This window comes from Pinus tabuliformis, chromosome 6 (assembly GCF_031772625.1).
Source record: "Pinus tabuliformis cultivar Carrire ecotype Pingquan chromosome 6, CPIR1, whole genome shotgun sequence".
Taxonomy (NCBI): domain Eukaryota; kingdom Viridiplantae; phylum Streptophyta; class Pinopsida; order Pinales; family Pinaceae; genus Pinus; species Pinus tabuliformis.
Window position 1 is genome coordinate 339,919,814 of NC_142292.1, and position 72,089 is coordinate 339,991,902.

Consider the following 72,089-nt stretch of genomic DNA (forward strand, 5'->3'; position numbering starts at 1 on the left):
TCATGGAGCTCATACATGTTTAGGAGGTGGATGAGTCGATTTGCATCCTCAGGTTGGTCTCCTAACTCTTCCCTTACCTTTTGGATAGCCTCAGTGGCTACCTTCACCAATTCAATTTGCTCAAATATAACTTGAATTGATGGCCAAATATCATTGACAGAGTCAATGATATTGGCGCAAAGCATTTCTTTAGTCCGTCCTAGTGGCTTCTATTAGAGTTGGTCTGGTCATCCCTCCGTCAGAGATCATTTCTCTTATTGCATTTCATTTTTAGGTGTCTCATTCAGCTCTTCCACTTGCATTCCATTAGGGTCATACCAATGTCTGACGGAAGGGTCTCTTCACTTGTTTCCCTCATGGTTGTACCTGCTGGGTTAGTAAAAATTTCTCAAAGATCATCAAAGTTGATTTCAGTCATTTACAGTCCTAGATGGTGTTCTGGTCAAAAAAGAGTCTTTCAGTTTCTAGGTCTAGGGTTTGGTCTTCAGAATGTCAAATAATGCCCACAGGTCATGAGGATGTCTTCAATAAGTTTTCATTTCAAATATTTTCATCATCATATTGCTGGACTATGACTTTTCTTCAAAACTTTGTTTTGAAGAAAATTCGTCATTTTGTTTTGTAATAAATTGCCATGTATTTTTCAAAAGTTTTTTTCAGTTGTTGAATTCTCTAGGTGCAGCCCTGGTCTTCCTTTGTCAAGACATGCCACTATCCCTGCAAAAATAGCCAAAAGATTCATCATTCAAGTCAGATAATCAAAGAGGAAACAAAAGAACAGGGTTTGTATTAAAGTGAAGAAATGCCAATTTTAAAACATTACAAAAGTGGGTCTTTACAAAGACAAAATCAAAGCCATGTCTTTATAAATATATATCTATGTGTATCAATGTCATTTGCATCCAAGAGATCAAAGAAGGTCGGAGTTCTAGGAAAGGTGTGTAAGAAAACTCAGCGCTTCACTGTACAGTTTGGCCAAGAAATTAATAAAATGATGCAGCTCTGATTCATGAGATTCATGTGGTATGAGTTTAGCATATGTTTCTTCTTTCTATGTCATATGTGTCTTGTTATGTTTTACAGTTCATTCATAATCATTTCCAGTTGAATGCTTTTAAGTAAGAAAGGTGGAATCCAGTTTACTGCTCTGCCTTGGGAAGGCATTCATGCTTTGTGTCTCTTCTTCTGTTTGAAAAGGATTCATGTGTATGCCCTTTTCAGCTTCTCAATAGTTTTTCTACTCCATATTATTAAAATTTGATTGCTAAACCTCCTACCTATCTTGCCTCACGAAGTACTCTGTGCCTTTGATTTAATTTCCCAGCTCATGTTGTCCTTTGTCCCATACAACCCAGAAAATTCAGTCATTCAATAAATTACCTCTTTAATATTTATTTACTAGCCTAAAATCAGTATTCATTTTGAGTCATCTCAGACCCTATTGCTTACTTTTCACTGAGAATGACCCGGAGAGAGCCCTCTCATGTCCTCGTAGGGCTAGCTACGAGGCTGAGCGTGGTTTGATGTGGACCTAGAACCTTGTCTTTTCAGCTTGAGGCAAATCTAGGCTCTAACATAGTGGTAACCATACTGGGGAGAAAAGTTTATTTGTTTGTTAATGTTCTTTGTTTTATAGACTACAGATGGAGCCTGAAGTTAGCCAGGTAGCCTTCGAAATGCTCTTGCTTTGCATTAGCGAAAGTAGATAAAAGTTGCTTCAGTCAATCTCCGGTCTAGTCTTATGAACAGAATATCTAACTTGCAAATTGCCCCAGTAACATGTTTTCCATGTGACCAAAGATTCACGAAAGAAGCTTGAGCCAACAAGAGAGTTGGGGATCTTTGTGGGGTACACTGATACACCCCACAACTATCGGGTGTACATGCCAACCAATCGGATGATAGTGGTTAATAAGGATATCAAGTTCGATCAATAGAAGGCCATGCGAATATCCCTTGAGAGGGAGCTTGAGCTACATGCGTATGAGGAGCTTTTAGCTCCTAAGGTTGAGCGGCCTCAGATTGATGTGGAGAAGCTGGAGATATCCACTCAGGCAGAGTCTTCTAGAGAGGGAAGAAAGCACACTAGAGAGGCAGACAGATTGTTGGATGATGCATGGGAGAATGTGGGAGCACCCTCTTCTCAGCGCAGACAGAGGAGGTCACCAAAGAGGTACACTGGATACCTGGCACTTATGGGTGCATGTGTTGTGATAGAGCCATATTCCTTTCCGAAAGTAGAGCAGTAGCTGGTTTGGGTTGATGCGATGGTGGAGGAGTATGACTCCATAGTTCGAAACAGTGTTTGGGATGTGGTCCGAAGACCAGAGGACAAGTCAATTATGAGCTCCCATTGGCTTTATAAGGTAAATCAAGCTACATATGGTAGTGTGGAGAAGTATAAGGCCAAATTTGTGGCCCGTGGCTTTTCACAGGTAGAGGGGATTGACTATGATGAGACCTTTTCTCTTGTTGCAAGGTACTTGTCAATCAAATCTATTTTGGCACTATCAGCATAGATGGGTTGGAAGATCAATCAGATGGATGTGAAGACTTCCTTCCTCAATGGCATGACTGAGGAAGAGGTGTACATAGAGCAACCCGAAGGTTTTTAAACCTTTGACCGTGAGTCGCATGTGTTCTAATTCAAGAGAGCGATGTATGGGCTGAAGCAAGCACCCTGTGCTTGGTACACCAGGATAGATAGCTACTTCACTGGGTTGGGCTTCACGAAGAGTGAAATGGATGTGAACCTATATCACATAGTGGTGGAAGGTAAGTTGTTGATCATTGTACTTTATGTAGATGATCTCATACTGACAGGTGATGAGAAGCTCATCAAATCTTGCAAGGAGGACCTTTCAAGAGAGTTTGAGATGAAGTACATGGGGCTCATGCATTACTTTCTTGGCATGGAGGTATGGCAGGGAGATGGAGACTTTTTGTATCTCAGGGCAATTATGCCAATGAGATACTCAAGAGATTCCACATGGAGAGCAGTAAACCCATGGAGACTCCTCTAGCTAGTAACTGGAGGAAGGAGGATGCTACTTCAGGGGAAGTAGTGGAAGCTATTGTTTACAGGAAGCTTGTGGGTTCACTCATGTACTTGGTGAACACATGACCAGATATGTGTTATGCAGTTAACCAGCTTAGTCAAGTGATGGTTAGGCCTACCAAGCTGTATTGGAAGGTGGCAAAGCATGTATTGAGATACCTCAAAGGCACTACTCAGTTTGGGTTATGGTACAAACAGACAGAGGGAGTGAAGCTTCAAGGCTTCATTGATGCAAATTGGGTAGGGAGTCCATCCGACAGGAAGATCACATCAAAAGGGATCTTTAGTATTGGGTCAACGACAATTTCTTGGTACAACAAGAAACAAAGATAGGCTGCACTCAGTTCGACAGAGGTAGAGTACATGGCTGCAAGTCAGGAAGCATGTGAGGTTATCTAGATGAGGAAGATCTTGGTTGGTTTGTTTGGTTAGCAGATGGATCTAATAGTGATTTATGATGATAACCAGAGTTGTATCAAGCTCTCTGAAAATCTAGTCTTTCATGATCGGCCCAAGCATATTGATATCCGGTATCATCATCTCACATATTGTGTATTGAGACGGATCATGTTGTTATATTACATTCCCACGGAGGATCAAAATGTTGACATCTTGACAATTCCTCCCAAGAAGGATCAAAATGTTGACATCTTGACAAAGGAATTGTCAAGATGTAAATTCGAGTTTCACAGAGACAAGATCGGGGTACTTGATAATCCCTTTCTTGTTGAGAGGGAGTGTTGAGAAATGGCAACAAGAAATTCCAGTTTAATTTGTCCTTGAATTACACTGTGAATTAAATTCAAATTCTATTCTCATAGCAACTTAAAATAGTTAAATTAAGTTTATTAAACTTATTTAGCTTAGGAAATTCGAGTTGGAAGTCATGTATATGTTCTCCCTACTTTGTAGGAGTCCAGTGTGAGTTAATTGTGAGTTGTAAAATAGAAGACTCGGTTTCATGATTAGTTCAGCTAAGTTAGTTCTCAAACTGATTTAGAGAACTAATAGTGAGTTAATAGTCAGTAGTGACACTAATGAACTCCACAAGTGCTAATCTAGTTAAATGAATATTTACTCATCAGAAACTCATGCATGTCGATTCTGAGAAAGACCCGGTTGAGACTAAAGTGCAGGGACAGTGTACTATTTTTTTAGATTTTTCTAAGTTGCACTGATAGTGCATGCATTCAGGAACTGATCCTTGAGGGATTACACTATTTTTAGAGGCTTTATTTCCCTTTAGATAAAATCTATCCTTCATTGGAATTACACATTTGAATAGAAACTTGGAGAGCTTGCGAAGAGGCTAAGATTTGGCCTTGATCTTGCTTATGATTTGGAGATTGAATTGGCTGAGTGTTGGGATTGTTCTAGAGAGAACAAGCATTGTAATTTCATCTTGATTTTCTGGATTAATACAAAACAGATAGTGGGGTTTTGAGTTGTGGCTTTCCCTGGATATTTATTATGTTATGTGCCTTTGATTCTCTTCCTCTATTGATTATTGTTTGCTCGATGTTTATGGGCTTTCGTTGTAAAGAGTAGAAGTAGATTCTTGTCTCTTGCTTTAGCAAATTGCATTAGCTTGTGAATCTACAAGATTTTCTACAATAACCTGCCAGACCCATGAACGATCTCACCTCATCCACACTCTTAGGAGCTACCCACTCCATGATGGCCCTTATCTTCTTTGGATTTACTGCAATTCCCTCCTTGGAGACAACATGTCCCAAGTAGTGTACCTCAGTCTGAAAGAAGCTACATTTGTTGAGCTTAGCATACAACTTATGCTCTCTCAACAACCTCAATACTGTTGCTAAGTGCTCGACATGATCTTCCTCATTTTTAGAATATACTAGTATATCATCGTTGAACACAATAACAAACTTATCCAAATATGGATGCAACATATTATTCATCAAACACATGAATGTAGCTGGAGCATTTGTCAAGCCAAATGGAACAACAACAAAATCATAATGCCCATACCTGGTCCTGAACATAGTCTTGTATATGTCCTCCTCTTTGATGTGTACCTGATGGTATTCGTATCTCAAGTCAATATTCAAGAACACTTTTTCTCCCTTCAACTGAACGAACAAGTCATCAATTCTTGGAAAAGGGTACTTGTTCTTGATAGTCACTTTGTTCAGCTGCCTGTAATCAATGCATAATCTAAGGGTACGATCTTTCTTCCTCACAAACAAGATTGGTGCACCCCAAGGTGATACACTTGGCCTAATGTATCCCTTGTCCAACATTTCCTTCAGCTGTAATTTTAACTCAACCAACTCAGTTGTGCTCATCCTGTAAGGTGATTTTGATGCTGGAGCTACCCCTAACACTAACTCAATTGAAAAGTCTACCTCCCTATGAGGTGGAAACTCTATAATGTCCTCAGGGAATACATCCCAAAACTATTGCAACATTGGGTACCTGTTCAACACATTTGCATCCTCAACCTCCTTACCCTTATCACTAGAAATGTGTATTGCAAATAGCTTTCACTCTTTCTTGTGGTTATGCTTTTCTTGCATAGTTGTCACCATCCTAATTGATGTGGCTTTCTTCTCACCTCGCAAGACTCTTGGTTATCCATTGTCGTCAACACACTCAATAGATTTGTCATAATAGTCAACCTTGGTTCTATGTAGATACAACCAATCCATGCCCAAAAACATATTATATGAACCCAACATTAATACATTCAAATGTGCTAATGTAGGCATACCATTCAAATCAAATGTGCAAGCTCTTACCTAATGATGAACTCGCTTCTTCATACCTGTAGCCAACTGCACTAACCAAGACTTTGCATGCAACTCCTTATTCAACCCACACTTATCCACCAAGTTAGGACTAACATAGCAAAAATTAGATCCAAGGTCAATCAAAATAGAAATAACTTGATCACAAATCTTACTGTCCATCTCAATGATAGATGTCCGGTGTTCTGCTTGACGTTGTTCATCACTGCATAGATACGTGGAATACTCTGACCAACATCCTTTGGCGCATGCGCCTTCTGTGCATTGTATATGTTAGGCCTTCCACCTTGATGTTGCGGACAATCTCTCCTAAGGTGATCCTCACCACATGTCCAACACTTCAACCGACCAATGCCCTCACCTCTATGTTGTTGTTGCTGTTGTGTCCCATGTTATTGTCGAGCTACATTAAATCTCTTTTGTGGTGCCACATTTTCTTTCCCATCTCCATGTTGAGGCCTTGTCCTCGTAGGCTTCCATTTACCTCTACCTTTTTCTTTTCCTTTCCATCCATGCTGAGATTCATTCTTACACTTTGTTTTCTCATAGTAATGCTTCAGTTTCCCAATGACTTCCTCAAGTGACTGAGGCTCATCATACTCAATCCGATCTCTAAATGCTAATGGAAAACCATTAACAAATCTCTGAACTTTAGCCTTCTCATCAGTAAGATATGATACATACCTCAATAACTCAATAAAATTGGTCATATACTCTTCGTCTGTCATTGACCCCATCTTTAACTCATAGAACTATTTAGCCTTGCTATCATAGTACTTCTCTGACAAGCACTTCTTTCTAAAAAGCATCTTGAATTTCTGCCAAATCAAGTCATATGTCCTGATGTCTCTAATCTGCTTAACATCTTCCCACCAGATGTCTACTTTACCATTCAATCTAAAGATAGCTATTAAGGCCTTCATGTTATTTGTGTACTCATGCAACTCAAAGAATTTGTTCATGCCAATTATCCAAGCCTCTGCATCTTCCGACTTCTTCACATGTCCATCAAAAGTAGGTGGTTTTGCTTTCTTGAATTCATCCGGTAAATATCCCCTATCATTCCTCCTATAAGGATGATAGCAATGACAATCACGATGTCTATCATAACCAAAACTAGAATAATAATTGTACTCATCGCCCCTCCTTTCCGAAGTGTCCAACAACCTACCATATCTCACTATGTCAGATCTATCTGACCTGTGTCTACTAGGATATCTACTGCCATATGCTCCATTAGTCCCATCCTCATGTGCATGGCTAATCTGAAGCAGCCCTTGTCATTGCAAGTCCGACAAACTCTGAAGAAGTATAGCATTAACTTCCACTTGCTTCTCTTGTGCCTGTATGATTTGGTCATTATCTGCCTTATAACTCCTTATCTCTTCCTTCAAGCTCCTCAGTGCATCGGGCAAATCAGAAGTATTCCCCAGACCACGCTTCTCATCTGATGCATAGGGAGATTCTACGTAGTCTACCACCTTGTTATCCATTTGATCTCTTTCTTCCTGCAATGCATAATATGTCAGATAAACCAAATCACAATAAATCAACGTACCTCAGTATAGCTTGGGGAGGATACCTTGTCTGCAAGATCACCAAATCAACGTGATACATGTATAACATAATCATAACACCATATATACATGCTCAAATAAATGAATCAACACATAAACATCACTCTAACTAGGATCTAGTCATCAATGCAAGGCCATATGAACAATGCATTCTATGACCTCATGCATGACAACAACCATTACTCCATTGTACACATTTCTACATGCAACCGACAATATGCATAAGCAATGCCTAACCAACTGCAAATAAACATAATCGCATGTAATCGAACATAATTGATCAGTTCTTGTAATCAACCTATAAGATTGATGCATGTAATCAAAATATTCAAAATGTAACCTAACATACAAGGATGTAAGTAGGTGACATAAAATCAACATGTAAATGACAAATAACCATATACAACCAGTCACATACTCATGTCGAATACTCTCCACAAAATCAACATCAAATTCCCCATGATAACCATATTACAACCCTAATCCATCATCATGCAAGTGCAACAAGAATATAAGTGTAAGAGACACACATGCAACTGACATGCATGCATGACCAACACACATTCAACCCATTTAGTCTGAGAGTTGAACCATGCTCTGATACAACTCTGTGACACCCTCCTCCCACATCCACCCAAGTAACCATGCCAACAAGGGTAAACATGAGACAAGAGGCTACTGTGATTAGATTTGACCTCCTAGGTAACCTTAAGGAAGTGGAATCGATGAAACATCACAGACAGTCATCCAACACCATCAACAAATCCCTCAAGAAACAAGTCAACCACCCAAACAGCCTATCCCTGGGTCCCACTATTGTTCTGGACAATTTAAGGCTTAGCCACTCTCATGTTATGGGCAAGGGAGTGACCAGAGACCTAAAGTCACTCTCAGAGGCCTGCCTGCCAGTGAATGTGGTCCAAACTTGCCAATTCTATGCCAGCGACTCCGGAATTTTAGCCATGTTTTCAGGCCCAGAGCCCAGGACACTGCCTTGAATGGAATGAAATCTCATAATTAATTAAAGTACAGGGAAACAATGATGCAAAAGTAAATAGTTGATCAAGGCCTTAACTAGACCCCTACTAGCCATGACAGGCATTTCATCAAACATATCATCGAAATGTAACCTACAGGTGTAAATAACAGAGTTAAGTGTAGGGATCTCTTACTTATTTGAGAATCACCATGAACCATTGTTTCCTCATGTCATTTGCTGCCTTATCACTTATTAGGTCATAGATACAATATCCATTCAAATACAAGTAAAAACATGCTAAGAGCCAAACATAGTTGCTGCCATAAAATGAACATATAACCAACATAATAGGAACATAATTACAATAAACATATCAACCATAAAAATCCATATATACACCAGTACATGTTCACATGAAATCAATGGAATAAATTTGTCATTAATCAATGCAATGAACCAACCGGTGATGGGACTACCACATATCACCCGACCATAGATTGGCTGAGCCAAGTCTCTCTTCAGCCAATCACCCCAGTGCCATATTCCAAGCAAGAATGTGGGACTCATAGAACACATAAAAAACATCAATCAATTTGGATTCCACCAGAGTTCTCTGCCTACACCGTGAGGAATTTGAGTGCCTTCTAGTCTCTTAGGCTTTATCGTGCATCTGCAGTCTGATCCAAGGATCACTAGGCCCTACACCGATACATACTCTCCAGGATTTACAATGCAATCCACCCCGGAATCACTAGGCCAAACGAAGAGAAAATCCACCTCTTGGCTTTACCATATATCCCTCCATTCATCGACAAGGATTCCTAGGCCCACTGAGGCACACAATCTAGCTTTACCGCAACCCACAGTCTGGTTCAGGGGTTACTAGGCCAGTGGCTTCATGCATCCTCAGTCCAGTTTAGGGACCACTACCACCATGTGTTTGTCAATTCGGAGATCCACCCCACTCAGCTTCGAATCCAATCTGGACATCCCACACAAACTGCATGAGAGAACCCATCTCATCAAAGCTATTAGGAAATGGCAAATGCTAGGCTAAAAATATTGTCTCACCTAGAAAAACCCATGCCATGGTAGAAAAGAAAAACATGCAATCCCGTTCATGCCAAATCCAGCAAGGAAAATACACATGAAAGTTGATACATGCAATGAAGCCTATTGTAGCTGCTTCATCCTGCCTTTAGCTGCTTGATCTTTGCTTCCTCTTGCCTTCTTTGCCTTTCTTGCTCCAATGCCAAAGTGCTCCAAGAAAACTCTAAGTGTCTAAGAGTATGAGAGAGAGAGAAAAAAAAATGAGAGAGCTCCAAAGCTAAACTGAAAAAAATGATACCAACTGATCCTCATAAGCCTTTTTATGGATGAGGCCTCTATTTTTCTTCATTTTCCATTAATTTTCTTCATTTTCCTCCTCACATGCAACCTGTGACCCTTCACCTCACTTTTCTCCTAATTTCCATTATTTTCATAAATAATTGTGCCAAAATGCCTTTTAATGCCTTATTCATTGCCTTTGTCAATTTCCTTAGCCATAAACAACCAAATGAACACCCCCTAGGATGTCTTGTCCAACATTCAACTTGGAATAAGTGTCCCATTCATTCACGGTTATTATTTTTAACTTTATTACATGGAATTTTCACTAGGGTTGTTACAAGTATCCCAAAGAAAACAATAAGTCTTGATACTATAGTGGAACTTGGTCAACCTCTCATGGAAGTTTGGATGCTAGTGTTAGTGGTACTAGTACTTAGAATGTAGTGAACCAACCAAGACCACAATATTTTTTTCCTTTATACACCAATAAATATAATGGATGGGGTTTAAGTTAGTTTAACAAAATTCGTAGAGTCAAAGTTAATTATACACTTTGAGTCCCTAAATTTCCAGGGAAAGGTGATGGCCATATAGAACATCATTGGTTTCTATGTCAAGCTATTTGGAGTGCAATGACACATGGAGGCTACCAATGCCAAATAATTAAGGTCTAGGTCCAAACTTTATATGTGATAACCTACAATTATAGGTTACCACAAACAATAATGGAGGAAGGCATCCAATCTGACAAAGGGATCAAAAACCAAAATATCCTCTCGGTGAAGGGGAAGCAAAAACGAAGAGAAAAAATGGGTACAATAGTCTGACCATAACTGTCAAAAGAGTGTAGAGGAGAAGAAACAATCACCTAAATTTCCAACACAAGAAGTATAATCCTAGAGAAATTCCTCAAAAGGAAGGTGCTAATTTGTGTCTCTCCTATGGTATCCTAACTTGAATTCACTAAAAAGCATGAAAATGTAATAATTTTAACTCTAATATACTCTAATTTTTAGGGATTATAAGGAAGAAAAAAAGAGAGGGAATAGTAACCCTAATCTAAAGTAACCAAGTATTAACCCATGTTCACCATAAGTAAATTGAATGGTCAAATATATAACTCTAATTTTAATAATTAATTATTTATTAATTTGAAACAATAAAAAAGGATGGAGTTCACCTAGTTTATTGAGTGTCTGATGTCTATCGTTTGATCCATCGATTGAAACAATTACACACTTAGAGGAACAATACTTGACTTAGTGTTGGCTTAAAATTAGACTCATCAGTGTAAACATTGCATAATCTAGATTAATTACACTCATTATCACTAACATATTACCATAAAGGATGGGATCTCACTTGAGGCTAAAATTAGTACTTGCTTATCATTGCGTTTAATATATTAAAGTGCAAGTTTGTATGACTATATTCAGTTAAAACCAAAATAAACATCTATTCATGAATCAAACAAATAAGAAGCAAAATACCTACAAAGACAAGAACAATGTAACATCCGATCTATTAGTATCATATGTGATTACATCTTTTATTGCAATTTGGATTTTATAATATGAAATTATTTATTATTGCATTGTTACACCATCAATCTAGTATCCCATTATCCAACTATTCAACTTTACGCAGAATTTAATAGTACACAAGTATCCATTCATGCTCATATGCAAACACACCCACATCCACATAAAGGAGGTAGTTATAAGCAATTATAATTTTTTTTAGGTTTTTTTCATGCCTTGTGGTGGACACACATGTTGTAGATCATAGCCGTAGGAGGTTGGTTGTAATTACACATGTTAAACCCTTCGCTAATCCACGAGCTAACAAATTGGAGGATGACTATGTAACAATGGATGGATGGAATTTGCAATAGATTTCACTACTATACTATTATATATATATCTAGAGTAAGAAGTGATCCTTAAATCTATGATCTAATCATGTAACCCTAAGATGGTTAAACCCTTCGCTAATCCACGAGCTAACATATTGGAAGATGACTATGTAACAATGGATGGATGGAATTTGTAATAGATTTCACTAATATATATATATATATATATCCAGAGTAAAAAGTGATCCTTAAATCTATGATCTAATCATGTAACCCTAAGATGGTTCGTATAACATGACGAGAAAAGGGAAGAATCCACCAGCATATCCAAAAGCCTTATGAACTTGTCAAATAATCTTGCATGGGAGAAGATGAATGGAAGTACACATTAATCATGGAAATTAATCCCTAAATAAATGAAACAAGTCATTAATTTATGGTTGATAGAGAGGCTAGAGCACTTAATTCCATAGAGAAATGAACAATCCCATTTCTAGAACCTCTATGTACAACATAAGAACATGGAAGATGCTTGGTTTAGGTGTGTGCACATTTTTGGGGACCAAAAGTAAGTGAAATCAAATGTTGATGTTGTGATCAAGTTTGATGGCCCCTTCACTACTAAAAAACAAGCAAAAAAATCTAGATAAAGGTTGATTAATACAAATGCGAGGCACTAAAAGGATTTAGAGTGGCTTCTATAATGATTAAAGGCATTCTAGAAAGGGCTACAATATCAATTAGAAAAATTTAGGTAAATAAACTCTTGAATCAAGTATACCTCCTTCAAAGTACTATGTGCATGTGATTGAATGTGTGATGCACACTTGTGATGTATGTTCTTTTTTCAAAGAAATGAGTAGCAATTTATATTAGAAGGAAAATTTGGATTCTGGGCTAGAACCCTTACACATTTCTTCATGATCCAAAGTAGTACTACATTTTGAGGTTGAAAATATAGAAAGTTTGTTCTTGTGACAAATTTTACCAACTATTCTAAATAAATTCTTGTTATATACTTGATAAAAACCTCCTAATAACAATATATATCTACATAACATCAGAGGGTTCAAAAAATATTATATTATCTATTAGGAAGGTCCCAGTTCGTCAACTTCTACATGCAGCTTGAGTCCCCATCCTTATCTCGTTGTTCCTGCCTTTCGAGTAATTCTGGCCTTCTTCTTCATAGGTTTGTTGCTAGTCTTTTCCACTTCCATAGTGAATTTGATGCCACTGCTGGAGTTTCCATCAAGCTTAAACACCCTAATATCCAAAGTTATCAATTTAGACCTGAAATCAGATTAAAATTGATCCATTTTACTTTGCAACAATTATTGTTTAGTATCGACGAGCAATTGATATCTCTTCTGCTCCTTCTCCTCCACAGAGCTCCTCTGCTTGAGGGTATTCAACAACCCTTCAACAGATTCGAGCAAACATTCTAAAAACCTATTTGATTTGACTTGCTCATCCTCCTAAAATTGATCCCCCAATTCCACTAGAGTGGGACTATGATGCTCCATGCTTTGGGCTTTAAGAGTTAAGAGCCGCCTCTATTAACTATTTTGAACATTCAACAACAATTCAGAGTGGGGACAAAGAATAATACATAGCCATATATATCCTTGTACACCTCTGAATTGCCACCCTGGATTATTGAATTGCGGAGCTTCCAAACCCATGCATGAATCATGACGGTATCATTGGAATGGCAATTGAATGATACAAAGAAGGAGAAGTATTAATTTCATTATGATATGAATTGAATGAGTTCACAGGGTCGAGCCTTCCCTTGCTTGTATTAACTCCTTCTGACCTTGAAATAATAAATCCATATGCAATGTGTGCGCACAATTAACACCCTGTGGTTTCTAAATGTTAAGGTGATTCAAACAAAGGTTCATCACCTTTGATTCGCGTGGCCGAAAAATCAATAATCACTAGCATTCATTTCGTGTTAGCACTGAGTTAAGAGCCGAGATCTATGTGCATGACATGAGGAATGTTAGGGTGGGATCTTCCTTGAGAGTTCGATCAAATTTTCAGCTGAGGAAGCCTTTATAATCATGATTAAGTTCATAATGTTCATTTTCAGGATTCATTGTATGGATGAGATAAGAATATGTCTTTGATCCATTTTTAAATTCCCCTGCTCCAATGTTGATCCTCTATTGGCCATTGTGTCTGCCTTTGTATTCAACTACCTATACGCATGAAAAAGTTCAATTTGTTCAAATTGCCTTGATTGCAAAAAGATCCTCTAAAGGATAGGAAGAAGATCTGAGCTTTGTGACTCTTTAGCTTTCCAAGCTTGATGAATTACAATCATTGAGCCTCCAAATACTAATATTTTGGTGATTTTCTTTGCTATTGCTATTTCTAATCCCTGCCAAAGTGCTAGGTATTCAGCTTGCTTATTGGATGTGACACCCAATCCCCAGGCATACTCAATCTCTATTTGTTCATCGGGGCAAAAGATAACCCCTCCCGCTCCTACCACCCCTGAAACTTGTAATGTACGTTAATCCATGTGCTCAAATATAAATTTTGGGGCAAAGTTAAATATTTTCATTAAAGTTTATGCTAAAGGAAAATGTAGTACATTAGAACGATGTTGCTCATTTTGAAGGATAACTTATAATAAGTAACTTACAATAGGTGAAGGACAATGTAGTCCATTAGAAAGATGTTGCCTTACACTTATAATAAACTCTAAATTTTTTCTACAACTTATTCAAACTTAGAGTTCATTTGGAAAGATAATTTACAATAAATATAGTCAAATCCATTTAGACTAATAACTATACATTATAAATAATATTTAACCTTTTTTTTAAATATCATAATTCCTTTTTATATTTTGATTATTAAATATCTGGCACCTATTAAGTGGTGACATATTATGTCATAAATAATAATATATGAAAAAATTAATAACCATGTCAATTTTTTTTAATAAATCAATTTTTATCTCTCAATTCAAAAAAAATAAAAAAATAAAAAATAAATTATATTTATTTAAAAAATTCAACCATAATAATTTATTTTTATGAAAATAAATATTTAACCAATATTCTTTTACCAAAATTTATCATTTTTTATTATTTCATTATTTTTTTTATTATACTTTAATATTTTTATTATCATTTATTTTTTATTATATTTAATAATTTTATTATCATTTATTTTTTATTATAAATTTATAAATATAATGACGAATTTTTACTATTTATAGTAATGAAACCGCAAATAGTTCATTAAATCAATTATGGTTATAGTTATACTTTATATCGTTAGAATTTTATGTCATTAATATAATGATGAATTTTTACTATTTATGTAGTTTTTATTTTATGTATATGGTAAATATTATACTTCAGGTCATTATCGAGGATTATTACAGTGGGGATAAAGAGAGAATGTGAGGATTTTGATTAAGTTAAAAGGTGAAGTTATCTATAGTGGCTGCTATTAGGTAATAAAATCAGTGAATGCTTCCCTAAGGCTACATGGGGTTATATAGATGTATTATCAATGGGAACCTGGAAATACATGGCTTTACCTTGGAAATAAGGTGTCAAATTAGAGGTTTGATGGTTAGCCATATAACTTTTTTTAAAGGTAAAATACATAAGTGGAAATTAGAGGTTTGACCGTATAACTTTTTTTAAAGGTAAAATATATAATTGGAAATTGAGAAGAATTTACCTTTTTAGAACTTCATAATAAGTTAAGTTGATTTTTGATAGGGAAAAGTTTGTTTGTGTTGTTTTTCATTGAAAAAATATTGTTAAATTGTTTTAAATCATTTAAACAATTATAAATATGGCAATTAATTAGGTCATTATTATTAATGATAATAGTTAAATATTAATTTTCAAAAATTTAATAATATTTGTTTTTAATATATTAATAAATTACTATCATAATTTAAATATTATTGTTTTTATATTGCTCTCTATTTAATCATTTGTCATGTTTTGTCTTTTTATTTGGTTGAGATGATAAATCACACTTGTTGATTCGAAATGCGTAGGCCAAAAATTTATCTTATATGATTTGTACCAAAAAAATTTGTTTAATTCATTATAGATCACAAAAATTTGAATACAAAAATTACACGCCATCTTCAAAATCTCTCCCAACACTTTAATTCCAAATCCAAATCCAAATATATATATAACTTCGTAATTAAATCCAAATCCATATATATATATATATAAATTCTGGACAGTCATGTTTTTCATAAGAAATCATCAAGTATATGTTGTATATATTACCTCAATATAAATATAATGCTTTTCTTTCTGAAAAAAAAAAAATATATATATATATATATATATATAAAACTTCGTAATTGAATTTTCGAATTTTGGCCGACTAATTTATCATACTCTGCTTGGAAGGAGAAAAAGTGAAACCATGGATAAGGAAAAATCTGTGGGATTATGTTTGCCACGCTCCTCGGGGCATTGCCCATGTATTAGTCGAGAGAATCAATAACTACTGTTCTGCACAATTACCGATCCAGCGTGCCGCCGAGGACTAATGGCCTTACAAGGAGCCATTTTAGCCATAGGCACTCCGCCTCTGGGATCTTACAGAGCTTCCATTACCAGTAATAAAGGCAATTGTGTACTGACCCAGTTGCAATCTGGCCAGGGATTAAGATTGCCTGCAGACAGATACGCCCTGAAGTCTACATTTGCCAATGGTGGTGCGTCTGTGTGGCCTCAGATAGATGGGGCAGCAGGTCTTCCCAGAATTACCATGCGAGTCACTTCGAAACAAGCCTACATTTGCAGAGATTGCGGGTACCTCATTCATGATTGATGATAATTCTATTCTATTAGAATTGTTTCGCCATAAGTAAAGATATCTATACGTTATTGGGTATTCTTCATAACGTCTCAATGATTTGGGGTGGTGTCTGATATGCAGATATATTTACAAAGATCGGACACCATTTGAGAAGCTCCCTGATAATTTCTTCTGTCCAGGTTAGCTCTCTTTAGCCTTCCTTGAAATACATAAAAGTTTGGGAAATACATGACAAAATGGGTTTAAACCTTTTTCCCCATTTAGTCATATGTATGTATACATGGTTAGGGATTACTAGTCTCGGAGTTTCAACTTTCATACTTTTACGATTGGTCTTACTAGTTTAGGTTGGACCATTGTTTAACTGCTTTCCATAGCTCAAGAGACGACCCATGTATGGTCTGGTGGGTAGCATTTGCTAATTGCTGGTCGCAAATTCAGTTCCTCTGCAGACAATTTGGATTCCAATGCCAAATACAGGATGTGGATGCTGAAACTAAAGTTTTGGGTTCTATGTAAATCCATGCTCATTAGGCAGTCACATTCTCACATGCTTATTCCAATGCCAAAGACAGGTTGTGCGTGTTGAAACATAGGATGTGGGTTATAATGTAAGTCCGTACTTATTTGGCATTCACAACTAACGTTCTCACATGTTTATTAGGCATTGACATTCTCATGGTGTTCTGCGAGAACCGCACTGGCCACACACTAGTTGGATTATCATAGCCTATCTACCTATGATTTCATGCACATGCCTCAATCATAAAGGAATGCCATTATTCTTGGATGCCACAATGATCTGTGAATCCAATGCATCCAAACGGATTTAAGGGCGTTATTTCAGTTCCCACTAAATCGTTACTTGCACATGCACTGTTAGTTCCAATGCCGAGGCTGGAATGTACATTCCTACCATGAACCAGGTCATTAGTCCAGTAGAGAGCTTTGTCTCCTATAGTTCCATTAGTACTTATTAAGCCGATGTTATGGAGAATCAACAATTATACCTGCATTCACGTGAATGGAAATATTATCATTGTATGCGTGCAAGCTGATTTGTGCTCAGAGGTTGCATCCCAGTACCTCAATTTACTAGACAGCCACCACAGTAATTAAAGTTGCAGCCACCTTTTTGCCAGGTGTAGGACAAGAAAAATCAACAAGCTTTGTTCAGTAAAACAGTAAATGAGATTTAAAATCTCATACATTTGCATTGCACATGGAATATAGGTCATAATGACAAATGCAGACTTACATATAAAGGAGGATCTAGGCCTCTTTTAAATTAGACACTTCTTGTGGTTCCATGTTTGTTATTTTAAATGATCATGTAGGAAGAACTAGGGACCAGGAAAAAGGGATGGAACAGAACTTGTGTGTGAGACAAAAAGCAGTTCTTAAATTAGATACTTAGAGAGACTGAAATATTTTTATTGTCTACAAATGATTCAATGACTGATGCAGGGGCAAATTTAGTAGTCAAAATAAGCTGCAAGTGCACACTTTTCAAGTTTGCATGACCACGCTTAATAAACTGTAGATAACTGGTTGCATGATGAAACAGAGATGGCTATCATTATATTTGTAGTGAAGCAGAGATCAGGATGAAAATGACCCTCAAGTAGGTTAGAATTGAAAGTTGTAATAGAGAACAACTAGAGTATAAACTTAGAAGATTCCAAGTTGGGGAAAGTCTTACCAGTAGTGACAAGTAGCTGATTTCTAGTAGGAATTAACTTGGGAGATTTGGATGTGCCAGAGCTGCTGGTTGTAAGGGAATAACTCCTCTACTTTTATTCTGTTTATTATAAAGTTGATTTTAATTAGAGTCATTGTTAGACTTTATATTCTGACTGTTGCTGGTATGATAAATGCTATGCGAAATTGATGATTTTGGGCCTACGGCATTGCACCGTGTCAATTGTTACCAAAATGATGTTCATTTTATGGAAGCTTGTGGGCCGAAATTGCTAAGAGAACTGTTCAGGCATACAGCCCGAGGACAATTATGTTGATCGTTCTAAATAATTAAGCAGAGATTCTGTATATGTTGAGATTTTTAAGTTGAAATGCTGTTGCACCAGAGGGTTAAGAAAATCCCTGATAGTTCCCTCTAAGATGTGGGACTGTTAAGAAGGATGTTTGACCGTGGTTTCAGGGTGCGATGCTTGTTCTAGCTACCTTTATATTGGTCTGAGATTGAATATGTGTGGAAGGAATGTGCATGAGAAAAGGAAGGCTGAGATGCTCATATTTAGAGTTCCTTTCGTGAATATTTTGAAGTTATTGTGTAAGGGCTGAGATGCTCCATATGATCTCCCTCAAAATTGTGTGAGATGCTTGCATACAAGTCATTGAAAATTGTTAAGATTGTTGAGTGATTGCATGTGCTTCCTCCAAAGAAAGTTGAGTGGACTGACAATGTCTGTCACCCCTCATATTGTGTCACCCCTCATATTGTATGAGGGTAACACGTGATTTTCATCACAAGGGTTTGCACTTGTGGACCATTGGATGGCCTAGGGGTATACACCTTCATGATGATTCGTCCTAGTATGACAGTTTTTGGCTTGGAAATGATGCTGTCACTTGATTGATTGATATGTTGGATGGCTTTTCTTTTGATTCTTTATTCACATGTGCATACTTATCAGTGATGGATCAGCATCCTAGGACCTAGTGGATTATGTTGATGGGTATGGAACATCCCATGTCACATCTTTATTCTTGGCATCACGATGTTGCTTTGATATCTTATTCACCATATCTAGAAAGCTCTGCACCTTTGCATTTGTAGTGATGATTGGACAATATGATGGCTCCCTTGATGAACGCCGTAATGAATATGGTCTTGTTTAGCATATGGATGGTATTTTGGCATTGTGGTTTCAACTTTCTTTCTTCTAGGGAAATGTTCTTCATGTGCACCTCCTTTTCGCATGTTGTATCCCTTTCAATGGCTGCTTTTGGTGGGATGTGATAAGGTTTGATCTTCATGGTGTGAACTCCCTTGTTTGTATGGAGATATTCTTGAAAATGCCATTCAATATCACCAGGACAACCCGCTCGGATCAGCGATAAGGACTACAAAGGCCGTGTCGCTGGCAGAAGACGAAAATAACATGTATAAAATTTTATTATTAATGGAACATTTTGAAATCAGTAAATAGTTTTATTTAATGTATATAATATTCCACATAAAAATTGATATTAAATTTTATTTCATTTTAAATTTATTTAAAATAGTATAAGTTTTTACTTTGATGAGGTGGATAATCCAAGGTGGTAAGGAGTTGTGTCTAGACTCTCCATGCGTGTGAAAAGAAGGTGGGTTGTCTAGCTAGACATGCATTCAATTGTAAATGTGGATAAATTGAAGTTGTATGAATCTCCATTGATTATGGAATAAAAGGAAAATGTTCAAATTCCTACGATAGATGATTTTTCACATGAATGTATGACTAAATTACAGGAAGATGCCATCTTGGTTAGGAAACTCTGCACTTCCAGGCGAGGAGATGTAGAGTATCTTTGAGTGGGACTCAAAAGCATGAATCCAAGAAAGCAAGGTGGATGGAGATAGGAAGGGTGAGTTTTCATCCTCGTTGACTACTTTCCTTAGTGGGGCACGCTCCTTCTTGGTAATGTGTTGAGGCATGAGCACACCTTTTTGTTTATTTGATGGGGCCATACCCTCTTCAGGAAGCTTGTGGGTCAATGTGATGACTTGGCCTCTGGAGGTAGCTATTTTGCATATTCTTTGAGGAATTACTACACCTTTGGAGGTTAGTATTTATTATTTCATAAAGGGATTGCCTTGGTCAACAAAAGTCATCTTAAGGAGATGTTCTAGCTTGGTCGTTATCTTTGATCTCTGAAAATAAGTAGCTTGCCAATGAGCATTAAATGAGTTGGGGTGTTATTTGTCCACCATTAGATTTTGGCAGGCCAGTTATCCAACGGTAGGCATATGCAACTCCAACTCATTTAATACCCATTGACAAACTATATATTTGTTGCCATATTTAATACATGATAAACATTTATGAGCCATCACTCCACCTTTCCCGTGGGCCAATCCAGTTATGAAGTTATTGTTTCTCACTTTTGAGGATTGTCTAGAGGTGTATCACTCTTGGAATGTTTATTGCACACATGTTGAGGATTATTAATGTTCAACCTCCTGAGAGGATGAGTGTGGTACACATTGAGAGAACGCCCTTGAAGACTTTGCTATTTTAGGTTTTCTTTGAAGCGTCCCACATTCCACTTAACGAGATTCTTTTGACACATATATTCATGCTATTTGATGTGATGTTTCACTTGAGATCCCACACTTGCCATATGAGATATAGATTTGGTTCAAACCGTAGAAGAAGGAAGACATCCAGCCTTGAGGAGTTATTGTACATTTATTCATACATCAGATGGGATGTTCGGGGTCGTCCACATGGTCGACCGTGTATGAAGGAGTCACATGTGGCATAACCCTCATTATTATATCATTGTTTGGCTGGTCATGAGTTCGTTATAATAAAGCATTAGTGTGTTGTTTTCCTTCGAGAAAAGTATGGATCAAGATAATTCCAAGCTTATTTTTATTATTATTCCTTGAGAGATTAGTAGATCTAGGGAAACAAGTCATATTTTATTGTAAAAGAGATGGTGTTAGAACTCTATTGAAAGAGTAGCTCTCTCTATTTCTAATTATGGTTGGATTGGGGATTTTATTGTGGAGCTTAGTTGAACTCTTGAAGGCAATGAAAGTTGAAGCTGTTGAAGGTTCATCTTGTGAGACATAATGCTATGAAGATAATCTTGTTGAATATTAATGTTAGAAACTACTTGCTTTAAGTGTGTATGAAAGGTTAATTTCAGGATAATTTTGTTTCTCCTGTGTAGAAGTAATAGAATGTGGGTTATTTACTTTCTAATTATTTTTGTTCTTATGCACGGAAGTGTTTATTCTGTATTATTTTTCTAAAGGTAGGCACAAATGCATCCAGTTTTCTAAACTGGCCACCCCTAGGCAAATCATTTTTTAATTAATTTGTTTACAAATTGTTGGGACTAACATGTGGCTTGAGAAACTGTGATCGAGGGTCATCTAAGCCATCAAAATCACTCAAAGATCGCACATGGCTTGAACCAAACCAACCCGTCTTCATAGCTGGATTTGTGTCCATGGGGTTTTTAAACCATCAACCTATTTACAACAGAGTGCCTTAATAGAACACCATGTCACCCAGTGCTCTATGCCCCATGGCCCCCTACTAGATGAATTAAAAAGTTAATTAATCATAATTAATTTTAACATAGTTAGTTTATAGAAGTAGAGAGATAAGCCTCCAAGAATATAGAAGGAAAAATAGGAAAGGCTTCATTTTTCTTTTTAAACTATAGCTTAGGCTTATAGTTTTAAGTCAAATAAGTAAAGGTAAAATCAAATGGCAAGATGGGTAAGAGGTTTAAGTGTGTAGGTACAAATTTCTTTATAGATCTCCTTAAACATTTATCTATTTGTGGTATCATGGTTTCTATAACAACTAGAGCATACACATTGTTTTATTTTAAATAATTCATCTTGACATAATAATATAATATTCATTTTGAAAATAAACACACCAAACCTAACACATATAAATTTTAATCATTTGATCAAAATGGAAATATTACATGGCCAAACTCCAAACTCTGGATGTATAATGTTTTCTTCCGAAACATATGGTGTAGATCTGTGTACTTAGTCCCAATCAGATTGGGCCGCAAAACTCTAAACCATACAGGACCGTTGGTTTAACAAGTGTATGGAAAGGCTTCCACTTGGATGGGTACCTACTAGTGAAGCTGGTAACCCCAACATGGCCAAAGAAACATAACTCTTACACACACTGGGTAAGAAGCTGGTTTCAAACTAAGATAGGACTAGAAATTAGTATTCCTTGGTAGGTGTATGCAGTCGTGATCTCAACATCTTGTTATCGAAAAAGGAGTGAAGCCTCGGGAGGGTTTCGTTGGTTGAATTAAAAAACCATGATGTTGGTTTTACCAAAATTAGCAGTTTTCTCTCCTGTCATAGAGATGCTTCCATTTCCCTCTTCTTTGGCCTTGGAATAATTTGATTATTAATTTAGTATTTTGCAGTTCTACTTCTGTCATTTCTTATATTCTAGTTTGATAAGTTATCATGTTCTATGTTGGGTTGATCTTTGAAAATAGCTTATTGAAGCATTGCAATTGTGTATTTAATCACAGTTATGTTTTCCAATCTGCAGTTTGTGGCGCTCCTAAGAGGAGATTCAGAGCTTATGAAGATCCTGTGACAAGAAATGCAAATGACGCGGCTGTTCGTAAAGCTCGTAAAGAAGAACTAAAGAAGGATGAAATGATTGGGTACGCTTGCATTTCAGAAACTCTTAAATTTCCTTGATTAAATTTCCAGGCAAGTGGGCCTGGTCTGGTTTGGTTGTTAAAAGTAGTATTCTTTTGAAATTCATCTTTCGGATCTATTACATAGAGATTTTTTCATGTTCAAGACAAATCTCAATGTGATGGATCCAGAAGATGAATTTCAAATCAATTCAAATTACAGGAGCCTCAATAGTATTCTTCCTGGTATTTACATGCTTATTTCTATTATTCTTCCTGGTGTTTACATGTTTATTTCTATTGAGCTATGTATTACATACAAAATGCTCGTCCCGGTGACAACAAGCTAGATGAACTAGGGTGCAAGGTTTTACTCACCATTTGCCTCGGGAGTCTGCCTTGCCATGCTTACCTTTTCTTATTGAATCTATGTTCTGAAGTACAAAATCAGAGTGTAGTGATAAATCATTTGACAAGGTGATAGAATTAATTTTTGTCATTTCTAGTTTTTAATAGAATGCCTGATTCTGCTTAATTGCCTGGTTAATTTACTTACTAACTATGTAGTGTGTTGTCCGTCAATTATATGTAAACTTTTGCTTTCTCCTTGGACTCCCAACTCCCTTCATTTCACAATTTATGCAGGAACTAAGTCTAAATAGCAAGTCAGAATATGCATCTCTCTTTATAATAAATCCTAATAGATCTTGCTTTCATCCTATAAATTGGCAAAACACCTTAGCAGAGGAACATGCTTATATTTGGAAGTAAAGTTCTGGACTTGTCAACTACGATAAAATTAAATTCTCATCAAATAAATGGTATGCTTACATTCCCTTTTTTAAAAGAATGTTGCATAAGGAACGCCATCAAACTTGCTCAAAAATCTAATTTCCAGGGCTCTATGGCATCCATGATTTGAACCTGGGCCATCGACGTGGTCACCTGTGAAATAATTTTATGTAGGCCACAGTATGTTGGGCTGATACTTCATAAAATTATTACTGCTGTTTGTTTTCCAAATTTCTCATGTGCGTGCATTGAATAATCACTGAAATTCCTGACACTTGTTCATATTTATTTGGATTATGATAATTCTCCTTTTATGCTTTCTTTGTATACTTTTTGAGAAAAACTGTATCTCAGCTGCTTTAACACTGGAGAGAGAGAAGGATTTTGAGGATTGAACATTACATGGAAAGTGTTTTTTTCTCAATAAATTAATTAGCAATAGATTGTATTGTATTTGATCCAATCATCAAAGAAACTGGTTTCTCGAAACATTGGCTAAGTTCAATTTGTTTTTATATATCCATTTGGGAAGTCTTTTTCCAGTTTTTCTTACTCAAGTTTCTTGTTATTTGGCTCTGCAGGAAGGCTTTACCTGTTGCCGTTGTGATAGGAGTTGTAGGGCTTGCTGCCACATACTACTACTTGAACAGTCAATTTTGATTATACATTCCAGCTCAGATGTTACAGCAATTTTTCAGGTGTATACAAAAACCTGTGCAGTAGATTCATGGTGATGAGAAGACACTTGGAAAATTGTATTGTTCATTTAAAACAAGAACATTTCTAAAGCAAAAAATTCTAGCGTTGTGATACTTTTATGATTTGAATGTTCATGCTTCCAAATTGGAACTCATCCTCTGGCTTAGTTTTCATCTTACTGAATGGTTATAATCATATTTCGTGCCTGTTCTTATCGAAAGGAAATCACAATGAAACAAGATATCTTCAGACTGCGGGAACTTAACCCATGCCATGGTAGGATTCATTGGCATTACATATCAACAGTAATTTTTAATATGGCTTTTATAATCATGGCCTCCAATAAGTAATGTTTATTTGTTCTGAGGCAGTTTTACAATATTCCTGTGCATTGCTTTGGATCAGGAAGGATTGGATTCCTATGATAGAGGCTATAGCTTTGAATCAACTATCAGTTTTAGTCTTGTTGATTGGCTGTAAGGAATGCTATTTTAGATATACTGTCAAACTTAAAAGGAAAAAATACACCAGTGGGATTTTTTGTCAGCTGAGAATTATTGTATTCATTTTCATTTCCAGCAAGAAGGGTGTAGCCCATGCCTTGGACCTTTATGCTAGCTTCATAGATCACTCATTTAGCTCAGACTTTGTAGAAAATTGGAGACAATATCAAACTTTCTTTTGCATGCTAATACGAATAGATGATCTAAATGCACTGAAGACTTAAAGGAGAGTCCAACTCTAAGTGGACAAATACCTTGTCACAGTAACATGTTTTACGCAATTAGGAGTGTCCAATGATTCAAAAACGTGGAGCTCAGAATTTTACTTATAAAATTGTGGACGCTCATGGAATTCATCCTCAAGAACCATCATGTGGAATCGACATGCGTGGTGATCATATGAAATATTTGATCATGTTAGAAACCATGAATAATTCCAACTACCTGCCACTAAAATTCAACAGAAACAGTAAATGCTGAATCTAGAAAGCCGCTGCTATATTTAATGAAGTCGGCGGATACATTGACGATGGGGAAACTTCTCCAGCAAGCCACCGACTCTAATGATCTCCAGAAACTTCTGTAGCATGTATATATATCTGTTTGATCTGTGAATGAAGCAAGCGTTCAGTTGTTCTGGTGTTCAATAGTTCTGTGTTGTGCTCGAGTGCTGTGCGCATCTGATCCTTTACATGGTATCAGAGCCAAGGGTGTGAACTCTGTGTGGTGGGCGTTGACGCAACCTCTTGTGAGAGCCGCTGAGTGCTGTGAGTGCTGCTGGAGATGTTGAGAGCTCTGAGTGCCGCTGGGAGGAGTGTCGCTGTTTAAGTGCTGCGGACTGTGAGAGTTGCATGAGAAGAGCCAGACTCTGCGTGTTTTCTGTGGAGGGCAACTGTGCATAAGTTTGTGCTGGTGCGGTGAGGGAAAACTAAACTCTCACCAGTGGCTTGATATCAGTCCATCATTTTTTTTTGGCTTATGGTGTTTTATCGTGGTTGAGATTCTGTCATAACATCACTCTGCCGGATTTTTTTTTTTAATCTGTGTTGTGTTAAACTTTTTAGACGGTGATCGATTTGAGAGAAGGGTGTAGTTGTACACCTGACCTGTGTTTTGTTTTTTATACATGTTGCAACGCTTATTCGGGCCGTGGAAATTCCTCTCTCTTCGCTGCAGCGATACTTTTGGTGCTGACTTGTTTGCAGATTTTCTGCTCTGTCTATAATTGCAAGAAGTGGTTTTACCAGACTAGCCAGCTAAATGTATGTTTTCTTGTCTTGTGTTGTGTGTATCGTAGTACTGAAAACTGCACCGCGGTCCAACTGAGGACCTGCCACTTCCATGTGGTTTCCAAGATGTTTGTAAGCTTTTCTGTGACTTTGTGTGCTGTTGCCCGGACCGGTATTTTTGTCTTCGTCAGCGCTGCTAAATATTAGATTGCTGTGGAGTGGACATAGAAGCGACCTATGCTGGATAAAGTTGCCGAGACCTTATCATTGAAGATGAAACTGTAGTTGGAAAACGCTGATCAGAAGAGGGGCATCGAAACTGTGGCGCGCATCTGGAAAGTGAGAGGCAGAGCTGAGCCTGGTGCTACTTTGAAGTCAAGCTGGCTAGAGTTTAAGGAAATATTGAAGTTGTAAGTTGTGGTTTATTGTGAGTTTGCCCTCTCTAATATTTGAATATTGGTGATTGCAGAAAACTTCTTATCATGGCAGATTTGTTGCTTGATAATTATATGAATGAATCCACCAAACTTGATGGAGAAAATTATGTGAATTGGAAATTTAAGTTAATGACTATTTTAGAAGGAAATAGTTTGTGGTCCATTGTGAGTGGGGATGAGCCCAAACCCACTGTTGCAGGTTCTATTCCAGATTGGGAGAGAAGGGAGACAAGAGCAAAGGTGCTGCTGCGTATGTCCGTAAAGGACAACATCATTCCTCATATCAGAGACTGCAAGACATCAAAAGAAACATGGGATACATTGAAGGGTTTGTATGAAACAACAAATACAAACCGGATCTTGTTTTTGAAGACTAAGCTTTTATCCTTAAAAATGGAAGCAGATGAAAATATAAGCAATTTTATATCTCGTGTCAAAGATTTAAGTGATAAGTTAGGAGATATTGGTGAAAAGGTGTCTAATACTGACTTAGTCACCATCGTATTAAATGGCTTAGTGCAAGATTATCAAATTTTTGTTTCAAGTCTTGCAGCTAGAGAAAAACCCCCTTCATTTGATGAATTGACAGGAATTCTTCTACAAGAGGAGGAGAGGATGAAGAATTTTTTGGGCTCTAGCAGTTCAGATTTGGCATTAGTGGCCAAGGGAAAATATCCATACAGAGGCAAACCTTGGGACAAGAACAAAGGAGGCAAGTTTCAAGCAAAGCAAAGAGGTATGATACAATCTAAATTTCCAAAGAAAAATGATGAGTGTTATTATTGTGGCAAACATGGGCATCATTCTAAAGATTGCTATAAAAGGAAATATAATGAGACTAGGCAAAGAAACAGAAGGCATAATGGAAATTTTGTGGACAAAGATATCAATGATGGATTTAAAAATCTTAAATTGTTTGTTTCTGATGCTGCATTGTCTGTGGATAATGATGATAAGAATGCTTGGTTCATTGATTCGGGTGCATCACTCCATATGTCTTGTAATAAGGAGTGGTTTGATGAATATCATGAAAATATTGATGGAACATATGTTTGCCTAGGAGATAACAGAGCACTTAAAGTTCAAGGTTATGGAGTAATAGGTGTGAATTTGTCTAATGGGCAAGAGAAACAGATTCATAATGTGATGTATGTCCCTGATATTAAAAAGAATTTAATTTCTGTTTCTACTATTACTGACCAAGATTTGAAGGTGGAATTTGTTAAATCACAGTGTGTAGTGAAAGACATTCAAGATAAGTACAAGGTTATTGCCACAGGAACCAGAGTTGGAGGTTTGTATAAGTTGGATGTGACCAGGAAAAGTCATCAAGCATTAGCATCTACAGCAATATCAACAGAAGATTTATGGCATCAAAGGTATGGACATCTAAATCACAAAGATTTAATGCTTCTGCAAAAGAACACTATGGTTGAAGGTCTTCCTGTCTTGAAAAATGATCATGTTGAATGTGAGGCATGTGTACTTGGCAAGCAACATAGGGAGGAATTTCCTATACATAAAGAAAAAAGGCAAAGGGAAATACTTGAATTAATTCATACTGATGTATGTGGACCTATGCAAACTAGATCTATTGGTGGAGCATGGTATTTTCTTATTTTTGTGGATGATAGATCTAGATATACATGGGTTTATTTCATAAGAAAGAAGAGTGATGTTTTTGAGTATTTTAAAGAATTTAAGAATATGGTAGAAAAACAAACTGGTAATTATATCAAAATCTTGAGATCTGATCAAGGGGGAGAATTCAAATCAAGAGAATTTAATCAATATTGTAAAAGCAATGGGATTCAACAACAATTTACAGTGCCACATACACCTCAGCAAAATGGAGTTGCTGAGAGGAAAAACAGAACACTAGTTGAATGTGCACGTAGTATGCTTCAAGGTAAAAATATCTCTAATGTTTTTTGGGCTGAAGCCGTTAATACTGCTGTTTATTTGAAAAATAGGAGTCCAACTAAAAGTTTAGAGCTTAAAACACCTTTTGAAGCATTTTTTGGGTACAAACCAAAAGTAAGCCATTTAAGAGTTTTTGGTTGCAAGGCATTTGCTCACATTCCAAAAGATGAAAGAAGAAAACTTGATGCAAAGGCAATTAAGTGCATATTTATTGGCTATTGTGATAATCAGAAAGCATATAAGTTGTTTGATCCCAGTACTCATAGACTGCTTGCAAGTAGGGATGTGGTGTTTCATGAGAATGTAAATGAAGGTGATAAAATAAATAATAGTGTATGGCATAACACTGATGATTATGTCAAATTAGATACAAGTGTTGAACAAGAACAGGAACAAGCACAGGAACAGGTACAAGATCAAGAACAAGTAGGATCAAGCAGTCATGACACTCCAAAGAGAGGAGAGGAGACTCTGCAAAGCCAAAAGAAAGATGAAAGCAGTAAAACTCCAAGAAGGTCATCACGTCAAAGTCAGGTACCTGTAAGGTATAAAGATTATGCATTAATGTCTCAGGTTATGAATGTTGTAGAACCTTCAAGCTATGATGAAGCTAAAGAATATGAAGAATGGAGAAATGCAATGAATGAAGAATATAACTCTATAATGAAGAACGACACATGGGAATTAACAGAATTGCCTAAAAACAAAGTTCCCGTAGGATGCAAATGGCTTTATAAATTTAAATTTAATGCTGATGGAAGTATTGATAAACATAAAGCTAGATTGGTTGCCAAAGGATATTCACAAAAGGAGGGAATTGATTATGAAGATACTTTTGCACCTGTAGCTAAGATGAACACAATTAGAATTATGATTGCATTAGCTACAAAATATAATTGGAAAATGCACCAATTAGATGTCAAATCTGCATTTTTGAATGGTGAGTTAAAAGAAGAAGTTTATTTAGTTCAACCTGAAGGGTTTGTAAAACAGGGACAGGAGCATCTGGTTTGCAGGTTAAAGAAAGCTTTATATGGCTTGAAACAAGCACCAAGATCATGGTATGTGAAAATTGATTCTTTCTTTTATGAGAAAGGTTTTATAAGAAGCAAGAATGATCCTAATTTATACATCAAGGAAGATGAAGACAAGAATGTTGCTTTGATATCTGTATATGTTGATGATCTAATCATAACAGGAAATGCATGCAAGTTGATTGAAGAATTTAAAAATCAATTGTCACATGTATTTGAGATGAAGGATCTTGGTGAATTGCATTATTGTTTAGGTCTTGAAGTTTGGAGGGAACCTGGTAAGACATTGATCACACAAAGCAAATATACAAGGGAAATACTTAAAAGATTCAATATGATTGAATGCAAGGCAACATCTACTCCTTTAGAACAGAATGTCAAATTGTGCAGTGATGATGGAACCAAAGAGGTGAATGGAACTATGTATCGTCAGCTGGTGGGAAGTCTGAACTATCTCACCACTACCAGACCAGATATAGCATATTCTGTCAGCATACTTAGTCAGTTCATGGCTAAGCCTTGTGAAAGCCATTGGAAAGCAGCAAAGAAAGTCCTTCGATATCTGAAAGGAACACTTAATTTTGGTATTATGTATACTGATGAATTTGATGTTGAATTGGCAGGTTATTCTGATTCTGACTGGGCTGGAAATCCAGATGATAGAAAATCCACTACTGGATACGTGTTCAATATTGGTTCAGGACCAATATCATGGAGCAGTAAGAAACAACCAACTGTTTCATTGTCATCTACTGAAGCTGAATATAAAGCATTATGCAGTGCAACCTGTGAAGCAATATGGCTTAGGAGGATCCTTGAAGATGTTGGAGAAACACAACAAGCACCTACAGTAATCAGATGTGACAATCAAAGCACTATCAAATTGGCAAACAATCCTATATATCATGCAAGGACAAAACACATTGAGACACAACATCATTTTGTAAGAGAAAAACTGCAATCAAAAGAAATTGACTTATCATATTGTAATACAAATGAAAATGTGGCTGACATATTCACCAAGCCTCTTGGAAAGGCTAAATTTGAAATGTGTAGAAATATGTTGTACATTGTAGAAAATCCAAATTTTGTAAGCCTAGCTGAGACTTAGACCAGCAGGCATGACAATTAAGAGTATAGTGTCTTGTATGTAGTTGAAATTAAGGGGGAGTGTTAGAAACCATGAATAATTCCAACTACCTGCCACTAAAATTCAACAGAAACAGTAAATGCTGAATCTAGAAAGCCGCTGCTATATTTAATGAAGTCGGCGGATACATTGACAATGGGGAAACTTCTCCAGCAAGCCACCGACTCTAATGATCTCCAGAAACTTCTGTAGCATGTATATATATCTGTTTGATCTGTGAATGAAGCAAGCGTTCAGGTGTTCTGGTGTTCAATAGTTCTGTGTTGTGCTTGAGTGCTGTGCGCATCTGATCCTTTACAGATCATTGGATTATTTACTTGAAAGTAAGTCGTGAGAGGTGAGTTGGGTCGGTGAAAGTGGGGAGATGCTAATGTCCTCACTGTCCCTACCATGGTTTAAATTTTCGTAAGTGACATGTTTTCAATCAATATGCCCTTGCAGAGTGACACGACCTTTTTTAAGAGCGAGTATCGGGGGTTAAATTTGACGCCAGTATATCTGTATTTCGCTTTTTTATCCGTAAAATACGTTTTAGTTTCAAATCTCCACGTCATGTGTAACTTGCCATTAATTTTTAAAAACGTCAATATGACGGGCATGTTTAAAAATTAAAAGTTTTAAATTTTTTTTTTTATAAATTTTATATATATATATGTTTAGCCTTACGTTATATATTTTTTATACCTTATAATCTCTGGCCGGGGCAACTTGCAAGTTTAGCGTTTAGTGACAAAGGACAGTGATCGGATGGCTATCAGATCTGCAGATTTTCGCATTCAATTGCCTTCGGGTTTAGCACTTGAGCATTTAGAGAGAAACTTACCAGTTACCAACTTACCACCCCTAAACTTTAATGTGTACAAGATTCCATTAATGAGTCCTGTCGCGGGGAAATAATCCATCGCTTAAAGCTTTATCGTCAACTATACTTTTGTGCCAGAGACGCTACACACAGTTAAAACCAACATCAACCCCAACAGAGTTCTCGTCGTGTGTCTGGTGCGATTTCTGTTGAGTTTTCAGCGTTTGTCATCAGTTTATATACATCGCCGTGGCGGAAGAGCAGTGCCCAACTTAAATTTTGCGTTGCCAGGTTTTTGAAATCCCTCCCTCTCTCTCTGTACAAATAACAATTACACTGTTATAGCTGGTAATTTCTTGAAGTGATTCATGGATGATATAATTGTGTGGTGCCACATTTTATTTTTTTGGATGTGCTTTGCTTTAATTCCAATAGATGAGCGTCGCTCTTTCAGTGTCTCCGTCTGTCTCGTATTTTTGAGGCGCTAAAGGAATTTGTTATCCTCTGCAATTACTCCCTTGGATGAGTGTCTTTGTGAAGGTTAGCTTATCTGGTGTTGTTGTCCGTCTGCTTTTAGTGTAATATTAGTCCCTGATTTTTTTCAGTTTCTTTCTGGTTGGCCATGAATGCAATCTTCTGTTTCAAAATTCCAAAATTGTAAATAGGACAATGACAGAATGCTGAATCAATTAATATGTTGTTGAATTCTGAATGTGTTTAGAATAGAAGTGGTATTTAATTAGTCGTATATTGATAGGGCGATGAAAAATTTTAGGGCTATGTTTGGTAGGATGAAGGAAAATTTTAAGGTTAAATTTAGTTTATGTTTAAATTAAATTTAATCTTTTAATCGGAAGAGTTATGTCTAAACTAAATCTGGAAGAATTATGTCTAAACCAAATCTAAAAGAGTATTTGTATAATTGTATTATATATTTAATCTTTTAATTGGAAGAGTTATGTCTAAACTAAATCTGGAAGAATTATGTCTAAACCAAATCTAAAAGAGTATTTGTATAATTGTATTATATAATGTTGTGCTTGGTTTTTAACAAATATATTTAGAATTACAGAGTTAATTCATCAAAATTTTTCAATAGTTTTTTCTTTTCCAATTATCTGTGTAACAAAAAGAGAGGTTTTGTAAGACAACACTTTACAAAACTTCCCTAACAAAACAAAAAATTTACAACACATAAAACTATTAGGGATTTTTTTTAATAAACTTTATTTGTCAATAGAGAATTATAGCAAGCCTGATTTAGTAATTAATAGTCACTTATCTTCAATTTACACCTTTCCTCAACATACTTGTTTTCCTGGGTTGAAGCCTCTTAGTACATGTAAATATGCTTTGGATGGGATATCTTTGCAATTTTCCAGATTATTTTCTGGATGTTTTTCATAGATTTCTCTTTTGGAAGAGAACCTTTGACCAGATGATGCAGGATTAGGAGAGAATCTCTCATGACCACAAGTGTGACAGCTTGTTGTTCTTTGACTAACAAAAGTCCCCTGTAGAGACAATATATCTCTGTTTGATTATTTGTTATATGACCTAGATCCCATGAGTACTTGAACCGTAGAGCCATAGAGTACCCCTCTCCCTCCTGCCCCCTACATTTTATAAAATATGTTAATGTAATAAACATGTTATATTGTTTAATTTTACTTCAAATTTGATGCTTTACATTTCTTACTTAAATGTTTTATATTTTTTAAAAAGTTTTTAACTGTAAAAATTAGTGTTGTTGTTGTTGTTTTTGTACATGCTTGTTAAATTGTTAAACAATCTGGAAAATTTGCAGAAAATTTTGATCAGTAGGTCTCAAAACAAAGTGTAGCAATGAGACTTGAGTCGAATGGTACAACAAAGAATGGAAAATTTGAACAATTATGAGTACAATTTGAAATTAGATGAAGCTTGTACAAATAAATTTTAAAAGTCATATGATGGGCAGTTTAAAAATAAAAGCGTCATAAAAAAATTCCTTGACGGGTAGGGTCACCCGTCAAATTTAACCCCTGGCCAGTATACTTGGGTGTTGATTAGCGTTGACTATGTTTGGTAATTAGGGTAAATTTGATTCAATCGTAAAGTCAATTTATTGTTTTGGTTTATGGGTTCCAGGTTTTGGATACACATAGTTTTGTTTATGGTATTTTTCTATTATGTGGCCTATTTAAAGGCATGATGAATTGTAACATTTTTCTTTTATCATGGTGAAGTTATGGTAAAAAGGAAGAGAAGACTATAAAAATGCAATGTTCCACCAAGACTCCGATGCGGGGAGACGCGGGTGCGGGGAGACGCATAGGGGGGACGTGTGGGAGTACCCTCAAATTTTAGGGAAATTTCGGGGGTGCGGGGAGTCGTCGAGGTATATATATATATATATATATATATATATATATATATATAGATAATTCAAGTTCATATTCATTGTTCACTGTTCAATAATGAAAGCATAAAAATATTAAATAGACAATTGAAATTTGAATCATTGATCCATCCTCATCATTCATTTTGATACATACATCATTCATATGACATACTCAAGTGACAAGTCTCATTATTGAATTAATTATAATTCATACATACCATGAGATTCGAAAAACAAAAATAAAAATCAATAATAAAATATTCAAATAATGCTCATGTTGTAATCAACAATTTTACACTTGCAGGCTTGCAACTTCTTGTGTCACTGTTTTAATTTATTTTGCAATTTTTTTTTTGTTTTTCTGCCCTGCAGGAAGAGTTTAAACAAAAAAAATTCATCATGTAAATTAAAATTTACAATGCAAATATAGTAGAATTAAATTTAAATTATTAAAATTTAAAAACAAAAACATAAAGAAAAAATAAAAATTAAATTCAAGTCACTGTGTTTTGAAGCATTTTGAAGTTTTCATTAAAATTTATATTTAAAAACTATTAAAATTTAAAACATTATAATTATAGTTTAAACAAATGATATCAAAAAAAAAAAAATTACAGCAAGGCCACAGGCTATATGTTCACTGTTACAACATTTTTTTTTATATAAACTACAACATTAAAACAGTTCAAATTTCAAGCTTTAATGTCTACCTGGAGGTGGAGCCGTGCAGCGTCAGGGACAGAGGGTTGACGGCCAAGGACTCAGGAGGTCCGAGGATGCTCCGCTGCGGCTGAAACTTGAAAGTTGTGGTCAAAATTTTAAACAATAGCGGCTGGAGCAACTGCCAACAGCAAGCCTGCAAGGGGATGCAGCACGCTGTCTCGGCTCAGCGTCTCTCAACGGCAATGACTCGGCTCACCGTCCCTCAGCTTAGACTTTTAAGTTTTAGTTATTTAGTTTTAATTTTAGTTTAAAAAAAAAATTAATGGTTTTGATTTTTGAATTTTTGATTTTGAATTTTTAATTTTTAAGTCTTATTAGACAAATTTAAAGGGGGGCGCCCAAGCGCACCCTTTTTGGGGAGTCTAGACTCCCACACTGGGGAAACACACCACCTTGCGTCTCCCTGAGACTCCCCAAAAAGGGTGCGTGGGGAAACGCACCCCAAGAGACTCCACGTCCCGGGTGCATGGGGTGCGAGGGGTGCATGCACCCAACCCTGGGTGTAAGGACTTGCGGTTCTTGGCACGACCGCCCGAAGTGCGACCGTGGGCAAACGCGCAGTTGGGCGTGCGAGCTGCGGTGCGACGATGAAGTGCGACTACGGTTGAACATATATGCGAGTTCAGACTTGTGCGAAGGCGTTGGAGAACAATGCGAAGGCATGAAGGAGGGCGAGCTAATGTTATATGCGTGGTGCGTGGAGTTAAAAATGTATGGAGGCCGACCTGTGTTTAAAAGGAGCCGACGTGCGTTTGGGGTGACTTTGTGATGGTGTGTGAAGTGTGGGCGAGTCGGCTGGGCAGTCAGACCATGCCCCACACTTGGTATATATTATGTGAGCGTGGAGCTCATTAAAACATCAATTCAACTCGCTAATACATCTTTGTTAAGGCAAGGAGGCACAGATTTCTAGTGCGCAAGTCCAAGAGGAGGAGGCGCAGATTTCACATGCGCCCATTCTTAGGCGAGGCTGCACGGTAAGGTGCAGTTGCAGGTGAAGGTGTGGGCAGGAGCGCCCGGCGGTTGGGTGAGGGCGTGCACGGGTGTGTGGCGCCCGCATTGTGCGACGACTTGGCGTGGGTGTCTTGGTGACTCGGGTGAGCGCCCGCCCATCGTGCAAGTGTGCACGGAGACTTGTTGGTGTGTTGGGTTGTGAACGGAAGCGTGTCTCGGGTTGAGGCGCCCATGTGTGGTGACTTGGAGGCGCGCCCAAGTTGGGCAAATGACACGACCGTGAGACGAAGGTTGGAACCGAAGGTCGTAGAGTTTGGCAGGCGGTACTACGTGCTGTTCATACGATTTGGGCGTTTGTCAAGAGTTGGCAAGCGGGACTGCGTGTGGGCAGGGATACACGGTTTGGGCGTTTGCGACCAAACGAAGAGCGAACCGGCGAAGACGTGCGACGAGGTGAACGACGGGTTGGAGAGTCGTGCGGTGACCGTGTGGAGGTGCCGACAAGCTGGGCAACCGAGTTTGCCGAAGTTGTGAAAATTGACTAAGTGTAAATTTGGGGTTTCCCAAGATTTAGCTTGTACATTGTAAAAGTGAAGATTATATAATATATTGATTCGGGCAGACTCATATTGCAGGGAGTTGCCCCTCCCCTTTATACTGTGCAATTGTCTTTGTTTATAATTGCTGTTGATAATGAATGAGTATGGGTGTTCATTGGTATAAAGGCTAAACATAATAATACTTGGTTGCAAAACACAAACTAAGTAGGAGAAAGTGAATTAGGCGTAATCCACGAACATAAGTATTGGTGAAAAGAAAGTGTTCGGTGGTGCCACACCTCGCTATAAGCGGTTGAAAGACTACCACAGGTGTAGGGGCATCACAGTTGGTATCAGAGCTCGGTTGGAGCTGGTGTTAGAGCAGGGTTGCTCGTGACGAAGTGCAGGTGTGGGTACACTTGGAAACTTAATAGTTGATGACAGTGGAAGCAGCTACTTGCAGGTGAAGGAAGTTGGTTTCACATACAAGTGGAACAAGGGCCGGTTCATGGTTGCAGGGAACTTGGTGAAGCTGGTGAATGGTGAAACATGTTTAGCAGGGGTGAAGCTTCTTGCTTGGGCCAAGCTAAACGACAAGGCATGGCAGGTTTGGAAGAATGCAAAAGGAAGCTCTTGCTTACCTTATATAGGTTGAAGCTGACAAAAGAGGAGAATCCTCGGATTTGAGAGAAGCTTGCAGTCTTGGAAAAGAATGTTGAAGACGAACTTATTCAACTTGGTTGGACAATGGAGCAAGATGAAGTTGCAGATTGTGCTATCAAGGAAGAGGAAGCCGTGATGATTGAGAATGTTGCAGACGTGACAACGATGGAGGATGAACTTGAGATTGATCAAGTTGGACCAAGATCGTGCAGTTTACAGACATGGATGGGTGAGGATACTCACATGGAGGAGCCTCATGATGATGCTGATGATATAAGTATTGATACTTGTGTTTCACTTGAGCATTCGGTAGATGGACCGTATGCAGGGAAGGGAAAAATCAGTTTGCCGATGCTAGGGAGGATCTTAGCATGGATGACTATGATGATACCTTGTATGGAGAAACAAGGATTGTTGACTGTTACAGGACTTGTTGGGGTTGTTTGTGACCTTATGGTAGAAGGTACAAAGACCCGTGACAAGGGAGGAACATGATGATCGTTGCGGAGGATTGGGTCATGCTTTAGCCACATGGAAAATTGTCTAAATTCCCGGCATGACACATGAACAGGTTGAAGGGCACACACTTGAGTTGCTTGGGTGGACTTCTCATGGCCGAGACCAAGAGATAGTCTTGGTGGAACCTTCAGTGGAGGAGCTATGATGGAGAGACTCATGTGATGATGATATGGTTGAGTGACCAAGTTCACTAGACCGAATATTGCAGACTTGGATGAGGATGACTGATTGTTGTGATGGGTCTACTTGGTTGGATGTTATGAAACCAGCTCAAGAAAAGATAGAAAAGAAAGATCAACGCCTTAGAATTCAGCCTCTTCGAGGGGGCAACCTCCTTTACATTACATAAATGAACAATTCTTCAATGATACAAATGACAAAACCTCCTTTCTATATATAGGAGTCTAAGGAGTCACAATATAATCCAGCCGACCTAACAATAATAATATAAAGCCACAAAAATAACAATAGAGGGATTCTATGGGGCACAGAAATAACAATATGGGGGTAATAGGGGCACAACAATATAAATAAGGGGTATAACTACAATAGTAATGGGGTAATCACTAGTATTATAGGGACCCAACATGCCCCTCTCCTTCAAAAAAGTGTTGTCCTCAACGCTTGAGTAGTTCTGGATACTTCTGCATAAAATTCTCATCCTCCCATGTGGAATCTTCAGCGGATAAGTTCTTCCACTTGATAAGATACTCTGAAATTGATCGATTTCGTAGCTGTCGAGTTCTTGTTTCTGTGACTGCTTCCGGTTCCAATATAATTTTTCCTTCCTCGTCAAGTTCTGGCAATATTGTTTGAACTGGGAGCTTGTCGCCTATAACCTTCTTTAAACATGAAACATGGAAAACTGGGTGCAATCGAGAAGCTGCAGGAAGCTCCAATTTGTATGCCATAGTACCAATCTTTTCCAACACCTTGTACGGACCATAATACTTTGGTGATAATTTATTATCCTTCTTAGCTTGCTTTAGGGACATTTGCTTATATGGTTGTAGCCGTAGGAATACCCAATCACCTACATCAAAACTTCTTTCACTGCGATGTTGATCTGCCTGTTGTTTCATTCTATTTTGTGCCAACACGAGGTTATCCTTTAAGAGTTGGAGGACTTGTTGTTGATGTTCGATGTGATGTTCCACTGCCTGAACCTTAGAATTTTCTCTTAAATATGATGTGATGGATGGTGGTTGATACCCATAAAGTGCCATAAATGGGGTCATTTTTGTTGCTGTATGGAAGGAAGTGTTATACCACCATTCAGCCAGAGGCAACCATTTGACCCATTGTGTCTGTTTATCAGATACAAAGCAACGAAGATATCCTTCCAAACATTTGTTTACTATCTCAGTTTGCCCATCAGATTGAGGATGATAAGATGAGCTATGAGCTAACTGAGTACCAAGACAAGAAAATAATTCTGTCCAAAAATTTCCAGTGAAAATGGGATCTCTGTCACTTACAATAATCTTTGGGTTTCCATGTAGCTTTTGAACTGTTTCCATAAATGCAGTAGAAACTGTACTGGCTTTAAATGGATGTGATAATGCACAAAAGTGTGCATACTTGGTAAGTCTGTCAACTACCACCATGATGACACTCTTTCCCTCAGACTTGGGTAAACCTGTGATAAAATCCATTGAAACCTCCTCCCAACGTTGGCTTGGAATGGATAAAGGTTGTAATAGACCCGGTGTCTTAATTGTTTCAACTTTATTTTGTTGGCAAACCAAACATTCCGCCACAAACTTTTGAATATCTGATTTAAGGCCATCCCAAAAAAATTCCTTCTTAACCCTGTGGTAAGTTTTTAAAAATCCTGAGTGCCCTCCTAAGGGAGAAGTGTGCAATTCCATAAGAATCTTTTGTTTTAGCTGGGAATTCTTACAGAGGTATAAGCGATCTTTGTACCATAACGAATCATTTTGCCAGCTAAATGTATCAGAAGTACTGGAATCTTGTTGTAGCTTTCGAATAAGTGCCCACACTTCTTCGTCATTCTTCCATTCCTCCTTTGCTTCGTTTATCCAATCTGGTTGGATAATAGAAATGGCACACAACAATGCTTCCACATCCTCATCCTTTCTTGAGAGTGCATCTGCCACCACATTTTGCTTCCCTTTTTTGTAGATGATTTCAAAGTCATAACCCAACATCTTTGTGACCCACTTTTGTTGCTCTTCAGAGGATAATCTTTGTTCTAAAAAGTATTTAAGGCTATCATGATCCGTTTTTACCTTGAAGTGTCTTCCCATTAGGTAGGGTCGCCATTTCTTAAGTGCATGGAGTATTGCCAACATTTCCTTCTCATAAATAGCTTTGCTTAAAAACTTTCCCTTGATTGGACGACTTTCAAAAGCAATGGGTCTTTCATCTTGCATTAGAACAACACCAATTCCATTTCCTGAAGCATCACATTCCACAATAAAGGTTTTTGTGAAGTCCGGTGTAGCTAAGACCGGTGCTTGGCACATTGCCTCTTTAAGATGTTCAAAGGCCTTTGTTGCTTCCGGAGTCCATGAAAATGAATCTTTCTTCAATAATGTTGTTAGAGGTGCTGCTATTCTCCCATAATTCTTAACAAACTTGCGATAATACCCTGTCAACCCAAGAAATCCTCGCAGATGCTTTATGGATGTGGGGATTTTCCATTCCTTAATGGCTTTAATTTTGCTAGGGTCTACCTTAACTCCTTCATGAGATACAATATGACCCAAATATTCCACCTCCTGGACTCCAAAGAAACATTTGGATCTTTTTGCATATAATTGTTTCTCCTCCAATAGTTGTAGCACCTTGTCAACATGTTCAACATGATCCTTCCAAGACTTGTTGTAGATTAGTATATCATCAAAAAATACTAACACAAATTTTCTAAGGAATGGTTTGAAAATTGAATTCATCAAACCTTGAAATGTTGAAGGTGCATTGGTAAGGCCAAAAGGCATGACCAAAAATTCATAATGACCCTCATGAGTTCTAAATGTCGTTTTCGGAATGTCTTCAATCTTCATTCTGATTTGATGATATCCCGAACGAAGATCCAACTTGGTGAAGTAAATTGATCCATGCAATTCATCCAGTAATTCATCAATGACAGGAATGGGGAACTTATCTTTAATAGTGAGCTTGTTGAGCTCCCTATAATCTGGACACATGCGCCATGATCCATCCTTCTTGTGCACCAATACTACTGGAGCTGAGAAAGAACTTTGACTCGGTTGAATTATACCAGCCTCTAGCATTTCTGCAACCATACGTTCAATTTCACTTTTTTGGACATAGGGATATCTGTACGGCCTGATGTTTGGAGGAACACTTCCTGGAATCAGATGAATAGCATGATCATGATCACGCATAGGTGGGAGACCTTTGGGAGTCTCAAATACCTTGGAATGATTGTCCAGGACTTTTTGGAGATCTGGAGAAATAGATGATTCCAATGTGGAAACATCTAGCGAACATAATTGTGCAATTACACCTCTTTGCTCCTTTTTTAGAAGCTTTGTCATGCCATTAGAGCTGATTATCTTTCCTGGTTTCCCTGCAATACCCCTTAATTCAACTTCCTTTCCTTCCACAGAAAATTTCATGAAAAGTTCTTGAAAATTAAAAGCTATTGTACCCAAGGATTGTAGCCATTGGACTCCTAGTACAACATCAGCACCTCCCATTGGAATGGAAAGCATTGGGCTAGTCAATACATATTCTCCCATGGATAGCTTGATATTATGGCACTTTCCAGAACAATTTATTGTTCCTCCATTTGCAATCATCACTTGACACTCTGGTGCTGGATATAGGAAGCAATTCAATTCTTTTGCTACCCTACAATGAATAAAATTGTGGGTGCTTCCTGAATCAATCAACACTATTACCTTTTTCTTCTTGATTTGTCCTTCTATCTTGATGGTTTGAGGAGTGGTAATTCCCGCCAATGCATTACAAGATATGGTCGGATTTATTTGTTCTTCATCTAGGCTTTGTTCCTGGAATATATCCTCTTCTTTTGACCTTTCTTGCTCCTTTTCTTCTTCCTCTTCACAATCTATGTAGAATAATTTCTTCTCAGCACACTTATGACCTTTTGTGTATTTGCTATCACAATTGTAACAAAGCCCTTTTGCTCTTTTTTCTTCCAATTGTTGTGGTGTCAACCTTGTAGGTTGTGGAAGACTATGGGCAACAACACTTCCGTCTTTATAGTTGTGAATGGTATGCTTCCTAGTTGCCATAATTTTGCTTTCCATTTTTCTTGCTAACCTGAATGCCTTCTCTAATGAATCAGGTTCCCAAAGGCGCACATCATGTTGGATATTATCCTTTAAAGACCCTATGAACACATCAATCCTATGCTCCTCTGGAATATCTTTTACCCTTATGTTCAATTTTTGGAACTCCTCAATGTGCTCCATTATTGAACCCTTTTGTTTGAGACTTATCAATTGGCTAAAAAAAGTGTTGCTTTTTGTATCCTCATAATGTGCTATCAATTCTTCCGTAAAAATTGCCCAAGTGATAAATTGTTTACGAGAGCAAAGCCATTGATACCATACAAACTGATTTGGTTCCAAATATAAAGTTGCCATACGTACCTTTTGTGTGTTTTGCACATTATTGAGATCGAAGAATTGCTCCATCTGTAATATCCATGTGGCGGGATCCTTGCCATCAAACTTCCTCATATCGATTTTTGGAATATGGTGGGTCTTCGATCCAACATTAGAGTCTATGGAATCATGATTAACATTTCTTTTGTTCTCATCATGAGTTTCCTTTACAACCTTTTCACCATTAGTAAGTATTTCTTGTAGAAAATTTGTCAAATCTGTCTTCAAATATGCCATGTTTGTCTTCAAATCTGTCCTCAAATCTGTCTTCAAATCATCCATCTTAGCTTCCATGCCCTTTATCTTAGATTCCATGCCATTTATCTTAGATTCCACGCCATTTATCTTAGCATCTGTTAGCTTTTGTGAGCGTGACATTTGTTGCACTTGTTCTTGTAATTTTGATATATCATGTAGCATTTCTTCCTCTTCTTCATGAGTCATGCTAGAGCTTTCAGGTTCCTTACTAGGTGTTTGCATTTTCTTTCCTCGGGGCATCAGTTACCGATAATAATGCTTTACTATGCCCTTTGAATTCCTTCAAACCAAGCTTATGCAAAAATTAAAAAAAAAAAAAACTACACACCTTTTTTCACTTTGTAGAAGCCTGATATTGAATCTGATGTATCTCTGTAATTTCGAATCATCCAATTCTGAAATTGTGACCTGTAGTAGCCTTCTATGTCCTCTTTCCAATGCCACTAGTCTGATCCAAATTGGATTCTCCAAGAAAGAGTTATGCACAATCTCCCACAGTGACCTGATTATAGACTAGTTCAGTAGAGCGAACTTGTATGAACCACATGTCACTGTTCCAACCTTTGACTCTTAAAAATATATACAAGAAAACTACAGTCCGTCCTCTTTTTGTACCTTCTTACGAAATTTCAATCTGATGCTCAGAAAGAAAGTTATGACGATTTTCCCCAGGTCACCTGTTTTGAATGTAATTCAGGAGTCTGCAAAAAGACCAACTTCCTCAGATCATATCTCCGAAACTATCGCGCGAAATGCTCTGAAATTCGGACCCAAGGTTCAGCGCGATGTCTTCTCAAATGGGTTTTTTTTGCAACTTCTGAAACGACACAGAAAAAAGTTATAGCGAAAATGCCACGATGACCTGTTTGGAGCAGCGAAACCCTAGAATCCAAAGCTCTGATACCAAATGTTATGAAACCAGCTCAAGAAAAGATAGAAAAGAAATATCAACGCCTTAGAATTCAGCCTCTTCGAGGGGGCAACCTCCTTTACATTACATAAATGAACAATTCTTCGATGATACAAATGACAAAACCTCCTTTCTATATATAGGAGTCTAAGGAGTCACAATATAATCCAACCGACCTAACAATAATAATATAAAGCCACAAAAATAACAATAGAGGGATTCTATGGGGCACAGAAATAACAATATGGGGGTAATAGGGGCACAACAATATAAATAAGGGGTATAACTACAATAGTAATGGGGTAATCACTAGTATTATAGGGACCCGACATTGGACTACATGTAAAACTTAGTCATGGACATCAAGTTGGAGACATGAAGCATGGCAATCTTATGTAGGGACATTATGTGGGAGCACTTGTAGAGGTGTCAATGGACATCCAATGAGGAATGCTAAGGCAGAGATGTTGTGCAGATGGATTTTCTGATGTGACATGGAGACTTATTATGAGCCGATGGAGAGGTTGTGCACTTATGTACAACAAGGCCATGGACTTGGATGGAGTTGTGAGCAGACTATGGAGCATTCCTACTACATGGAGAGTTGAGGCATCTTGCAGAGACCTTTGGGCCGAGACTTGTATGCTTGCTAGGATGTTGGTTGGGGATGACTTATGGAGCTCATGATGACATGAGATTGTTGTGACTTTTGGGGACTTCATATATGGTGGACTTGGGGACACTTTGGAGCAATGGAGTTACAACGATGATGATGCCTTGGTGGCAACACTTGGGCATGGGTTGAGCCGAGACTCAACTACTTTTGACACATGGGGGCTGATTGATCTATGATCATGGGCAGCACATGGATAGATGAGACAAGTGTATACTTGTTTCTATGACAGACTTGAGGGATGGCACATTGCAGATATGATGGAGGTTGCTTCATGGACCTGGATGTGGCACACCGAGAGTTGGAGATTGATGAGATGGTCTCTTCACATTGAGGAGATACACATATGGATGATGTTGGGATAGATGTGGCTAATTTCATGTAGCACATTGACACCAAACATCATGGACAGTATGTTGCAGTGAGCATGTGGCTTGGGTGGAGGGACCAGCCTTCCATGGTGGAGAGCAGCATGTGGAGATTGTGACAGGGTGATCGATCGTCATGGATTGAGATGATCTCTGATGTATGACATACCGATGAGGTGTATACCTTCGTATGGTGATCTTGGTGACAGATGGTTGTCAGGACGAGACATGATGGAGACAGTGGTTCTACATATGTTGCAGAGATGTTTGCAGTATGTGGAGGAGTTGACATCATGGATATTGATGATCTTGGTGGATGGCTACCAGGATGGTATGTTGTCGAGGACGACAACGACTTCAGGTGGAGGAGGATGTAAGGACCTGCGGTCCTTGGCACGACCGCTAGAAGTGCGACTGTGGGCGAACGCGCGGTTGGGCGTGCGAGCTGTGTTGCGACGATGAAGTGCGACCGCGGTTGAACATATATGTGAGTTCAAACTTGTGCGAAAGCGTTGGAGAATAATGCGAAGGCATGAAGGAGGGCGAGCTAATGTTATATGCATGGTGCGTGGATTTAAAAATTTATGGAGTCGGACCTGTGTTTAAAAGGAGCCGACGTGTGTTTGGGGTGACTTTGCGATGGTGTGTGAAGTGTGGGCGAGTCGGCTGGCCAGCCAGACCACGCCCCACACTTGGTATATATTATGTGAGCGTGGAGCTCATTAAAACATCAATTCAACTCGCTCATACATCTTCGCTAAGGCAAGGAGGCGCAGATTTCTAGTGCGCAAGTCCAAGAGGAGGAGGCACAGATTTCACATGCGCCCATTCTTGGGCGAGGCTGCACGGTAAGGCGCGGTTGTGGGTGAAGGTGCGGGCAAGAGCGCCTGGCTATTGGGTGAGGGCGTGCACGGGTGTGTGGCGCCCGCATTGTGCGACGACTTGGCGTGGGTGTCTTGGCGACTCGGGTGAGCGCCCGCCCATCGTGCAAGTGTGCACGGAGACTTGTTGGTGTGTTGGGTTGTGAACGGAAGCGTGTCTCAGGTTGAGGTGCCCGTGTGTGGCGACTTGGAGGCGTGCCCAAGTTGGGCAAACGACACGACCGTGAGACGAAGGTTGGAACCGGAGGTCGTAGAGTTGGGCAGGCGGTACTACGTGTTGTTCATACGATTTGGGCGTTTGTCAAGAGTTGGCAAGCGGGACTGCGTGTGGGCAGGGATACACGATTTGGGCGTTTGCGACCAAACGAAGAGCGAACCGGCGAAGACGTGCGACGAGGTGAATGACGGGTTGGAGAGTCGTGCAGCAACCGTGCGGAGGTGCCGACGAGCTGGGCAACTGAGTTTTCCGAAGTTGTGGAAATTGACTAAGTGTAAATTTGGGGTTTCCCAAGATTTAGCTTGTACATTGTAAAAGTGAAGATTATATAATATATTGATTCGGGCAGACTCATATTGCAGGGAGTTGCCCCTCCCCTTTATATTGTGCAATTGTCTTTGTTTATAATTGCTATTGATAATGAATGAGTATGGGTGTTCATTGGTATAAAAGCTAAACATAATAATACTTGGTTGCGAAACACAAACTAAGTAGGAGAAAGTGAATTAGGCGTAGTCCACGAACATAAGTATTGGTGAAAAGAAAGTGTTCGGTGGTGCCGCACCTCGCTATAAGCGGTTGAAAGACTACGGCAGGTGTAGGGGCGTGACACTGGGGGACGCGTCCCTGTGGAACACTGTAAAAATGCTGAAGAGTTTGCTAATGACATGATAAACGGTCTGACCATTAATGAACCACATAAATTTTGTCTCCCATAAATTTGTTATAATTTGTGTTTGTTATGTGTCTAATATATTTTTATTTATCTCTCCTTTTTATAATAGATTAATGAAAACCATCATAGCCAAACCGTCATAGCCATTAAGTTGGGGTTGGTGATCACAATGCCCTGGAAGGGAACACCTCTTCAATAGTGTATGGAAGAGGAAACCTCCTAAATTGGTGATTAGTTCTAAGCACTTGGTTGAAGAAATCTTATTCAAGTAGTTTCCATTTACGTCAAAATACATCTTGCTTTGTGCTAAATGATAGTAGGGTGTTGATAGCCTTGGATGGCTCAAGGCTTCTAACTTGGACATAGTACAAATTTCATGGAAGTAGTTAGAGAGTTTTATCTATTTGTCAATAGAAATAGGAAGTGAATTTTCATACTTCATAAGTTGTTTCTTTGCAATGCACTTAAATGCTAAGAGTATTGTATTGAGGATTTTTTTATGAGTGGTGAATGTTGTTGAGAAATCTAGGGTAGCTAGATTAGGTGATTTCTCTTCCTCTAATCACTGCTTGTGATATATTTTTACTTAACTTAATTAGCTTCTTCTTTCTCTTGATTATATTTATTGTTCTTATCATCAAACAATTACCAAATCATAAAGAATAATGAGACAAGAGGACACAAGATGTAGGTGATCAACCAAGGCCAAAACCTCTCCTCTTGAGAGGAAAACCCACAAGAATTCTTCTCTTCTTATAGAATCTTCAAATGATGAATTCCAAGACCTAAGACCCTTGACAAAGACCCCTCCAAGACCAAGTCAACCTTTCTCCTTGATGAGCTTTATTTCTAGCAATTTCGACTCCAACAACTTCTTCAGCAACTTCGACCCAAATAGTTTCTTCTGCAACTTCGACCCAACAATTTCTTCTGCAACTTTGACCTAGCAGTGTCTTTTGCAACTTTGACCCCAACAACTATCCAGCACTTCAACTTGCCCAACAACTTTCCAGCACTTAGACTTTCCCATAGTATCACTTCCATCTGATGAATTTTATTTTTGAGTTATTTTTAAAGCCACTTCTATTTCTAGATCCTCCCGGATCGCCTGTGTTCGCGATCCTTTTCCCACCCCTTTGAAAGATGAAGTTTTAGACAATGTGGCAAAGAATGAAGCTTATTCTTTTACAGATGGATTTTCCAGTTATCATCAAGTCAGGATTATAGAGGAGGATAAGAAGAAAACCACATTTACCACAGAATGGGGATTTTATGCGTACCATGTTATGCCATTTGGACTCAAGGATGCACCAGCGGTGTTTTCAAGGATTGTGATTATTTCTTTAGAGATTATATCCACATGTTCCCAAAGGTCTACATCAATGATTGGACCATTAATAGTTTATTGAAGAAATACACCAGTTTGCTTAGAATCATGTTTGACCGGTGTAGACAATTGTACATTTCATTAAACTTGAAAAAGTGCATATTTGTTGTCCCATTTGGAACGCTCTTGGGCCATATCATAAGCAATGAAGGGGTGTGTGTAGATCTTGCTAAGGCTGTGGCGATCGTGAACATGGACCCGCCAACAAGTGTTAAACAACTCAGGTCCACCTTGAGCCACACAAGGTATTACAGGAGGTTCATCTGCAACTATGCCTCGATTACTGTGCCAATGGAGAAGTTGTTAAAGAAATCCTAATGATCCACGTGGTCAAAAGAATGTGATGCTACTCTTAATATACTGAAGGAAAAATTAGCAAGTGCACCAATCCTGGTTTATCCAGATTGGAACAAACAATTTCATATTCACATTGACGACTCAGGTATTGCCTTGGGCGCTGTCCTAGCTCAGCCTGGGTAGGAAACCTTGATCACCTCACCCCATTTACTTTTCTAGCAAAAATTTATCTACGACAGAGAAAAACTATACCACAACCAAGCGTGAGGCGCTTGCGATGGTGTATTCACTTCAAAAGTTCTGACATTACCTGTTGGGAGGTTTGTTCAAGTTTTTCACTGATATTTTTGCTCTGAATTATTTAGTGAACAAACCCTTACTTGAAGGTAGGATTTGCAGATGGCTTTTGTTATTCTAGGAATTCACATTTAAAGTAATTTTTAAGTTAGGTCGATTGAATGTGGGGCCTGATCACCTACCTCAACTAGAGTCAGGTGAAAGTGGAGGATTCGTTGATAATCAGCTGTAGGACGTCGATCTCTTTTGAGTTGAAGTTGTACCAGACTAGTTGGAGGATATAGAAGCCTTTCTAGCTATAGGTAAATGTTCGAAGGAATACACAACAACACAATGGACGCACACGGTCGTATGTGCTACGGATTATCAGTTGATTGTAGGACAACTATACAAATTGGGCCTTGATCAAGTGTTGCGTGCATGTGTTATCGACCATGAGAGACATAATGTATTGTGGGAGTGTCATTCAGGGATTACAGGAGGCCTTGTTGGAGGTAAAGCCACCGCAAGGAAATTATTACAAACAGGGCTCTGGTGGCCCAGAGTTTTCATAGATGCAAAGGAATATGCCTGAAGGTGTGACGTTTTCCAAAGGGTTGGAAAGCCATTACATCGAGATGAACTACCTTGGCAACTGATATGAGCACTGCAAGTTTTTGAGAAATGGGCAATCGACTTTATCGGACCTATCAATCCGTCGACACGCTACTCCCATGTCAAATATATCATCACCGCCACAGAGTACCTTACCAGATGGGCGGAGGTCACACTAGTTAAAGATTATATTGTAGATACCGCCGCCAGATTTACTTTTTAGAACATCATCACCCGATTTGGGTGGCCCCGGAGCCTCACTAGTGATCAAGGGACCCATTTCATTAATGAAACAATTTCCTCATTACTCCAGAACTTCATGATACAACACCATAGGAGCAGCCTGTATCACCCTCAAGCAAATTGTATGGTGGAGGCTTTCAACAAGATCTTAGAAAGAGGACTATCCAAGATATGCTTAGCCAACGGGGACGATTGGGATGAGCGAGTACCAGCTACTCTATGGGCCTATCACACAACTGTTAAATGCATACACAAACATTCGCCTCTATAGCTAGTATATGAACGAGAGGCTATAGTACCTATTGAGTTCACTATTCCCAGCCTTTTCAATTCACAGGCCACTCATATAACGGAGGAAGAGTCAATTCCAAAGAGTTTGGTGGAACTTTGGGAACTGGATGAGGCTAGGTTCATGGCATATTTCTATCAAACATTTGAAAAGAAGAGGCAAAAGGCATGCCACGACAGGCATATTAAACGGAAATCATTTACAATGCAAGGACATGTTATGTTATATGATAGCAAATTCTTGAAGTTTCTCGGAAAGCTACATATGCATTAGTTGAGACCTTTTATTATTGCGGAATTGAAAGAATCAGGAGTTGTCAAGCTTGTGCAATTGGATAGTGTTTTATTTCCTGGATGGGTGAATGGTGCATGCCTGAAACCCTTATAGGGATCAAACAACTCCATTCCAAATTGATACATCTCTGAAAGGAGACCATAGGTAAGATTAGGTAGAGACAGTTAGTTCTTTTTCATGTATTAGATGTGTTTGTTAAATTGGTTGGTCTGTTATTACAGTTGAATTTAGTCTAAAATAAATTTGTCGTCATGTCTCTCCGAGTTGCGGAGGAATTTCTATCCCACCGCAACTGCTTGTGTTCAGGGAGCCACATGTGTTAGGTGTCATATTCGTAATAATTAGGCAATAATTTCTAGTGTCAGTTCAAATTTGTGTTAAATCTTTCCCATAATACCCATCATCAACTCCTAAGTGCCTCCCATCACAATGCCATAATTACCCATCAACTCCACCCTCCTTTTTCAGTTTTTTTCATCCGAGTCAGGTCCAACTCAGTCATCATCGGCGTTAACACGATTAAGATTGCATAGGGAAATTTGTCGTAGTAATTAGTTAAGAGGTCTAGTCATAAACGTCGTGTTGAGCTTTTCTACTTAATCTGCATGGCAACGATCAATTTTTTATAAACCGAAGCTGAGGTGGTAGACTTGCCAAGTTTGGAGTCTGTTTCCAATTCCCATTGTCTCAAGCCCAAGTTCAAGCCCATTGTGCTTTGTGTATATCAGTGTCACTCTAAGACAATGACAAAGGATTTGATCTCTGTCCCAAAGGTCGAATTCAATGAAAGAATCATGAAGAGGGAATCGCCCTACGGTAAATATGATAACGAAATGCTCGTTGACAACAACCTCTCAGACTCCTTTCAATTTTCAACACTTAAGAGATAGGTCTACATCAAACCAACGACCTAACGATGACAATGAATATTTCATATCCCACTACAGTCCTCAAGTCCAACTACACTAAACCAGTTTTAAAGGATGATGGAAGTTAATCCATTAAGGTTGGAGAGGATTTTAAGGGAATTTAAAGGTCAACGTTGCTGAACCTGAGAAGTCTTATTGTGTTTGGGACGATGGGAGCTTCCATGCAGTGTACCAAGCTTCTTATCAGTCAGATGCATGGAGGATCGTTGTGGCTCAACAAGGAGATCAAATGCAAACAGTTGACCTTCAACAGCTCATTGGCCTATACGATGTCGGGGCCATTATATCCACGACATTCCAAATAGCTTCAACGCAAGTGAAGAAGACGGGGAATGATAACTACTATCATAGGCACAATACCCAGAGAGGGGGAAAGGGTGCGCTAATAGAACCAGTAAACATGCCCAATGTTAAATTTTCCTACTATATCATTTCTGGAATTCTCATGTGACATTTCTCGAGGAACGAATGCACATTGGATATTATTTCAGTGGTGGAGAATTGTGTATAGGGCGCACAGTTGAACTGGTGCAGATTTCTACATCAAGAGTTATTTGAGGCTTGCGAGGATGTATTCAAGAGAGCCACCCACTTCATTTATGGAAATATTGTTGTTACACTAGCCATGTGGAAATGGTGCCCACCAGAGGGGCGAGAAGCAGCTCTAATTGCGGAAGACCAGTGGCTGGCTCTCCGGTATATACCTTAGCGAACCTCAGGGGACCCAAGTAGTAAGGAAATTAACAAAGCCTCCTTTATTGGATGGTACCACAAGATGTTGGAAGTAGTCAAGGCCACGGAAAGGGTCCCAAAGTTGTTACTCGATGATTACTTACTGGAAATATGGTTTGGCATCAATCATGGCAATGCATGGATACAACCGAAATGTGTCCATCTTGACACGTTCCAAATGAGGGCCCAAAATTTCATATTTACTGAAGAAACTTTCCACGCAGAGGTTAATTCCTGGTCGGGGATCATAAGAGAAGTGCGAGAGGGGAAGCATATATATTTGTTCAGAGGGTTGGTGCCACAGCCACTACTAGGGGAGACATCTGCGGATAGTTGAGGAACAACTGAAACCAGTCAGCCAGAAGTTCCAAACACAAATGCACTCTATTCAGGAAACAATGGTGAACATCAGATTCTTGGTAAGTGAATTCCCCACTTTCTCAGAATTTCAAAGTTCAAGGTTGTATGAGTCTGAAGCTAGTACTCCCCTTATTGTTTCGCTCCCTGTAGTGGGTCCCCATTCCCATTTACAATCGGTGATCCCAAAGCCCTGACAATTCAAAGTTACAAAACCTCCAACTGGTTCCAAGAAGAACACGAACACCTCCACCTAGATTGTTGATCTTACATATGAAGAACCCCATCCATATACTACATCTCCCATTAGTGAATAACATACAACCTCCACTTTCGTTGTGTCACCCAGATCACACAATCCATCGCCCCATACAACATCCACTTTCGCCACCATCTCAAACACCTTACCCTCCGAAAAAATCCTAGGAACAGAAACAGAAATGGAGGTTGAATCTGTTGTCCAGTCCATTATGGCAGTTATCAGCACTGAAGTCACTCCAATGTCCATGCTATATTTATTGCTTGATTCGCGTCCACTCGCAGTCACGGGACAGATAAGTACCCCTCCCCTTACCACTACAGTCCATACAGAATCGTTGGCCTTTCATTTCCCTTCGTCAGTACCATCTCATCCCACTCCCCCCCCATACCAATCCGCCGACATTTGAACCCTCGCAGCAAACCACATCAGCGCAGAAGCATTCTGAGAAGTATGTTACCAGTGGACATTCGTTGCAGAGTCAGTGTCTTGAACCGTTGATAATGGGCCATGATGATCTAGGTTGGTCCTCAGCCCAACTATTTTATTTTATTCAACAAGTTGCACGTCGAGCAGAAGCGTTGCACAACGTCCTAGCCTCCGAGCATGAGCAGCAACAACAACAGATCCTCACCCTCACTATAGAACGTGATCACCTTCTCCAAGAAAATCAACATCTCCATAATCAAGTTGATAAGATAACTAAAAAGTTCCAGGTATTATGGCCCTCAGTCTTAAAAGTAGCGATTAATTCCCTGAAAGATTTTTTTGCATGTACCCTTGTCGATTGCTATGATCGCATTCAAGTAACATGTGCTCATCTGATATCAACAAATCGCGAGCTCAAGCAAAACCTTGCTGACACCCAAAGGGCACTATTAGACCCTACCACCCAGCGTGCAACCGAGATCGAGTAGAACTTGCAAATATAGCGCACCTCAAAGATTCACTCATCAAGGCCACGAAAAAAGTTCACACCCTTCTACAGCAAGTGCACGACTGGTCTGGATTTCTAGCAAAGAAGAATCAGCCTATCTACCCTATGCACAGTCGTGTCAGTCACCTCCTTAATGAAGATAGGGTACCAAGGACAAGAGATGACGAAAGGAGATTCTGGAATAGGTGAATTATCTCGAGAACCAAATCCAGTGGATCGAAGATGAAACCGCCAAGACCAAGAAGATATTGTAGGACCTTCAGCAACCAACACAGACATTTGGAAACACTGCAGCAACTTAGCAAACAAATAGATTTGCAGTGGAAATCTCTACTAATAACATGCCCAACCTAGCCTAAAGTCAACATTGTAACTCAGTTCCTTGCCCAGATAGATACTCTCACAGACACATGGTAGGAATCCCTCAACGAATACGCCTAGTTCAGAAAGGTGGCCATCGAATCAGTTCCTAAGTTGGGTCCTCCGTTTGAAGGGACCAACCAAGGGGAAGCAACACAGGAAGGAACACTAGAAGCATCATCAACACCAAGAGCATCAGCAGTATCAATAGCGTCGGCAAGAGATTGACTCGGGGACGAGTCAATGAACTTTAGTTGGGGCCTATTGGGTCCTTTGTTTTGGAGAACTAAAGAATGTAGATGACAAGATGGAAGGCTTATGAAATTTTGCGGAGAAAGTCATTGGGAAGTTGTGAGGGAGGCAATCGGCAAGAAGGAAGGAACTCACTGAGAACTATTAGTTACGAAGGAATGGAGGAAGAAAGTATCCACATCCGAGTGGAGAATAATAATGGCAGTCGAGCAACAACAACAACCAAACAAGGAATAAGGTGGAGCCTCCAAGAAAGAAATTGTAGTCCAAGAAGGTGCGAAAATCTAAAGAAATACATGTGGAAAAGGAGAGTTGAGAGAGTACTGAAAATTTGTTGCGGACAGTGTTCGAGTTGCATTGTATTTGTTTATGTGGTTATGTATTGATCTCTCATGATACTTTTGTGATATTAATATGAGGCTCTCGAGCCGGATGTAATATTGTACTGCTGCATGGATTAATAGAAAAGGGAGTTTGTTGGAATATTTGCATAGTGAATGGATGGTTACATGGTTCCTTAAAAAATTTAATATGATCATATCTATATTGTATCTCTCTTTTGTATGTTCATGATGTGTTGTGATTAGATGTATGATTGTTATAGTCAGGGGCTCTTTGACGCTTGCATTCCTCATGTGACTCCACCCCGATACTGGACTTCCATCCCCCATATGACTAAGGTAACAACACACCTTTAGTGAGACTCCTTATCCACCCTGGATAAGGTTAAAATGTCGGCATTGTGCTAGACTACAATGGAGCTTTGTTGGCCCTTGTGCCTGAACCCGGGGTCTCAACCCTGTTAATATTTTTGTGCCAACTGAACGTGAGGTTGCTTTGCTATTTATTTCTCTGATTGGAAATGGATGCAATTAAAAAGAAGTTGAAAATGTAGCCCATTGGATGATACAATATCCCAACCCTATCTATTTTCTCTCTCTCTATCCAGCCTCAACCCATTTTAAGTGAAAATCCCACTTTGGTGATTTGGGGTTCAATACCTTTCAAACCCTAATTGGAGCCTTAAATAACCACTTTTGGGGTAAAATTTTTGTGAGTTTGGTTCCCATCCTCTCAAGGTTGTTTTAAAACTTTATAGGTTTCAAGAGGACTTGATGATAACCTCAATAAATGATCCATAATTGTTGTGGATATTTCACTAGACAGTTTGTCATAACTGATTTAATAAAATTATACTCAAAATATGAAATTTATAATAAGAGGGTTATTTTCCTTACACTTTAGATTTATTAAGGTATTGTTTTTGTGCATGAAATATCAAAAATGAGGAAAATATAAAACAAACAAAAAAACAATCACTCACAACCATCATCACAAAAGAAATGACTTGGGAAAATGTTGTCGTTGCTACAACACCCTCAAAATTTCACTACATTTGAATTTTGGAGCCTACTATCACTGTCATACCTAGTGTCACTTTGATCATCAAATGGTGTCCCATGTTATTCTATGTGTTGCAAGTGTTCTTGAATCGTCTCAAGTGTCGTCACATTGGTCAGAACATATTTAGGTTATTTTCATGGTTGTAACATCTTTGTTGTTGTAAAATGAAACTTTTGGGTTGTAATCACACACACTGCACTCGTCGTACTTGGGGAATGTGTACAAAGTGGCGTTTTGATGTTTATTTATCATTGTTCAAGTTTTTCTAAGTTTTCTCGATGAGTTGGTATGTGTTGCACATGGTTTTATGTCTAAAACTCATCATGTTCGTCCCTTGCTCTATATCTCAGACTTAGAGAAATTTGGGTTTCGAAGAAAACCCATTGAGGCCAAGAGAACATGAGCACACTTTCAAGCCTTTATGGGGAATCCTTCATTGTTCAGAAGTGCACCCTGCGGCATCCAAAAGTGAAAAGCACACTATGTAAGCCTCTTTCCCCTTCCTTGCTCTGAATTGCGCCCTTCAAGAGACTAAGTCTTCCTTGAGCACATTGTTCGACTCGAAGAAGTGCGCCCTCCTTGAGCTCATGAGCGCACCCTGAAGGCCTTAAGCTTAATCCTTTTACCTTCCACAATGTTCCATAAGCCTTATTGGAATTTTTTAGCACATGAGCATACTCTAAAGGCATGAAGCATCATCCTTCAGCCTTCAGGAGTGTGCCCTCCACCCTCCTAGGCCTTCTGAGCGCACCCCAAAGGACGGAAGCCTTCAAGAGTGCGCCTTGCACCCTCCATCTTTCCCTTGAGCACAGAGCGCATAAGGGAAGCCTGAATCATTCCCATTTAGCCTTTGGATTTACGCCGTGCACTTTGCCTTGACGACCTCCCTCTCTTGAGCACATGGGCGCATCCCAAAGCCACCCCTCTTCATCCCTTCAGCCTTTCAAAGTGTGCCCATGCACCCAGAAGCTCTGTTACCCCTTTTGAGTGCACTGAAAAGGAACGAATATAATATATATATATATATATATATATAGATATAACATGGTAGAATAGGATATTTTCAGGCTAATAGTTGCTTGTCATGAGTGATTGCATATACAGGTATTCCAAAAACATCATGGCAAGCACACATGAGGAAGATCGAGAAAAGAGAACAAACAAAGGAAGCTTGGAAAGAACAAAGAACACACTTGAATCTTGATGATCAAAGAACCCTAAAGACTCCATTAGATCAAAGACCCTTTGGAGGGTAGGGACATCATTTATTGAAGCTAGATGAAGAGTGAAGATACAAGTGGCAGCCATGTCAGCACTGGAAAAAAGTCCATTTGATTAGTCACTATCAGCCCCAGTCATAAAAGATAGTGACATATCAAGTCTCATCAAATGATGAGGTGGAATTCATGATGTATTGTAATCATTGTAAATGCAAATAAGTGGAAGTCCAAGAGTCATGTATGAACTAAAGAGTCATGGAATTCCAAAAGTCATGTAATGCCAAAAGTCAGATGCAATTCCAAAAGTCTTTTGGAACCCCAAAGGTTGTAGAATTCCAAAGGTCACTAGAAGATGGAAATTCAGGGGTCATGAGGATGTTAAAGGTTATTCCTTAACTTATAAATAGATCCTCATTTCTCATGTAAAGTAATTTTAACCTTGGCTTCTCCCACAAGGCATTAGAGAGAAAAAATTAATATTGTTGGGGAGCAAGTAGTGGCTCTAATGCTCCACTATTGGAGCTAGTGATGTTCATTGTATTTATGTATCCTAGGACTTTTCCTTAATATCGAAGCCTTCCAGGCCAACACATTTTCACACATGGATTATGAATTTTTATAAGACTATTCTTTGAATGTTTATGGTTCATGTTGGTTATCATTTGTACTAGGGTAATTGAACTATTTCTGTGACTTCAGTGCTTCTTGTTGGAAATGTGTTGTAATGTTATAACGATCGTCGCATCCTTGTGAACTAGTATTATTGATGTTAGCCAAGTCTTTCTCATTTTAAGTCAATTTCCATTAGGATAGTAATATTACTTCTCTCTTGGAGCCTCACTTTATTTTATCCCTCCACAGTAAAAGAACCATGATACATTGACAATCAGAAATTCACAAGGCACACTAGCTTTCTCATTCAAAAGGACATCTTCACTTCTCTCTCACGCTGGTAGCTGAATCCAAGGCATATCTTTAAGTAAACGACATCCAAGTCGTATTCTGGGTGGAACTCCTACACCAAACAATGTAGGTCTATTTGGGACCATATATCGGGGAGATCCCCTATATGTTGGTGGTATCCAACACCGTCAACAGAAACCCTTTCAAAAGAAAACCTAGTTGGAATGTGAGATTGCTCTGCTCTCTCTTTCTTCAATTGGAAATAGATGCAAGTAAAAATAAGTTGAAATGTGGCCCATGGGATGATACAGTACCCAAAACCCATCTTTTTTTCTCTCTCTCTATCCACTCTTAGCTACTATGCTCATCTATGAAGAAAAAATCCATTCAAATAGAATAGATCCCCTTTTCCTCCTAATAGCCTAGTTATAATAATACAATAGCCTAATAGTGATTAAATTTTACTCCTTAAAATATTAAATAGAGTTACAACTTCGAATCTTCGAGAGTATTCTTCATCATGATTTCACGACTAACCCCTTTTCCATGAAAAATTGGGGTTGATGTGGAATCCTCTCAAATCATGGTGGTCCAAACAAGGTGGTCAACTTCTGGGTGGCATAAATTTAGCATATGGACTATGATTGAGGAGATTATTGGGTCATTGGAAAGTTATATTGTATAGATTATGGAATCTAGGTCCATATTAAGGTATAGACCACAAAAAGTGGGCATTTAAGGCCTCAAATGGATCCTTAATTTTTTTTACTTGAAATGTTCCAAATAGGGATCATCAGTCAAAATGACCCTGCAAGTTGATTCCTAAAAAAAATCCACTCTAAAAGCATCGAAATGGATGAAAAATAATATATTGATCCAATCCAAATGATACCTCGCAATTTTGGGAGGCTTTTATTTCCCAAAAGCCTTTACTAAATGAGGTGAAGAAATTTTTCCTCTACCTTGTTCTTGGAGTGTCATTTATCCTTGCTTGGAAGTTGTCCTTTCAACCTAATATGACAAGGGTAAAATAGCCCTTTTCTAGTAGTTGTATACCTTTTTAATAAAAATGTATCTTGTGTAAACCATGCCTACGCACCTAGTGCCAAATACTCTACAGAAAGTAGGAGCTATTCCTCTTCCTAATCCATAATGGAACACTTGTAGAGTTTTAGATATTCTACATTTACCATTGAGTAAATGTGCATATATGGGGGTAGAATAATTATATAGGTTTTATCTCCCACATTTTCCAGTATCTCAAAGGGGTCGATTGTAGATTCTTGATTTTCTTACTAGGACATTGGAGCCTCTCCTTGTTCAACTGTAACCATATTCTATCACCCACCTTGAATGAATCCTATATTTTGTGGGTATCAAGCCTAGCCTTGTATTTTTCTTATGACTTATGTTGTGTCTTTTCTACCTGTAGATGGATTTTCTTGATCTTCTCAATAATTTTTTCTACCCTTCTCCCTCGCTCCTTGTTTTCCTTATGCAATATCCAAAGGTAAAGGTGGAAAATATCCAAAACAAGTTTCAAAATGGGGACTTACCAATAGAAGTGTGAACTACTCTATTATATAAGTGTTGTATATATGCCAAATTTTCATCCCAAGTTTTTGGATGCTTCTAATTATAACCCCTCAAAAGTTGTAGTCCTATTGACTAATTTGTCTGTTTGTGGATGCATTAGAGAAATTTTGAGGTCTAAAATGGGCCTCAAAACAAAAATGTACAACCAAAATCAAATTTATAAGAACAAATAGGATTCAAGATGATGATGTCAACCATGGGGGATGATTCACCATTTTTTTATAAAATAAAAAAATAAAAAAACTACTTTTTGAACTCATATTTTCAACTTATCTCTCTACGGTTTTACTCAAGTTTCAAGTGGGAGCATTCGTTGGATGGAAAATTTAATTCCTCATCAAGGGAGTACCCATGATGCATACTTTTGATGGACCTTGTTACACGAACAATGGGAAATACATGGAAAACATGATTGTAATCACGTTTTTTCATGTATTCCCATTTTTCGTGTAACAAGGTCCATCCAAAGTATGTAACATGGGTAATCCTTGGACGAGGAATTAAATTCCACATCCAACAAGTGCTCCCGCTCAAAATTTGAGTGAAACCATAGGGAGATAAGTTGAAAAAATAGTTTTTTCTTTTTTCCCCGTAACATTTGATGATGTAATCTAATATTATTTTATTATTTCCACTATTATTTTATAATATTCCCTAGGAGGCCCATTTTAAACCTCAAAATTTCTCTAATGGTATATTGTATACCTCTTCAACTTCGCATCGTAGTTCAATACACATACCTATGCAAGTTGGCCATTGTCTTCCCTACACCAAAATTCCCTACAACCATGGAGGTGTGAGCCTCTTTGATTAGTTGCAGCCTCTCACCTTTAGGAACACATAAATGATCTAACATTAGATCAATAAATTCTAGAGATGGTATCCAATTGTATTGTCACCATCATGTAGATGACTCTACTTTTGCAACTACTAAAACAACTCCTTGAAGTCCTCATCCTCTATTTTATACCTCTCTATATGCATCATGAGTTCCTAAAGTTGTGATCCTTGATTTGGGTGGACATAAAAGCATGTCGACCAACATGTTTGTGATTCCCTTCTCGTACTTGATCACTAAATGAACTTCTTGTAAAAACCCCATCCACTTGTAATGCATGGTCTGTTATAACTTACTCTAAGCCTACAAGTACTATAGTTTTTAGTGATTAGTGTGGATTATTGTCTCATTTCCCATCAAATAGTGTTTAAACTTATTCACATCATGCACTAGAGCATAGAGCTCCTTGTCATAGGTAAGTTATTTGAGAACCACGCCATGAAATACTTCAAAATGGTAACATACATGGTTTCCTACATACGTTGAGACCAGTCCATAACATACTCACTCACATGTATCTTCACTTCAAAGGGTTGTTGCAAGTTTGGTAACGCTAAAATTGGTGCTTGAATGATCTTCTTCGACTCTTGAAATTCCCTTTGTTGACCCTTTCCCCACTAGAAACTCTTTCCACTCATTGTTATGGTGTGGGGTGGTGCTACTATTGTTGAAAATGAGGCTATGAATTTCCTCAAGTACTATGATGCCCCAAAGAAAATATTGACCTCATAAACATAAGTTGGCACCAACCACTTCATGATTGCCTCCATATTGGAAATATCTATCCTCACCTTTCCACCTATCACATATACCAAATACACCAAATATTATTATGCAAACTCACACTTTTTGAGATTTTCTAGCAGATGGTGCTTCTTTAATGTCTCTAGAAATTGCATCAAATGTGAGATTTTCTCCTCCTGGGTAGCATTTCATATCAGTATATCATCCATATAAACAATAGCAAATGAATCTATAAAATCATGTAGTCTATCATTCATTAACCTCATTAAAGTAGCTTCGGTAATACATAGGCAAAATTGCATGACTAACCACTCATACAAAACTTGCGTAGTTTTGAAGGTGTTCTTCTAGGTATCTTCTTGTCTGACCTGAAGTTGATGATATCCTAACTTTAAGTGCAACTTGGTGAAGTATTTGGCTTGCTACAATTGATCAAGCAAATCATATATCTTAGGAAAGGGGTACCTATTATTTAGCATAGCTTTGGTTAATACCTTGTAATGAATACACATCTTCCAACTCATCCTTCAATGGCACAAAGATTATGAGTGACCCACATGGTCAAGTACTCGGTCGAATGACATATTATTCCAAGAATTGCTACAATTTCGTGTTCACCTCATTTGCATTATGATGTACTACCTATACAGCCTCATGTTTGGCAACAAAGATTCTAGCAAATGTTGGATCTCGTGCTCCACTTCCATTTTGGGTGGTATCCCTTTAGGCTCCTAGAACACACCCTTATACACCTTAGTAACTCTTCTAGTTTTTATTTTTGTTCCTTAGTACACCCCGCTAGCGATGAATTAGCTCTCACGAACAGATCTATTGCTAGAACCAATCAATTTGTTGTCATGTTTGGACCTTACCAGTGATATATTTGACTTTCCCTTGTGCATGTTGATGATGAATGATTTTCCATCCTTGATGAGGTGATATTGATAATATCTTTGCATGAATATTTCATCCTACATTTACATATAGGGATTTCCAAACACAACACCACATACATCTAATGGAACTACATCTATTTCTACTTCATCAATAAAGTCAAATCTAATAGCAATTTTGATTTTGGATTGTTTCGTTACCTTTATCTCTACCTCCATGTTGACTCATCCAAATGTAAATGGATTAGGATGGTGATATGTCTTTAATCCTAGTTTCTTGACCAAATTTACTGCTATGATATCTACTTGTGATCTTGAGTTAAATAGAGCGTCAATATTCATCTTCTTGACCTGCATATTTATATGGGAGACTTTAGTCATTTTGTTCTCTTCCCGTTGCTAAAGGATACTCAAATTCACCCACTTCTACACTAATGAACATATAATCTTCACATTCATGTCAAAGTTGTGTTCCACCTGATTACTCGAAACTATGGCTATGATAATTTTCTTCTTACCATTTTTCTTCTAGTTCTTCGGGTTGAGCTCTAGATGCAACTTTTAAAACTTCTCCTTTGTATGAACATCTTTGTTACATTGGTTATAATTGTTGTTTGGATATTTGTAGTGTGTTATAGTTGTTGTATTTTTGTATTTTCCCCTTTCAACTTCCTCTTCCCCTCCTGGGAAGCTTCCTAGTTCTCCTTCTGCTTCGACTAACCTAATTTCTCATTCTTTTGGCCTTTGTTATCCAGGTATTATTTTTATACACAAGCTCCATCCACCATTATGGGCTTGAATAACATTTGTTGTAAGGGTCTTTAGACCTGTGTATCATGTAATTGTTAGTAAACCTCGGTAAATGTGTAAGGTAAAGTAAATAGGTGGTTGTGTTAGAAAGTGTAGCAAGAAAGGCTCAATTTGACTTTAGGCTTAGTCAAATTGAGTAAATCGAATTTCAATATCAGCGGACAACTTGGAGGAAATTAAGTAGTGTGACATGGCTCTTTTCACTGAGGTAGCTTAGTAAATTCAAGTTAGGGGGCTTGGTGTTCAGTTATGCATGTATGATTGCTAAATTTTAGCAATCAATTTCAGTTATTTTCATTTGTAATCAGTTAACTGACCTCTAACTATTGATAGAGTCATTTGAAGGTCAGTTGAGCAGTGAAACAACAATCTAACTCAAATATTTGTCAGTTAACTAATAAATCATCCTAAAATAGCTCATGCATGCATAGAATTCGAATTCCTTAACTGAAGTGGAGATGAAAACGCAGTGTAGCATGAGTTGTATAGTAGTTGAGTGTACAGTGTTGCATGGAGTCAGGAGATCCATCCTTGGGAATTGAGCAAGAAAATAGGAGGAAATTCCTTTCTTTTAGGAGCTAATTTCCTCAAGGATTGCGCAAGGAAATAAGAGACTGATGGAGGCATAAAGTGGCTAAGTGTTGGCCAGAGGTACTCAATTAGTAGAGAGAACAGTGTTGATTTTGCATGTTGTGTTCAGTGCTGAAGCATGAAATTATAATAGTTTCTTTATTCAATTAATTAATGCAAAGAGGCTTGAGGGGTTTTTCCCAATTGGGTTCCCCTATAAACCACTGTGTACTTGTGGTTTTCCTTGTGAAGTCTATGCATGCATCTTTAAATTGTGATTTCCATTACGCATATTAGTAGAGTAGAATTTGTGTCTCTTGTTTTCAGTTCAAAATCTTGAGCAATTGCAATTTCTATCAAATTTATATAGTTTGAGAGAAAGTGCAACCACTCCAACCACATATCTCATATATAAATATATATTAAAGACTAATACAAACTCATATTGGAATTCCTTTCCCACTAATTTATTGTTGTTGTGTATATTCGTGTATGTTCTTGTTGTTCCATAATGTAGCATGTTCTTTCTATGCATATCGTATATTTATAACACTCTGGTGTCATTGCATCTCCATTTGGTTCGGTGACAAGAGTAGTGAATGGAGGTGGAACGTACCTACAGAAGAGAAAATCGAAGGGGATGAATTAAATAAAAATGTTTCAAGTCTAAAATTTTCGCGAATGTTTGTAAAAGTTCATGGATGTTGCTATAGAATTGAAGGCTTGTAACACTCACATTGAATATTTATGAAACAAGACCGAGAGCGAGAATTTTCCACTTTGTCTACAAGTCGAACTCTCAAATATTTGCAAAATGTTTGAAGAAAGAGAATTAATCTTGAATTGAATTCTTGGCTACATTGTACTTATAGTCAATGTATTGTTCGCATGAAATTGGAAACCTACAAAAATAGTTGAACCTACAAGAAAAGTTTCGCTTGTCGATTGTTGATGTCGCGTAACCCAACAAGCGAGAAGACTTTAAATTTCCCATTCAGTTGTAAAACTTTTGGTAAGGTCGTATTGATCTTCTAATTATTTGAGGGGTGAAGTGACAGGCTCGACAATTTCTTAATGGCCATAGTATAACCACCAAGTGTAGCGACAATGCATTCCTCCTAGATGTTCATTCTAGTTTCTAGAAACCAATTAACACTTGAACTTAATGATCTTCGACTTCAAGGAAACAGTATACACAAAGTTTTTGATTCGACTGACTAACGTAGTCGACTTACTTAGAGGAATTTGAAAACAGACTGGTATGAATCTTATTTTCGACTTGTTGGAGAGGACGACTCAACCAACAACATTAAAAATTGAGTTCATCCAATGTTGTAGACAACAACTAAATTATGGTGTTATTCAGTGAATAATCCATGTTGAGCTCGGTGATTGCACTGTCATCTCTATTGTGCATCGTATTCCGACCGTGATTGATAGTGATCTAGTTTTCGTTCTTAGTGATGGAAAAGTACCAGAATTTGACACCCCAATAAATATTCTAGAAGACAAGTCATCTTTATTTTTGAATCTTGTGTCTGAATATTCATTGAGGTCAACTAGTGTTCCTGAGATGGTAATTTGAACTAGACATGGAAGTGTGAATAAGAAGGTCATTGAAGGAACACCTAAAAAGCTTTGTTTTATGGTTCAATTACCGAAAAAAAGGTGTACAGATAGGGTCTTCCTCTTCTCGGAGGTCGGTGATTCCATTGGGCTCTTGAAGCAATAATCACACATGTTTGTAATTCTTTAGGGTGAACTGGGAATAAAATCTCAAAATAAATATCTTCCAGTTTCTAAAGGCGATTGTAAAATATTGCAAGGGAATCAAGTATTGGTTATCACTGACAAGCACTTGGTTGTAGGAAATAACTCTTTTTTATGTTTCCAATGCTTTGATAGAATTTTGGCCTCTTATGTAACTCAAAAGTACGTGTTCATCATGAAGCATAGTTGTCTTGGTTGTATCAGTATCATGGCAATGCTTTGTAGCTCTATGTTAAAAATGCAACAATAATATCTCAGTTTGACTTTACCTTGGTCAAACTAGAGAAAATTCAAATTTATATTTTAGAATAAATCTTGGAGGTAGTTCACTACGGTGACATGGAACTTGTCATTTAGTTAACTAAGTTAATTTAAGTTGGGGAAGCTTGAGTTTAGTTCAGTATGATTGATTGCTAATTTTTAGCAATCTATTTCAGTTAAATTGAGTTATTGTCAATGAAACTAGTTCTAACTGTCAGAAGAACTAGTGGAGGCCAAGTTGTGGAAGTGGAACTTCAACCACACTTAGCAATCAATCAGCCCAAAATAATTGTTGCATGCAGAGAATTCAAGTTACCCAATTGAGATGGAGATTCCAAGGCAGCATAATATCAATTGTAATTTATTCCCATGTGTACAGGTGGTACACGCAGTCAGAGGAAGGACCCAGACGAATTCCGCAATTTAATAGAGATAATTTCTTAAATAATAGGGGCTAAATTACTCAAGGAAAAGTGAAAGGAAATGGGAGCTTCGAGGGCTTGAAAATTGGCTAAGTGTTAGCCTAGGTCAGTCAGTTAGGGATAGGGATAGACTATACATTTGCAGGTTTTGCTCAGGCTTGAGCACACATATGTATTTCATCTTATTCCATAGAAGGATGGATTTCTATGGACTAAGACTTTGGTATGCCCTTGAGCGAAGCCCGAATTATGTTGCTTGGAAGGACTGCATGGGGGCAGTGCTAGAAGATAATGGGTTGAAGTAATTCATCGATAATGATATCCTGAAACCAGCAACATCTGATGCTCAAGATCTAGCAGAATGGAAGAAGTGTGTAGCCAAGGTGAGGAGAATCATAATGGAGATATTACGAGACCATATTGTCTCAAATATCCATGGGAAAGAAACTTCGTACGGAATGTGGAAATCATTGACAAATATGTTCTAGAATAGTAGTGACCACATGGAGTTGGCGCTCAAAGATAAACTTTGAAATATCAAGATGCAGAAGAACGAGACCATTCTGCAGTACCTGATCAAGTTCACACAATGTCATGATGAACTTGGTCAAGTTTGTGTTACTGTAGCTAAGGATGATTTGGTAAGCCTAACCATTCTAGGCCTTCCCAAGAGCTAGCACAACTACCAAGATTTGGTGAATGGGAAGAAGAAACTACCAAATTGGGAATGAAGGTGGTCTGATTTGGTGCAAGAGGAAATAAGGCAGAATACCAGAGATGGGACTTAATCCAAGGGAAAGGATGAATAGAACTGTTCCTTGGCTAGAAAGGAAGAAAAGGGGAAAGGGAAGAAATCTTAATGCAAAGTAGAATCTAGTCAAGGGGGCAATAAGAAAGACTTGTCCAGAATCAAGTGCTTTCATTGTCATGAATTTGGGAACTATGTCGCAAAGTGTCCACACAAGAAGACAAGAAAGAAGACCTCAAGAGGAGAAGTAGGTGAAGCTTTCACTTCACAGTTTGAGTGTGACTTTACTCTCATTGCATGCATGGCCAATATAGTGATGGGCAGAATGTGGTACATGGAAAGCGGTGCCTTGTTCCACATGACGGGGAATAGAGAATTTTTTAGTGATTTAGAGGATAAATATCTCCATATGCACATCGGGATGGGAGATGATGGAAGGTACAACATTATCTGGATTAGTATATTTACCTTTTAGAGGGAGTCGGGCTCCCCTCTTAGACTCAAGGATGTGATGTTTGTTCTGGGTCTAAAGAAGAATCTTGTCTCCATTGTAGTTTTGTAAGACCGTGGTTATGATGTGATCTTCACCAAAAGGAAAGGTGTTCCTAAGGCACATAGCCATGGGACAAGTGAAGCAGACTGGGTTTCATGTGAAGAACATGTACAAGCTATATGTGGAGGATTGTGTTGCATTGAGCACAAAGGTGGAGAAGGTGCAGGTTCGCAATATCGGTGAACTTTTTCATATGACACTTTGCGATTTACGTCATGGCACTTTGAAGATGATGCAGTAGATAACCACAGGCCTCCCTAAAGGATCCCTAAAGAAGAAGGATACATGCAAAGGTTGTACCCTGGGGAAGTAAACAAAACCTACTTTCCATGATCAGGACAATAGAGCACAAGAAATCCTTGAAAGGATCCACTACGATGTTTATGAACCTTTCTCGACAACCTCCACTACCAGGCACAAATATTTTTTTCATTTTTATTGATGACTTCTCACGGAAGTGTTGGATCTTCTTCATGTGATAGAAGGATGAGACATTCTCGAAGTTTGTGGAGTTCAAGGCACTTGTTGAGAAAGAAAGGGGAAAGAAGGTGAAGGCTCTCAGGAGCGATAATGGATGTGCGTATGTGTCGAATGAGTTTAATTTTTTTTGTGCAAAAGAAGGAATTCGACGAGATTTGACAGCACCACACAACCCACATCACAATGGGGTGGATGAGAGGAAGAACCCTAGAATTATGGGAGCAACGAGGGCGATTTTGCATGACCAAATCCTACCTCTGCACTTGTGGGTAAAATCATGCAACACAATAGTCTATTTGTAGAATAAGAGTCCTCATCGGATTATTGGCATGATTACACCAAAGGAGGCTTTCTCAAGGAGGAAGTCAGATACTTAAGGATACTACCATGTCTCTAAAGAATCAAGGAAGAAGCTAGAGCCGATAGTAGAATTGGGGGTATTTGTGGGTTAAACAGAAACTCCCCACAACTACCGTGTGTACTTTTCATCCCTCTGAATGACATTTGTGTGAAGGGATGTAAAATTTGGTGAAGACAAAGTTATGTGGTGCTTTCTTGAGAGGGAACTTAATATCCCACCGGAGGAAGAGATTTTAGCTCCAAAGGAGGAACCTCAAGATGTTGTGGAGCAGCCACAAGTTGAGGATCATAGAGTGGAGACAGCCACTCAAGCAGAATCATCCAAAGAAGGTAGGAAAAGGACCAGAGAATTTGAGAGACTTGTGCAAGATGTGAGGGAGAATGTGGGTGTTCCTTCAAATAAACACGGGCAAAGAAGTTTTCCAAATCAGTACACTGGCTAAATGGATCTAATGCCTGAGCTAGTAGATATTGAGCCATCCTCTTTCGAGGAAGCAGTAGAGAAACTTGTATGGATTGATGCAATGATGGAGAAGTACAAATCCATTGTAAACAATAGTGTTTTGGAAGTGGTCCCAAGACTAGCAGACAAATCAGTTATGGGTTCGATATGGATCTTCAAGGTGAAGCATGGAGCACATGGAAGCATAGAAAAGTACAAGGCCAAATTTGTGGCCAAGGGGTACTCTCAGGTTAAGGGGATTGACTATGAGGAGAGCAAGGTACTCATCCATCATATTAATCCTTGCTCTAGCTGCACATATGGGGTGGAAGATTCACCAGATGGATGTGAAAACAACATTCCTCAATGGAATTATTGAGGAGGTGTATATCGAGCAACCAGAAGGCTTAGAGAATCTTGATCAAGTCTCGTGTGTGCATACTCAAGTGAGAATTGTATTATCTCAAGCAAGCAACATGTTCTTGGTACACCTGGATTGATAGATATCTCACTAGAAGGTAAATTGTTGATTATTGTATTATATGTTGATGACTTGATTTTGACTAGTGTTGAGCAACAGTTCAAATCTTTCAAGTAAGACCTTGCAAGAGAGTTTGAGATGAAGGACATGGGTCTCATGCACTACTTCCTCGGATTGGAAGTATCGCAAGGTGATGGGGAACTATTTGTCTCCCAAAGAAAGTATGCCAACAAGATACTTTAGAAGCTCTGGATGGAAATATGAAAACCCATGGAGACACCTCTAGTGACCAACTGGAGGAAAGAGGATGCCACTTTAGGTGAGGAAATGGATGCTTTTGTTTACCGACAGTTGGTGGGTTCACTCATGTATCTTATGAACACATGACCAGATATGTGCTATGTAGTCAACCAGCTTAGCCAAGCTATGGTTAGGCCAACCAAACTATTTTGGAGGGAAACTAATCATGTCCTTTGGTACCTCAGAGGCACTACCCAGTTTGTACTATGGTATAAACGAACAGAGGGAGTGAAGTTGTGTGGCTTCACAAATGCAAATTGGGCAAGGAGTCCATCAGACCAAAAGAGTACATCAGGTGGAATTTTCAATGTTGGCTTTGCAACAGTTTCTTGGTACAACAGGAAGTAAATATTTGTGGCACTTAGCTCAATAGAAGCAGAATAAATTGTTGCAGGTCAAGCAGCATGTGAGGTGATCTAGATGGGAAAGATACTTGTTGGATTGTTTGGTCAGATGATGGATCCAACTGTGATTTACTGTGATAATCGTAGTTGCATCAAACTCTCTAAAAATCTTGTTTTTCATGATTGATCCAAGCATATTGATATCCGATATCACCATTTATGAGATTTCATGCAGAGGCGAATTATGTTGTTGTAGTACATTCTGACAGAAGAACAAGATGTCAATATTTTGAAAAGACCTTGTCAAGAGGGAAGTTCAAGTTCCACAGGTGCAGGATAGGGGTGGTTGAAAATACCTTTCTTCTTGAGAGGGAGTGTTGAAAACGCAGCAATAAAATATCAGATTGACCTTGTCTTGGTCAAACTAAGGAAAATTTGAATTTCTATTTCAACAGAAATCTTGGAGGTAGTTAACTAAGGTGACATAGCACTTGTTACTCAGTTAACTCAGTTAATTTGAGTTGGGGAAGCTTGAGTTCAGTCCAGTATGACTGATTTCTAATTTGTAGCAATTTATTTCAGTTAAATTGAGTTATTTTCAGTTAAACTAGTTCTAATTGTCAAAAGAACTAGTGGAGGTCAAGTCATGGAAGTGGAACTTCAACCACACTCGATGATCAATTAGCTGAAACTAATTGTTGCATGCAAATAATTTGAGTTATCTAGTTGAGATGGAGATTCCAAGGTAGTGTACTATCAGTTGTAGACTATTCCCATGTGTACAAGTGGTGCATGCAGTCACAGTAAGGACCTAGAGGAATTGTGCAATTCAATAAAGGGAATTTCCTAAATAATAGGGGCTAAATTGCTCAACAAAAACACAAGGAAATAGGATCTTGGAGGGCTTTAAAATTGGCTAAGTGTTGGCCAGAGTTAATCATTCAAGCAAAGGGATGACTATACACTTACAGTTTGTGTTGAAGCTTTAGCAAACATATGTATTTCATCTCTATTATCTTATTAATGTAGTACAAATAGGAAGGGGTTTTGAGTAGTTGTTTTCCCCTATATAAATATGTGTGCATGTGTGATGTTTCCTTTTGCATGTCTATGATTTGTGTTTTAGATGGTGAATTAACTTTCACAGATCAATAGAGTAGCTTCGAGTCTTGTGATTTAGTAAATTTCATGAGCAATTTCAAATCTACATATTAATTTATACACTCTCCACCTCTTAAATACTACATGGCATTGTCCATAAAACTTGTTTGAATTGTAGGCATCTAAAAAGAACCAATTATCCATCATTTTGGAGAGTCAGTTGTTAGAGCAACAACCATCAGCCATCAGAGGTTTTTTCTAGGAGCAATAGTTCAGGAAAAGGATTTTGTATTTATTCGATTGTTATGCTCATCCATTATTCTATAATTTTGCATCCATTGAATGGCTTTTCTTACGGATGCAGTTGTTATCAACTTTTATCTTTGATTTCTCAATGGCTCTCCTCGTCAGCTTCCCTTTTGGTACCATTGATATTAATATGGTTGGTCTTGTAGTGATATATGGTCTTACTTTGAATTCCAGACGGTCTCGCTGGATTTTGAGTCTATTTGAACTAGAAAATAAAATTATTTCAATTGAGAAGATTCAACAGTATTCACGAATTCCTAGTGAGGCTCCCTTAGTTGTGGAAAATTTTCGGCCTCCACCTTATTAGCCATTCAAGATAGTAAATTTGTAGGTGTGGTACAAAGAGAATCTTCCAAAGGTTCTCCATGGAATAACATGCACCTTTCCTAGAGGGAAGAAAATTAGTATAGTGGGGCGAATAGGTAGTGGGAAATTTAATTTAATTTGAGCATTGTTCCGAATGATGGAGCCCGTTGATGGAAAAATTATAATCGATGGCATAGATATATCAACCATAGGCCTATATGATATGCACTCATGTCTAGGTACAATTCCATGGGATCCCTGCACACTCCATACAAACATCTATGGAAATGGCTCACACCATGTCACTTTCTTATGGTAGGCATGGTGGCGAATCCGTCAATGGAGTTGCAGTGGCTTTACAAGACAATGTGGGGACCTTAAGCATATTTTTGATGGCCACAATGGTGGTAGTGCATTTAACTCCAACTATTTCATATGTTTCATATTGTCATTATTCAATTTTGACAAAACACATTCATGCTACCAAACGTTGGCCAATTAATTTCTTGTTATTTCAAGATGGCTAATTTTTTATTTGTTGAACTTGCAAAGATCGACTCGAAAAGGATCTCATGTACCTTAGTATCGACAAGGGAGATTGTACATGTTCACTCTAGTTGTAATTGTAAATGTTTGATGGAAGAAAAGTAGAAAGAAAAGGTGTAAATAACAAGTCGACCTAGTTGACATACAGGAGCCAAGATTCTCGTGTTCTGGAAATGATCACTATCGAGAAGTTGGGAAATACCTGGTGCAAGGTTTCGGTCCCTCTAGTCAATGTCTTAGCTTCGTTTCATCACCTTCTTAACGAAGTAGTAAGAAGAGTCCAGTTCAGTCGAAGAACATGCGAATTGATGTTTAGGGTGAGACTTCTCAGACCATGTCAAAAATGTATGCCATCGTTGTGCTACATATGTTACTCTAAGCGACTTCATGAAGAGTTAGTTAACATTTTTTTAGTTGGATAGTTTGACTAGTGATTCAATTTAATTCTACAGTCCAGTCAGCTTGACTACATGGTGTTTTCACTTTGACTCGATTGGGGCTAATTTGGAGGTAAAAAAGAAGGTGGAGAAGGCATGGCACAACAAGCATATTAAACGGAAATCAATTACAATGAGAGGACATGTTATGTTATATGATAGCAAATTCTTGAAGTCTCTTGAAAAGCTACATATGCATTGGTTGAGACCTTTTATTGTTGCGAAAGTGAAGGAATCAAGATTTTTCAAGCTTGTGCAAGTGGATGGTGTTTTATTGCCTGGATGGGTGAATGGTGCACAGCTGAAACCCTTCCAGGGATCAAACAACTCCACTCCAAATCGATACATCTATGAAAGGATACCATAGGTAGGATTAGGTAGCGATAGATAGTTCTTTTTCATGTATTAGATGTGTTTGTTAAATTGGTTGGTCTATTATTATAGTTGAAGTTAGTCTAAAATAAATTTGTCGTTGTGTCTCACCGAGTTGTGGAGGAATTTCTACCCCACCACAACTACTTGTGGTTGAGGAGCCACATGTGTTAGGTGTCATATTCATAATAGTTAGGCAATAATTTCCAGTGTCAGTTCAAATTTGTGTTAAATATTTCCCATAATACCCATTATAAAATCCTAAGTGCATCCCATTACAACGCCATAATTACCCATCAAATCCACCCTCCTTTTTCAGTTTTGTGTCATCCAAGACAGGTCCAACTCAATCATTATCAGCGTTAACATGATTAAGATTGCATAGGGAAATTTGTCGTAGTAATTAGTTAAGAGGTCTATTCATAAACGTCGTGTTGAGATTTTCTACTTAATCTGCACGGGAACGATCAATTTTTTAGAACTTGAAGCCAAGGTGGTAGACTTGCCAAGTCTGGAGTCTTTTTCCAACTCACACTGTCTCAAGCCCAAGTTCAAGCCCCTTGTGCTTTGTGTATATTAGTGTCGCTCTAAGACAATGACAAAGGTTGTGATCTTTGTCCCAAAGGTCGAATTCGATGAAAGAATCGTGAAGAGGGAACCGCTCTACGGTAAATATGATAACGAAATTCTCGTTGACAACAACCTCTCAGACTCCTTTCAATTTCCAGCACTTTAGAGAGAGGCCTACATCAAACCAACAACCTAAGGATGGCAATGAATATTTCACATCCCACAACAGTCCTCAAGTCCAACTACCCTAAACCAGTTTTAAGGATCATGGAAGTCAATCCATCAAGGTTGCAGAGGATTTTAAGGGAATTCAAAGGTCAACGTTGCTGAACCTGAGAAGTCTTATTGTGTTTGGG

General features: G+C 38.2%; 1 protein-coding gene and 1 long non-coding RNA gene across 2 annotated transcripts; both read left to right on the plus strand.

The window, feature by feature from the left end:
- Nucleotides 1–15,969: 15,969 nt before the first annotated feature.
- On the plus strand, nucleotides 15,970–24,413 carry LOC149258686 (uncharacterized). The gene is made up of 4 exons (XM_089415793.1): nucleotides 15,970–16,389; nucleotides 16,517–16,575; nucleotides 22,675–22,792; nucleotides 24,142–24,413. Exons 1-4 carry the CDS (start codon nucleotides 16,124–16,126, stop codon nucleotides 24,218–24,220), a joined length of 522 nt encoding a protein of 173 aa, XP_089271919.1. The 5' UTR covers nucleotides 15,970–16,123; the 3' UTR covers nucleotides 24,221–24,413.
- A 987-nt stretch (nucleotides 24,414–25,400) lies between these two features.
- Nucleotides 25,401–26,724, plus strand: LOC149258687 (uncharacterized). Its single transcript, XR_016246282.1, has 2 exons — nucleotides 25,401–26,401; nucleotides 26,599–26,724. It is a non-coding gene; the product is annotated as an uncharacterized LOC149258687 (long non-coding RNA).
- Nucleotides 26,725–72,089: the final 45,365 nt, after the last annotated feature.

What these genes read in the sequence shown, in the direction of transcription:
- LOC149258686 (XM_089415793.1), top strand. Translation starts at nt 16,124, where the DNA reads ATGGCCTTACAAGGAGCCATTTTAGCCATAGGCACTCCGCCTCTGGGA. An exon ending in TACATTTGCAGAGATTGCGG is followed by an intron (nt 16,390 to 16,516) that starts GTACCTCATTCA and finishes TCTGATATGCAG; the next exon opens with ATATATTTACAAAGATCGGA. An exon ending in TGATAATTTCTTCTGTCCAG is followed by an intron (nt 16,576 to 22,674) that starts GTTAGCTCTCTT and finishes TCCAATCTGCAG; the next exon opens with TTTGTGGCGCTCCTAAGAGG.